The sequence below is a fragment of the Erigeron canadensis genome, chromosome 7 (assembly GCF_010389155.1).
Source record: "Erigeron canadensis isolate Cc75 chromosome 7, C_canadensis_v1, whole genome shotgun sequence".
Taxonomy (NCBI): Eukaryota; Viridiplantae; Streptophyta; class Magnoliopsida; order Asterales; family Asteraceae; genus Erigeron; species Erigeron canadensis.
In genome coordinates this window covers 9,441,412-9,513,500 of record NC_057767.1, presented here as the reverse complement: position 1 = coordinate 9,513,500, position 72,089 = coordinate 9,441,412, and the positions used below count along the sequence as shown (strand labels likewise).

The window sequence follows — 72,089 nt, the reverse complement described above, 5'->3', positions numbered from 1 at the left end:
ACCTATTAAAGGTTTTAGCAATCATGGCAACCAGATCATCATCGTCAGTTTCCTCACAACCATCACTGAGATTAGTGGTTAGACCAGAGTTCAAAAAGTTGTTTAACATTTCCTTCATAGAATGTGACTGGACATTCTCAGTAGATATTAAAGCAGCACAAGGTTGCCCAGAAAAGTTGGCAGCCTTGGAACTCTGAGCATGGTTTAAAGCATCTTGTTCAGCGAGTAATCTTGCTGCATCATTATCTTCAGTAAATCTGAAGGCTCCATAAAGAGAGGCAAGAGTATGGCTATGCAAGGTCTTTCCTTGTCTTAAGACAAGAACCATGTGTGCCCATTTGGATGGCAAAACATCACAGAATTTTTCAAGAAGAATATCCTTATCCTTCTCCACTCCCAAGCCTCTAAGTTGATTAATTAGGCCAGTAAATCTGGTATAAGTACCAGTTAAACTTTCATTGGGAAGAGCAAAGAAGGATTCATACTTCTTGTTGAGAGCAACCTTTCTAGTGACAATGGTGTCATTTCCTCCTTCAAACTGGAGAACTAATTCATCCCACATAGATTTTGCACTTGGAAATAGCACAAGAGTAGGAATTAGTTCCTCAGGTATAGCAGAAAGAATCATGTTTTTCAGTTTGGTATCAAGATCAACCAATCTGCGATCCTCATCTGACCAATGTTCCTCAGATTTTTCCCTGGTGCCTCTTCTCCCAGTGGGGTCGAGAAGAGGGCTAACACCACTGGACATGGGTGTATATGGCCCATCCTTAAGGATTTTCAACATATACCTCTCTATCCCACCAAAATGCAAGAGCATTCTAGCCTTCCATGTACCAAATGTCTCACCATTCCCATCGAATTTGGGAACAGGAGAGTTGGAGTAATGTACATGAACGTGGTTAGCTCCAGGAGTAGGAGGAGGAGGAGGAGGGTTAGTATTTAAAGGAGTAGCAATATTAGGATTAGATTCATTTGGACCAGAACCATTCTCACCTTCAGCAGCCATCGAAGCAGACCTAGGTTATAGAATTGAAACAATTCAACCTGCCTGCTCTGATACCACTTATTAGTCCCAACTATCACTAGATGGGTGCTGAAGACACCTCTATGTCGATGGTGAGTGAACTTTGCAACACGATCAATTAATCTGGATGTGACCAGTTTAGTTTGATCGTGTACCAGGTTAACTGGAATTAAGTATTAAAGTGACAGAATGTTAATACATGCAATAATATAAATGACGAGCATATAAACTGGTGAGACAATATGTAATTTTCAAGTGTATTTTATTTATTACTGTTTAAATAAAATACAAGGTTGTTGCGGAACCAAGATAATACAAGAATGTAAATATCCTAACAACCCATGAATTACAATTGATCTAAACTTGGAAATTCTCCTAAACAATCGAAACACTTAGAGTTGTGAAATGTTTCTTTTTGCGATTGAGAGAATATTGCACAAGTTCACCAATATTGCAGAATATTTGTATTTGCAAAGTTATTGAAACAGCTTGTGCAAGGACCTCTATTTATAGTCGAAGATTGAGCATGGGGATCTCAACTTCGATGTACAAATATGGTTGACAGCACACAAAAGTATTGTTTAAATAATCCTTTGTGTGTGTTAAATAAAGTAAGACAAAAGGTTACTTTATTCAACCACTCTACATCTTTGTATCTTTATCCAAAGACAATATCATTGTCCGGTTAAAAGGATGTAGAGTAAAAAAGGTCCTCCTCGTAATCAGTGTAAAGCTTTGTAAGAGCATTTACACTGGAGGATTCTCCAGTTGATTGATCTGGTAGATTGTCAACTGGGCTTCGCTGCCATTGCCAATCTCTATTTTCCATTTGTTGTCTTTGACTTCAACTGGAAGGTCTTCAGATTCTAGTCGTCTGATCTCAACTGGAGGAAGTCATCAGTTGCTAAACCTGTACAATGCAACTGGACTTCTAATATTTCGGACAATTCCTCATGCTCTCCAGATGTCACTGGAGAGCTCCAGTTTAGTTAAAACTGGACCTAACACTCTCCAATCATCATCATCTCTCTTCTTAAATTTCTTTTATCAATCTTTAACTCCTTCAGTTTCATATTCATAAATCTCAAATGGCTCCCAAACCTTCTCCTAAAAATCTTCTAGCTGCTAATTATACTCCTGCTGATAATGTTAAAAAGGCAAATCATATCTCTCTTTCTGCCGATGCCATCAGAATAAATATGAACAATTGGATGGCCAAACTCTCAACAAATCATTCGGCAACTTCTATCATTGGAAGGTTAAATACCTTTTTCTTGAGCAGTCCACTATATGGTGCCCTAACCTTAAATCCGGGCAAAATGTACCACGATTATCTTTGTGAGTTTTGGTATATTGCAATGTATGTGGAAAGTGATGAATCCATCCACTACACACTAAAACAAGGCACCAAAAGCTTCAGAATTACTGTTGATTCCCTCAGAGATGCCTTGAGGATGAATTATTTTGATGAAAATGAGATGCCCATTGAAATTCCCTCTGGCATCAATACCAGGGAAGTGTGCAGGTTGATGGGGCACACTGAGATTGTGGATGAGAATGGTCAGCTGCTCAGGAAGGGCACTGTATATATGAGCAGTCTGACAGATTCATGGAGATATTTCTTCACTCATCTTGTTGAGTGCTTGGGTGGCAGTTCTGGAGGTTTAGACCAGATAAACCAGACACAACTCCAGATTGCCTACTGTTTATGGCATGGGTATAGGGTGGACTTTGCCTAAATTTTCTTCAATGATCTGGTGGACAGATTGAAGGTCAAGAGCAGGAAAGCCTTTATTCCCTTCATTTGATTTCTGTCCATTATATTCAGAAGGGCCTTGAAAAATGAGTACTCTGTAAATACAACTCATTTTTCTTTATGTGAATATTTGAGGGACCTCAACCGGTTGACCTCATCTCCTACTGAGGTCGACATTCCATCGGTGATGCTATATCAATTCAGAATTCAAGAAGAGGCAAATGCATCATCACCAGATGAAGAGGTTGCTGGTGGCGTCAAAACAATGAAGAAAAGCCTAAAGTTGTTACTGCTGAAAGGGTGCAACCTATTTCCCAGATAGCCCCTGATCCTCAGCAGAATGCTGAAAATATTGTTGAAATTCCACCTAATCCCACCAGGCCAAGGAACAGAAGTCGTCGTCTTAGGAGAGACGGAGTTTTGGTATCATCTCTTCGAGAATACTCTCATCTAGATTCTGGAGATCTAGTTCAGGAGATTGCCCCAGCAACCACTTGCTCAGTACCAGTAGAAGGAAGTGGTGAAGAAGAAAGAGGGTCTGGATCACCTCTTGTCATACCCGTCTCAACTGCTGGAAGTCGGGACATCATGGCTGTTGATGGGTCCTTGATAGTTGAAGAGGTTGAGGGGGAACAGGATGTACAGATTGAAGGAGAGAATCTGGAGCAAGGGGCTCAGATTGATTTAAATGTAGGGGTGGAGAATGTACAAGTAGAGGACCAGACAGGTGGAACCGGCCCAGATTGGGATATGGTTGATTCTCCACTGTCTGAAGACAATGATTTTGATGTAAATATGAGTTTTCTAGGAGAAGAAGAAGTTGATCGCACCATCCATTCTGTCTCCCGGTCAATTCTTTCTGATATGCCTCCTCCACCCCCAGAAAATACACCAACACCTCTTCCAGAACAAATATCAATTCCAACAACTTTTGAATCACCAACTGCACTAGAAATTCAACCATCTCAAACTTCTAAACCATTGGCAGTCACCCAACCAACTGAAAATATCACAAGGGTGTTGCCAGTATCGTCCATCACCAGAATCACCAATCCTTCCAGTGGTCTCTCCTCTTCTTCTTCTTCAAGGGAGGTCCAAGGCCTTTTTGATAAGGTGGCGGACCTGGAGAGATCACTTCAGGCTTCTTATCAGGTTATTTCTGAATTCAAATCTCTATTTTTTAATAATCTTAAGTCAGAAATGAACATATTTGCTGGAAATGAGAAGATAGTCTTTGAGAAGCTGGATGAACTTGTCGTGGCAACAAATAAAAACTCTGAATCTATACAAGTTGCAGTCCAGGGAATCAGGGAAGATATGGTGACAACTGTTCAGACTGCCATTAACTCTGAAGTTGCTCAACCTCTGGCAAGTCTGATTGGTGAGGTTCAGAATTTGACCACCAGAATAAGCTCTCTGGAGAGCAGGCCAACCCTGGAGAAAAACTCAGTTGTCAGCACCCTCAGTGATGAAGTTGTTCGAAAGTTCAGGGGAGATATGCTAAAAGAAATCACTGAGGAGGTGCCTGAAACTCTCTTTAGAAATCTTCGTGATGGGTTGTTGCCTGAAGTAATGAAGATGATTGACACCCAGTTGCCTCGCCACTTTCCTCAGGATCTTAAAATTATTAAAAAGGAAGTGATGCAATTGAGGAAAACTGTGAACAATATTGCTCCAGTGTCTGGTCGAACCTTTGATTCTGCTGACAGACACAAGCTGGACCACGTGTGGAATCATCTTCAATCTAGAGATGCTTCCAAGGGGGAAGGTTCTGGAACAGAAAAGGTTGGTGATCTTCAGAAGAAGATTGAAGTCTGGAAGAAGGTGATTGGAAAGGATGTCACTGGTACTGAAGCCAGTGGACAAATTGAAGAAGAGGCTGCTGGTACTGATGCCAGTGAGCCAGTGTTTGAAGAGTTCCCAGACATCCCAACCACAATGAAAAAAATCAAGAGAAAGCAAGTGGTGTCTAGTGAACCAACAGTTGAAGCAGAAGAGGAATATGTTTCTGCTGATGAGGCCAAGGCAAAGAGACATCCATTTTGGCATTCTGGTCCTTCATTGTCTGATCAAGAGTTGAGATTGATTTCTTTACATCTTCAATAGCTAAATCAACTTTCTTATTTGTGTCTTTTATCAATTCAGCGACTATTATTCTGACCCTTGCTTCCACCTTCTCAGCCACAGATTCTGAAATCTGAGTAGCTATTTCTTGAGATAGCTCAGACTTAAGTTTTGTCAAAACATCACCACTTATTGAAGACCCAAGTAATTTTTCATCAAGATGGGGCTTCTTTACCAACTCATTAACCTCCTTCCCGACTTCCATAACCTTTTGTTTCATAACTTCAACAGCAGATGTCAAGTTTGCAACCACAGAAGCTTGCACATCCCTGTTGGCCAGTCTGAAGGCATCCCCGATGGCACCACTTATACAATTACAGGCCATCACTAATTCATTTAGCTTCCCACTTACTAGGTCCTCATTCTTAGCAACTTTGGTGAACTCAGTTCCAAGGAAGACCTGAGCACCTTTTAAATCTGTAAGGGACCTAGTGTTGGCAGTTAGAGATGTAGATAATTCCTCTACCTTTAAAAGTAGGCTTTGGACTTCGGCATTATTTTTCTCTAACTGTGCTTCTACACTCAAAGGAGGTGGTGGCTGTGCAGAAGTAGAAGCAACAAAAGCAATATTCCCGCCATGGCAGTAGAAAGTTCAAGTTCTGGATCAGATGTAGAAAGCCTTGATAGATCCTTGCAGAACTCTATGGCTGACTGCTCAGGTCCCCCTTCAGAATATGCGTCTCTCAGAATATGATTAAAGCAGACGCTCAGAAATCTAGGAAATGAGATATGTGGACTTCTTTTTCCTTTCAATTTAGCCACCAGCTGAGAGAAAAGCATCTCAACATAGTCCACATTTATCCCATTCCATAGATAATAACCCATCTCCACTTGGACCAATGAGATCTGGTCCAGGCCACCATAATTACCACCTAGGCACTCAACTATTTGAGTCCAGAAAAACCTCCAACAATTTCTAAACCCCGAAATGAAAATATGCCCTGAAGTTTTCAAATTTCCTTCACTATCAACCATGTTGTTATGCCCCATCTCCACCAATACTTTTCTAAAGTTTACACCTTTTAACCTTTTTGCAAAGGTAGCAGGTTCTTGCAGATAATTCAGATGGAGGGCCTCTCTGAATCCATCGAAAGTGATGACAGATTTCTTTGTGCCATCCTTGAGAGTGAAAGCAATGGATTTATCATCCTTGCTCACTTCGGTTGTATACCAGAATTCTAAGAGATATCTATGGAAGAGAATCTCCGGATCTACAGTCAAGGCAAAAGAAAGAGGACATTCCTCAAGAAATTTATTGATTCAACCCATGAGAGTTTTATTTTTGGCATTAAGGGCGGCTTTAAAATTATTCATGTTGAATCGAATGGCCATGGCTTCAAACTTTTCTGGCCAATTTGAACTGGCCTTGACTGCAGACTTTGGAGGATTGTATTCAAAATTAATGAGAGATTTTGCTTGGGATGGCTGTTTTGCCATTTGATTTAAAGAAGATGAAACTGAAGATGATTTAGGGTCTGTGACTTGAAAGAGTTAAGATTATTTGTGAGAAAGATGATAGAGAGAGAATGAATGATTGGGGAGTAAATGAAAAATGAAGTAAATGAAGGAATGATTTCTAGAAAAAGGTATTTATATTTTCAAAGGAATACGAAGAGATTTCCAAAGAGAGTAAATACAAAGAATTTTGAAGTTTAAACCCAATAAAAAGAAACAATATTTTATTTAAAGGTAATTTTGATCGGGTTTGAAATTAGAAATAATTTTTGGTTATATGTCCGCATTTAATGTAACAACGGCTGTGACCCCACATTTTCCAAAAGTATTCAATCTTTTTTAATGCAAATGCAATGATCATTTTTCTTTACGGCGCAACTTGTGTGACACGTTAGCACAAAGGTATCGTTATACAGTAAAATCACGTGTCCACACACTAACTAAGTATCAACTAAGTAATAAAAAGTTGTTATTGACTTCAGATTTTGCTTAATAAATTCTGAGGATGGTCAGGAAGTGCCATCTGAGCCATCTCATTTTCAAATATTCTGAAGTATTTCAAATTCTGAGCCATTTCAGACAAAATATTTTCTGAGGCAAAAATTCCTCCTCAGAGAGAAATTTCCTTTACTTGCAAAAATATTTTTGTCAATTCCCCCCTGAAATGCTACACAAAATTTAGCATTCCTAACTCGCTGATGAGGTGTTTAAAAGTTTTGACATCTAAAGGTTTTGTAAACACATCAGCTAGTTGTTTATCAGTGGGAATGAAATGAATTTCAATATCACCTTCTATAATATGATCACGAATGAAATGATACCTGAGGTCGATATGCTTGGTTTTGGAGTGCATGACAAGATTGTGAGATATTGCGATGGCACTTGTGTTATCACAAAAGATTGGAGTTCTTGTATACTTAACACCATAATCAGTTAGTTGGTTCTTCATCCATAAAATCTGGGCACAACAACTTGCAACAGAAATGTATTCAGCCTCAGCTGTGGATAAAGAAACTGCAGTCTGTTTCTTGTTTGTCCAACTAACTAATTTGCCACCATGGAAATGACAACCACCTGTGTTACTTTTCCTATCTATCTTACAACCTGCATGATCAAAATCTGAATAGCCCATGAGATCTAGACTTGAGCCTTTGGGATACCAAAGACCTAGTCTGAGGACACCTTTAAGGTATCTGAATATACGTTTCACAGCATTCTGATGTGCTTCCCTGGGATCAGAATGAAATCTTGCACAAAGGCATGTTGCAAACATTATGTATGGTCTACTTGCAGTTAAGTACATGAGTGATCCCACCATACCACAATATTTTGTGGGATGAAAATATCTAAAAGATGTCGAGTTAGAGTATCATACCAGGCTCTAGGTGCTTGTCTCAGACCATATAAAGCTTTATTCAGCCTATACACCCAGTGAGGTTTTTCTTTGCTTTCAAATCCTGGTGGTTGATAAACATACATGACTTCTTCCAATTCTCCATTCAGAAATGCACTTTTAACATCCATCTAATAGACTTTGAACTCATGATGAGCTGCAAATGCTTAGAATATTCTGATAGCATCTAGTCTAGCAACAGGTGCAAAAGTCTCATCAAAATCAACTCCTTTTTCTTGTGCATAACCCTTGGCAACTAGCCTTGCCTTGTTTCTGATTACATGACTATCTTCATCCACCTTGTTCGAAAGAACCATCTTGTCCCAATTGGTTCTTTCTTCAGATTGCTGGGACATGGAACAAGTTCCCATACGTTGTTCTTTTCAAATTGGTTAAGCTCTTCTTGCATGGCTTCAACCCAACTTGGATCTTTCATAGCCTCATCAATCTTTTTCGGTTCTATCAGTGATAAGAAGCTGACATTTAAGCATTGATCGCTTGTGGCTCTTCTGGTTTGAGCCCCTCAACTTGGATCTCCAATCACTTGATCAATTGGATGTGATCGAGTCCACTTAGAGTAATGACCAGCATGAATAATGATATCAGTGCAAGAACTCCTTTGACTTACTTCAGGAGATGCTTCAGAAAAGGCTACTTCAGTCTCTTCATCTTCATCATCTTGTAGATCACGATTTGCATCATGAAATTCTTCATTCTGAGGTACTTCAGTGGAGACTGATATCTGAGGAGCAGCATGCACATCTGATCCAATAGTCATTTCTGAAGGTAGTTTGAAAGTGACTGAAGGATAAAATGGAGTGTTGCTTTGATGAATATTAATTGGTTCTGAACTGAGATGATCAGAAACACTTTCAGGTGATTGATCAGATTGAACATTGTGATCAGATTCACCGAAACTGATAAGACCTTCTGAGGGTGGTTCAGAAACAGGTTTATTAAAGATTGCAGAATTTGATTCATCAAAGGTAACATGAATTGACTCATCAACCTTTTCAAGTCTTTTGTTATAGACTCTAAAGGCTTTGCGAATTGTTGAATAACCCAAAAAGAAACCTTCATCAGCTTTTGCATCAAATTTTCCGAGCTGACTGGAGTCATTCAGAATAAATACTGGACATCCAAATACATGGAAATATCCAATATTGGGCTTTCTTTTTCTGAGGACTTCATAGGCAGTCTTTTTGTGTCTTTTGAAATAAATTGATCTATTCTGAGTGTAACAGGCAGTAGCCACGACTTCAGCCCAAAAACTCTTTGGAAGACCAGATTCATTCAACATACTTTTGGAAGCTTCTATCAGCGTACGATTTTTCTTTTCTACTAGACCATTTTGTTCAGGTGTGTGGGCTGAGGAGAAGTTCTGAGATATGCCAGTGTCAGTGCAAAAGGTTTCCAGAGTGGAATTTCTGAATTCAGTGCCATTGTCACTTCTGAGCTGACGTACTTTTCGCTTGTGTTTGAGTTCAATTTGTTTGATGAGGGCAATAATTTCTGCAGCAGCTTCACTTTTGGTTCTGAGGAAGATCACCCAACAATATCTTGAGTATTCATTAACTACCACAAGGGTGTATTTCTTCCCAGCTCTAGTGTGAACGTTCACAGGACCAAACAGATCCATATGAAGCATATGATGTTAGGAATCTAAAATGGTGTTAAAATATAATTATTTTAATAATGGAAGGAGTATTAGTGAAAGTTAGCCAAGTGTATAAATACTCCTCTCCATACCCAACTTTGTAAGCCTTTCCCCCATTTCCATAATTAATCCCAATCATTCCACTCTAATTTCTCTCTCATCTCCATCTTCAACCTCCATACATACACAAACACCTTTTCACACACTAACTCCATTATTGCACAATCAAGCTCAAATTTAGTTATTTCAAGTGGTATCAGAGCAAAACAACAATCTGTTGACGATCCAGAACAAATTTCATACAGATTTGTGCTAATTTTGTTTAAATTTGAGAATTCGTGTTCATAACCATAACCGCTCCTGTTTCTTCATTTTTCACCTATCAAATCACATAAAATCATAGTTTTTTTGTTCACCAATAGATTCGTGATAGTTTAAAACATAATCCTGTGAAGTTTCAAGTTCCAATTCGATCTAAATCTCGAGTTTGAATTTTAGCTTTTTGCGCGAAAATTTGGGTTTCGAATCTGTTGTGTTTTGTGTTGAATTTTGTTCGTAGATGTGTAGTTAAGGTGAAAACGAGCAGTTTGCAAGTGATTTCAAGTTCTAACTCCTAGTAATTCGAAAGATATTGAAGTTTTTAGAAGTCATTAATGGAGTTTTTGAAAACTGTTGTGATGTTGAAGAAGATGATGAACTCAGGACGATCTTCACTAGGACGATCTCCCTCAGATCGTCTTAGTCTTTGAACCTCATTTTCATACTTTTACTTAGTGGCTTGTAGGACGATCTCCTCAAGATCGTTCTGAAGAGTGATTGTGTGTTGTGAAGTGTTTGTTTGTGGCTAATTAATCCGAAAGGATTGGTTTGGTCAATTCAAATACTTGGAAAGTATTTTTCATTTGAAAGTTTGGAGACAGAAAGCTAGGACGATCTCCACAAGATCGTCTCAGCTCATTGAATCTAGGACGATCCTGACAAGATCGTCTTAAGTTTTCACAAGACCGTCCTACTTTTCTTAAACCAATTTCCAAGACGATCTCTCACTTCTCAAACACTTTATACTTAGCCAAATTGTCAAACATTTTCTAAGACGATCACAATAAGATCGTCTCACCTTCACTTCAACATTTTCAAACATTTCCTAGGACAATCTTCACAAGATCGTTCCATTTCCAAAAATTCCAAATAGAAAATCAAGACAAAAAGATACCTCTACAAAAACGGGCATAACTTTTGCTAGAAGGCTCCGTTTTGGGCGTGTGACCAGTCAAAACGACCGCAGAAACGAGACGCATCAAGTTGCAAACTACCAAACTTTGAGCCCCGAAACGGCCTTTTTCTATGAGTTTTGGTCTGTTTTATGTCTTTTTCGAGTTTTTATGGACTTTATTTTGCTTATAACTTTCGGCTCACTTGTATTTTATGGTCCATTCGAAATTCTCCTATCTATTTATATGTAATTAAAGCCAGGGAAGTGATCAGTTCATGTTAAATCAAAATTTCATTTTTTTTAAGATCGACTTACATTCCAAAAATCCAAAAATTCAAAAATTTCCAAATTTCAATTTTAATTTCTTCACTTCAATTTCAATCACAATTACTTTTCATTTCATTCCACCTTTGCTCAACAAAATGTCAAGTCCAAGTATCTCAAATTCAGTCAAAAATGATTTTGTCTTCAATTTGTGGTTAACTTCCTCACCCAAGATACCTACTTCATATGAAGTAAAACTTCATAAAGATGGACTGTGTTCATGTTGTTCGTCGAAACCTTATCCAAATCCTTGTCAAGTGATGAAGATATTGATTCATTCGACTGCAACTGAAAATGTCAAGTTTCAAGAGGAAGTAGTCACGTTCCAAGCTGAGAATGTCAAACTGAAAGAACAAATGATCTACTTTCGAGCTGGGAATGTGAGGCTTAAAAATGAGATGAAAGAACTTCAAGTTGAATTTGGAAACCTTGCAGTTTGGAATGAAATTGACAAACAAACTTTGAAGAAGAATGATGAGTTGATGTCACAAATGAAAGGTGAGATAAAAGAACTTCAACAAGAATTGGAAACTTCCAACAAGAAGCTGAATGATAGTATCTTGGAAAGCAAATCAAGAGAACTTATTTTGCAAGAAAATATTTCAAGTTTTCAATCTCAGTTGAAAAATGAGACATCCATATTCTTAACCATGGAGAGCAAGTTCATTGATGAGATGAACAAAGTTGAGAAGGAGAGACAAGATGTTTGCAACAAAATCAAGACTCTTGAAGAAAAATGTTTGCAATCTCAATCAAATGAAACATCTTTACAAAAGAGAATCTCTGAACTTGAGATTGAATTGCAAACACAATCAACATCTTGTGACATTCAAAGTGATGATGACTCAGTTTATCATGATGCAAGTCCAATATTTCCAACTGAACTTGGTGCTCCAAAGAAAGTTTGCACTGAGTCCATCCCAAAGAACTCAAAGATCAAAGTTTCATCACCTGCTGAACGTAAAGTTTCTCAATTTACTAACTACGCCTTATTCAAGGATAGAAAGTATTTTTCGAAGCCTACTATTGATGGAACACAGACTCTCATCCATTCTTATCATTTGAAGACAATACCAAGTTCATCTCTCAAGCAAAATCTCAGTTGAAGAAGCTGAAATGTCAACAAGTATACAAACCAAAGACAACTGAGTCAAAATCATTCAAATATTCACTTTTGAAGTTGTTTGACCTTGCACCTTCTCCAGTGCAAAAAGTGAATGACTTTGCTTCTCCACTGCTTCCACGGAAAATTCACTTTTCCACAACGTCAAGTTTTCATCCTCCGTGGAGTGCAGATTCTATTAGTCGAATCGATGACACTTTCCTTTGGAATGCCAAGACGAAAACCATTGGGCCTACACTCAAATGGGTCCCAAAGGTTGTTCGTAAGTGATTCGATGAATATGGCTTATACACATGTTAGTGTATAACCCGGGCTAAAGATGTTGTTTATTGGACTACTACTTCATAATGGGTGATTCCCCAGTTTCGACTTCAAAAAGACATGATGAACATGAAGACTCATATTCATCATGAGGGGAAGAAAGAGAACAATGAAATCGAACAACCTTAATGTTCTCTTGAAATTTGATGGGAAAAAGAAGAATTCATCAGTTGAGGGGAAGAAAGATAAATTGTTGACTAAAGTGATCCCCAAAATATTCTTTGAAGATAGTTATCGCCAACGTGGTGGGTACGCCGCGGGTACACCGTATACATAAGCATTGGTGGTATGCAAATATGATTGTTTGATCGAGGGGAAGTTTGTGATGAAAATGATATTTGTCCAAATGCTCAAAGAGAAAGATTTATTAATTAAGGGGAAGTGTGACAAAGTCAAGATTGCCAAAAAGAGGCTTTCATGTTCAAACCTAAAGAGCCAAGATCAAGTTTCCGCAATGCTTATACTCTGAGAAGATTCAAGACTTAAAGATACATCTTTAAGGTAAGTGTGAAGATTAAAGACGTAAAGCCAAGTTTGATGGAAAATCTTGAAGACAATGAGAAAGCTTCGAAGACCTTCATCAACAAATTCGTATTTAAAGATGATGTCATGCATGTATTACATTTCAACACCAAGGGGAAGAATGTTAGAAATCTAAAATGGTGTTAAAATGTAATTATTTTAATAATATAAGGAGTATTAGTGAAAGTTAGTCAAGTGTATAAATACTCCTCTCAATACCTAACTTTGTAAGGCTTCCCCCATTTCCATAATTAATCCCAATCATTCCACTCTAATTTCTCTCTCATCTCCATCTTCAACCTCCATACACACACAAACACCTTTTCACACACTAACTCCATTATTGCACAAATCAAGCTCAAATTTAGTTGTTTCATATGAAGTGGTTCAGTGATACTGAAATTTTGCTTGGTCTTGAACGAAGCTCTTTTCTTCTTTCCCATTTCTTAACCTGGACATGGCTTGTCTTTATTGAAAGACAATGGAGGTATCCCATCAGCAAGTTGTTTTCTTGACAACTTATTTATATGTTTGAAGTTCAGATGGGATAATCTCTTGTGCCACAACCAGTTCGTGTCCTCATCTGCCTTTGTATAAAAACACTGTTCACTAGGTGAACTTTCCATATCAATGACATAAATATTGCCTTTCCTTGGTGCAACCAATACTACCTTCCAATCTCTGTTGAATATGGTGCCTTGACTTACATCAAATAAGACCTTGAAGCCATCATCACAAAGTTGGCTGACACTGATCAGGTTATATTTCAAACCATTCACATATGCAACTTTTGTAAATCTGACTTGTCCATTATTCAAAACACCATATCCCTCAGTTTGTCCATTACCATCATTCCCAAAAGTTATTGAGGGCCCCTCTTGCACCCTATATTCCTCCAGCAGGGTTTTGTTACCAGTCATGGTTCTGCCAGTAGCGCTGTCCAGATACCATATATACTTTTTCCGGTCTCCCCGCACATACACAAAGATTAGTTCTTCTTGGGAACCCATCTTTTGATGGGTCCACTAGGCTCTCCCTGAGAATCCTCAGATTTCTTTGGTACATAAGGAACAGAAGGATCAAAGGGAATGTCAGTCATGATCTCAGATGAGATAAAAACAGTTGGTTTGATGGGTTCTTTAACCTTTTTCTTCTCAGATTTTTCTTTATTTTGCTTAATTTTCTTTGAAAAAGGTTTTGGGTTTTGTTTAGGATTCATGGGAGTGCTTTCAACATTTTTTAAACATGCATTACAACTCTGCACTTGTCTAGCCTGTGAGTCCACCTACACAAGATGTTAGACGAGTACAAGATATAACAAAAGTATAACAATGATAACAGATATATCAAGTAACCCGATTGGCAAGTAATTCTAATCTAGAAGAAGACTAGTTTAGAATTACGATCCAGATAATGGATATGAACAAGTAAGGTAAATAAGAACAAGTGCTTGAAACTATATAACTACTAAATACAATCAAGTATTAAGGCAAAGAGTCGAGATGTATTTTTCAATGTATTTTATTTATTCATATAAACAAAATACAAAGGTTGTTGCGGAACAAAGATAATCACACTTGTGACAGTATCTAAACAACCTTGAAATACAACGATCTATCAACAAGGAAATACTCGTAATTTTTACTTAGAGTATATCTCACAAGTTGCAATGCCAAAGTTCCAAGCACCTTTGCAAGTGTGAGAAGTCTTATATTTATAGGCCAAGGTGTCTGATGACATGGCAAATGGCCATACAAGTATGGTTGGGTGCATTTATGGATTTGTAGGAGAAATCCATAACATATTTGTTCAAGGTAAAGTATGTAAGTTTCTTTGATGTGACTTGACATACTTTATCCCAACCTTTTACTAAAACTAGCACAATACTAGGCACAAAGTTATTAACCGGGTAAAGGCACTTAAAGTGTTGTAAGAAGACTTCCTCGTAATCAGTGAAAAAGTGTTGTAAATACTTTTTCACTGAGAACCTTCAGATCTTCAATCAGATGGAATCTTCTCAGTGTTCTGCTCCTTAGAAGTTTCCCTTCTTCAGTCTTTAGTCTTCGACTTCAGAATAAATGTCTTTAGATGTGTTGATCTTGATCTGAGTTGAAGCTTCAGATAACTAATTCTGAGGGACGTCTCAGAATTTCTGTACAAGTATCCTCTCTGAACTTCAATATTTCTGAACAAATAATACTTGGTCGATTTTCGACCTAACAAATTCTCCCTACTTGTTCTGAAATATTGCATGCATATTTAAACTTCTATCTATACAAATTTGTAAGTCTAATATGCAAGTTTTGTTTAAGTTATAAAAGTTTTCTGAGATCATTTTATAGATCATTGATGTCTTAGAATTTTGCCTTGTGATTTTCTAACTTAGCCTTATCATCTACTTGTAATGAAAGACTTGTAACATATATACAGTACAGAATCTCATAAGTTGTTACAAGTACATAAAACAAAATATATACAAGTACATGATAATCTGAACAAGTAAACTACTTCTTTGCAACCCTTGAGCCCTCAGGTGCATCAGCAGCTTTCCTCTTCAGTGGGAAATCCTTCTTCCTGAATAATCTGGCCTCCATCTCATTCTTTGCTTGCAGCTTCTGCTATATCTTCTTCAGGAATGCTCCTATCAAATGAGACTTCGGCTTTGCCCTCAGAATTGGGATCATCTCCTTATGTTCTGAGATCCCGAACTCGTGCACTGAGACCTGAGTATATTCTGATGGAGCCCTTCCTTCCCTTGAAACCACCATATCAAACAATCTCAATCCATCTTCCTTCATAATTTCCACATCAATAATTTTAGCTGGATGAGATTGATGCTTCAGATAATGCTCATACTGAGCCATTTCAGCTTTTTGTTGTGCAGCAGCAGCATCTTCAGATAGTGGTACAAAGGTGGAAAGATCTGCATCACGAATATTTTTTCTTGAACTCCTTGGTCCAGTCACTGTGACTCTGGGTGGGGGTTTGCTTAATAGTTTCTCCACCCTCAGAACTTCAGCCAGAATTTCCTTCTTTTTTCTTTCATCTCTTTCTTTCTAACTAAGTCCTCAATGGATATTTTGAATGTGAGATGGTCCAGCTTTTGTTCCAGAGGTGAGTACTACATTCCATATTCATGCTCACCCATTTCTTCCAATACCTTCTGCACTCTTGGATCATTTTTATTTTCTGATATCTTTCCAATGACAATCCAAGAGTTGCAGCATCAACATGATCTATGGTACCCATTGCCAAGTGTTGTACCTTTTCTCTTTCTTTGTTTTCTCTCCATATAATGAATTGATTGGAGACTTGCTTCTGAAGGGCCACAAGCTTTTTACCATCTGCAGTCAAATCTGGCAGAGGGTAACCATGTTCATCAACCACAAGTCCAGCATCCTTGGACTTGGGTTCTTCAACCATCTGGGCCTTGCCCTTATCCTTCTTCTCAGATTGTTGTTCCCCCTGAGCATGTGCAGATGCACTTGCTTCATTCTCAGCACTCTTCTTTGTCTTTTCAATCATTTCCTGAGTGCTAGACAGTAGACCAATTCCCCCTTTGGGGACCTCTACAGGCATTTTAGAGTATGCATCAATAGTGGTCTTCATAGCCTTCAGAGGTTCCCAACTCTGCTGTTCTAGGCAATCAAAAATGCCTTTGCTCATCGTTGAAAATTGTGCCCTTAACCTAAAATTGGGGTTAAGGAGCAACTTCTCGTGTTCTTGCACATCCTTGAGCATTTTTCTATCTTCTTCAGAGAACGAAGCAGATGGAGGTGGGGTAACAACTGGTTCTTTCTTGAGAAGGGTCAGAATCTCATCCAACTGTTTTGACTGGTTCTGAACATTTGGATCAAGGCTTGAAATAGAATTCTTGACTTCAGTAACAGCTTTGTCAACCTTATCATTTGTATCTTTAGTGAGTTCAGAGACCATCAATCTGACCTTCTCCTATACCTTTTCTGCCACTGAAACTGAAATCTGAGAAACAAGTTCCTGAAAGAGCGCAGACTTCAGTTTCTCAAACACATTTTCACCAATAGAAACACCAAGAGCTTTATCATCCAAACTTGGTTTCTTTCCCAACTCAGACATCTCCTTCTCAACTGCCAAGATATCTTGTTTTAGCATTTGAACTGAGGATGTCAGATTTGTAACAACTGCATTCTGAACATCCCTCTTGGTCAGTTTGAAAGCTTCACCAATTGCCTTGCTTATCTGATTGCAAGCATTTACCAACTCATTCAGCTTCACAGCAACCAAGCCTTCATTCCCTGCAACCTTTGTGAGTTCGGTGCCCATAAAGATCTGAGCACCTTTGACATCTGCCAGAGACTTGGTGTTGGCAGTTAGAGATTTTGATAAGCTCTCAACCTGAAGAAGTAGGTTTTGGACTTTGGCATTTGTTTTCTCTAACTGTACTTCCATGCTCAGAGGAGGAGGGGGTTGAGCAAAAGCAGAAGCCACAAAAGGAAGAGCTTGAAGATTTGCCAGAGTCTTCTCTAAAATAATATCTGAAGGACCGTCAGATTCGGTCTCAGAGTCCAACTCTTTTTCATGCTCTTCTGGCAAGTCATAGCTTTGTCTTGGTGAAATATTATGAGTTTGTGGGTGAAGGTGCTGGTGTGAAATTTGAGGTGGTTGATATGGAGGATCAAGTTCATCAACATCAAGAGGTTGAAGGGTGGCTCAGAATCCGAATGATTCTCCTCCAATAAGTCCTCATCGAACTCAAAATCAGCTAGAAAATCAAGATTCTCCTGAGTTGGCTCATCTACTTCCCAGATATTAGCCGAGGCTGCTATCTGATCAGACATGCCCTGATCCAGATGACTGGCATCTGAACCAGCACCTGGTTCAACATCTGCAGCAACAGTTGCATCGTCACCAGTCAGAATAGGCTCTGCCGAAGCGTCTTGGCTTGCAACAGTCGATACCAGAGTTACCTCAGTAATTCTTGTGCTGTCTCCAAGAATCTCTTCATTGGCCGTAGAGGTTGAAACTTCAGTTTCTCTGGGTATCACCTAAGAAACATCAAGAGTTTGTGCATAGATAGAGTGTAAGATTTGTGAAGTATCAGGGGGTGCACGTGAAGACTCAACTTCTAATGTGTGTTGGGCTGACACACTTATATTTTCTTCACCATCTCCTCCTAAAGAAGGTTTGGAGATGGTTGCTTGTGGGTTTCCCTTTTGACCTTCTTCTGAATCCTGTTGGGAGGATCCAGAAGACTGAGCTTGGGTACTGTCATCCTTGGGCTGTGAGGATGGTTTATACTTACGACGTTTCAGTAAGCCCTTCGGAGATCCTGAGGAATCTTTTGGGAGATCCTCAGATTGGTCAGTGGAAGAGGTAGGTGGCTGGGTGGAAGAACTTGATTTGGATTTAAATAAATTCAACATTTTGCCACTAAATGCACTAGTGGGTCTCACATTCTTTTGTGACCCGCCCAGTGATCTTTCTAAGCCAGCCGGTCGTGTTGTTTTAGTTTTATTTGTACCAATTACCTGAAGCATTGCAAGAGATAGTTCAGGTTCCTTGTCAGAGGTGGAGAGTCTGGAGAGATCCTTGCGGAATTCAGTTGCAGAGCTCTCCTGAGGATCAGCAGCATATGCGTCTCCCAGAATATTGATAAAACAGATACTTAGGAACCTTGAGAACGCAATATGCACACTTCTTTTCCCTTTCAACTTAGACACCAACTGGGAAAACAACATCTCGGCATAATCTACATATATTCCATGCCATAGATAATATCCCATCTCAACTTGGATCAATGAGATTTGATCCAAACCACCATGGTTTTCACCAAGGCACTCAACATTTTGAGTCCAGAAGTACCTCCAACAGTTTTTAAAGCCAGACAGAAAGATGTGTCCGGAGGTCTTCAAATTACCTTCCTCATCTACCATATTATCATGCCCAATGTCCACCAATACTTCTCTGAAATTGACACCCTTCAGTCTTTTGGCATATACTGAAGGTGCTTGTAAATAATTCAGATGGAGAGCCTCTCTGAATCCATCCAAAGTGATGTTGCACCTCTTAGTGCCATTCTTTAGAGTGAAGGAGATAGATTTTTCATCTTTACTGATCTCCGCAGTGTACCAGAATTCTAGCAGATATCTATGATATAGATTTTGGGGGTCTGCTGTCAAGGCATAATATAAAGGGCATGATTCAAGAAATCTGTTTATTCTGCCCATGAGAGTTTTAGATTTGGCATTAAGGGCTGCCTTAAAGTTGTTCATGTTGAACCTGATTGTTTTAGGTTCAAAGTTTTCCGGCCACGATGAACTTTCCTTCACCGCCGGTTTAGGAGGGGAGAATTCAAATGCTATGAGTGATTTTGGTTCCTTTGGTTGTTTAGCCATTTGAATGTTGTGAAAGAAAATGAGAGTGAAGTGGATTTAAGTGATTTTAGGGTTTGGAAAGTTAGAGAATTGAATGAAGAAATTTGAGAGAATTTGTAGAGAGAGAATGATGATTGGCGAGTAAATGTGAAGTAAATGAATGAATGGAATGAAAAAATGGTATTTATATTTATTGTGGAAATTCAAAAGTATATCCAAAATGAATATAAATAAAAAAAGATTTTGAATCTCAAAACCGATGATAATATATTTAATTTGAAATCAATTTTGATCGGTTTTGGAATCCGAAAATAATTTTGAGTATAAGTCCGCATTAAATGCAATGACGGTTTAATACCCCATTTTTCAAACTTTTTCACCATTTTCAAGGAAAAAGTGATCATTACTTTACTTTTACGGCGCCACTTCGGTGCCAAATCAGCAAAAAGAGGTATCGTTATTCAGTAAAATCACGTGTCCATTCACCAATCAGGTATCAACTAAGTAATAAAAGATTCTGATTGACTTCAGATTTTGCTCAATAAAATCTGAGGATGGTCAGGAAGTGCAATCTGAGCCATCTCATTTTCAAATATTCTGAAGTCTTCCAAATTCTGAGCCACTTCAGACAAAATATTTTCTGAGGCAAAAATTCCCCCTCAGAGAAAAATTTCCTTTACTTGCAAAAATATTTTTGTCAATTCCCCCTTAAATGCTACACAAGATTTAGCATTCCTAATTCGGTGATGAGATGTTTAAAAGTTTTGACATCTAAAGGTTTTGTAAACACATCAGCTAGTTGTTTATCAGTGGGAATGAAATGAATTTCAATATCACCTTTTATAATATGATCACGAATGAAATGATACCTGAGGTCGATATGCTTGGTTTTGGAGTGCATGACAAGATTGTGAGATATTGCGATGGCACTTGTGTTATCACAAAAGATTGGAGTTCTTGTATACTTAACACTATAATCAGTTAGTTGGTTCTTCATCCATAAAATCTGGGCACAACAACTTGCAACAGAAATGTATTCAGCCTCAGCTGTGGATAAAGAAACTGCAGTCTGTTTCTTGCTTGTCCAACTAACTAATTTGCCACCATGGAAATGACAACCACCTTTGTTACTTTTCCTACCTATCTTACAACCTGCATGATCAAAATCTGAATAGCCCATGAGATCTAGACTTGAGCCTTTGGGATACCAAAGACCTAGTCTGGGGACACCTTTAAGGTATCTAAAAATACGTTTCATAGCATTCTGATGTGCTTCCCTGGGATCAGAATGAAATCTTGCACAAAGGCATGTTGCAAACATTATGTCTGGTCTACTTGCAGTTAAGTACATGAGTGATCCCACCATACCACGATATTTTGTGGGATCAATAGTTTTTCCATTAGGATCTGAGTCAAAAGTTAATGGTGTAGAAACTGGAGAATCTTTGGATGAGACAGAATCAAATTGATATTTCTTTAATAAATCTCTGACATATTTTTCTTGATTTATAAAGATACCATCTTTGGTTTGTTTAACTTGAAGACCCAAGAAATATGTCAATTCACCAATCATACTCATTTCATACTCTGAAGACATAATTTTAAAAAAATTGTCACACAATTTTTTATTTGTAGAACCAAACACAATATCATCAACATAAACTTGTACAAGTAAAATATCACCTTTATCATGCAAGATGACTAAAGTTTTATCTATTGCACCCCGTTTAAAACCATTATCTAAAAGATGTCAAGTTAGAGTATCATACCAGGCTCTAGGTGCTTGTCTCAGACCATATAAAGCTTTGTTCAGCCTATACACCCAGTGAGGTTTTTCTATGCTTTCAAATCCTGCTGGTTGATAAAAATACACGACTTCTTCCAATTCTCCATTCAGAAATGCACTTTTAACATCCATCTGATAGACTTTGAACTCATGATGAGCTGCAAATGCTAAGAATATTCTGATAGCTTCTAGTCTAGTAACAGGTGCAAAAGTCTCATCAAAATCAACTCCTTCTTCTTGTGCATAGCCCTTGGCAACTAGCCTTGCCTTATTTCTAATTACATGGCTATCTTCATCCACCTTATTTTGAAAGACCCATCTTGTCCCAATTGGTTCTTTCTTCAGATTGCTGGGACATGGAACAAGTTCCCATACATTGTTCCTCTCAAATTGTTTAAGCTCTTCTTGCATGGCTTCAACCCAACTTGGATCTTGCATAGCCTCATCAATCTTCTTCGATTCTATCAGTGATAAGAAGCTGATACTTAAGCATTGATCGCTTGTGGCTCTTCTGGTCTGAACCCCTCTACTTGGATCTCCAATCACTTGATCAATTGGATGTGATCGAGTCTACTTAGAGTAATGACCAGGATGAACGATGATATCAGTGCAAGAACTCCTTTGACTTACTTCAGGAGATGCTTCAGAAAAGGCTACTTCAGTCTCTTCATCTTCATCATCTTGTAGATCACGATTTGCATCATGAAATTCTTCATTCTGAGGTATTTCAGTGGAGACTGATATCTGAGGACACGCACATCTGATCCAATAGTCATTTCTGAAGGTAGTTTGAAAGTGACTGAAGGATAAAATGGAGTGTTGCTTTGCTGTATATATTTTCTGGTTCTGAACTGATTAATCAGATTTATCATTGTGATCAGATACATCAAAACTGATAGGATTTTCTGAGGATGGTTCAGAGACAGGTTTATTAAAGATTGCAGAATTTGATTCATCAAAGGTAACATAAATAGACTCATCAACCTTTTCAAGTCTTTTGTTATAGACTCTAAAGGCTTTGCGAATTGTTGAATAACCTAAGAAGTATCCTTCATCAGCCTTGGCATCAAACTTGCCCAATTTGCTGGAATCATTCACAATGTATACTGGACATTCAAATACACGGAAATATCCAATATTAGGCTTTCTATTTCTGAGTACTTCATAGGCAGTCTTCTAATGTCTCTTGACATAAATTGAACGATTTTGGTTGTAGCAAGCAGTTGCAACAGCTTCAGCCCAAAAACATTTTGGAAGACCTGATTCATTCAACATACTTCTGGCAGCTTCTATCCGCGTACGATTCTTTCTTTCTACAACACCATTCTGTTCTGGTGTGTGTGCTGAGGAGAAGTTCTGAGATATGCCAGTGTCAGTGCAGAAGGTTTCCAGAGTGGAATTTCTGAATTCAGTGCCATTGTCACTTCTGAGCTAACGAACTTTTCGCTTATGTTTGAGTTCAATTTGTTTGATGAGGGCAATAATTTCAGCGGCAGCTTCACTTTTGGTTCTGAGGAAGATCACCCAACAATATCTTGAGTATTCATCAACGACAACCAGGGTGTATCTCTTCCCAGCTCTTGTCTGCACGCTCACAGGACCAAATAGATCCATATGAAGCATATGAAGTGGTTCAGTGATGCTGAAATTTTGCTTGGTCTTGAAAGATGCTCTCTTTTTCTTTCCCATTTCACAACCTGGACATGGCTTGTCTTTTTTGAAAGACATTGCAAGTATCCCATCAGCAAGTTATTTTCTTGACAACTTATTTATATTCTTGAAATTGAGATGGGATAACCTTTTATGCCATAATCAGAGGACACATCAGAACCCTACCATTTTTCTGAGTCTGCAACCATGCAGCTATTCTTGTTGGATTCTTCTTATGCCATGAGTGCAATGTGGGCTTTCAACTTCTTGTACTTAGCTTTATACCCATCATCATTTTTCTGAAAGATAGAATGGTTAGGGGCAGTTTGTGATGAGGAGGGTTGATTTGATCTGCATTCCTTCATGAAATGTCCTTTCTTCCCACATTTAAAGCATTCTAAATTGGACTTATCAATGGAATTGTTTGAAGAAAATTGTTTGCCATTTCTTTTTGATTTACATTTAAAACGATTAAAGGTTTTGGCAATCATTGCAACAAGATCATCATCATCATCCTCATCACATTCATGTGATGCATATTCAGAAAATACCAGCTTTCATCAATTCAGCTACGATCTTCTTCACAGAGTCAGAATGATCACTCTCAGAAGATAGTAGGGCAGAGTCATTCGGTTCAGAATAATGAACCAGGGCAGAACTGGTAGAAACATGATTTTTGGCATCTTGCTCAGCCATAGCTCTCTCAGCTTTATTCTCCTCAGTATATCTAAAAGCACCATATAAAGAGGCAAGAGTGTGACTATGAAGGGTTTTTCCTTGTCTTAAAACCATGATCAAATTTTTCCCATTTGGAAGGCAGTATATCACAAAAGTTTTCCAACAAAATTTCCTTATCTTTTTCAACACCAAGAGTTTTCAATTGATTAACCAAATTTGTAAATCTTATGTAAGTTTATGTTAAGGTTTCATTTGGTAATGCAAAGAAAATTTCATATTTTTTGTTCAAAGCAACTTTTTTTGTGACAACTGTTTCTTTTGTACCCTCAAACTGAGTCATTAATTCTTCCCACATCAATTTAGAATTGTCAAGTAAGACAAGAGTGGGTTTTAGACTTTCTAGGACAGCAAAGAGAATCATATTTTGAAGTTTTGAGTCAAGGTCAGCCAATCTATGGTCTTCTTCTGACCAGTGATCTTTCTCTTTGGGTGTCATTCTAGGGGTCCCATCTTGGTTAAAAATAACAGCCGAGGCATTCATGGGTACATAAGGTCCATATAAGAGAATAGAGGTCAAGTGTCTCTCAACCCCAGCAATATATTTCAACATGCATGCCTTCCATGTAATGAAGCTATCACTATCCCCATTAAATTTAGGAACAGGATTATTTGGAAAATGTGCATGGACACTGGGTTGAGGTGGAGGTGGTGGTGGTGGATTTGTATTGACATTGACATTAGGGTTACCATTTGGGTTTAATTGTTCGGTGCCAGACATCTTGTAGGATCAAACAGGTATAATAGTTTAATGATTTTAACCTGGAAGACTCTGATACCAAATGTGAGTCCACCTACACAAGATGTTAGACGAGTACAAGATATAACAAAAGTATAACAATGAAAACAAATATATCAAGCAACCCGACTGGCAAGTAATTCTAATCAAGATGAAGACTAGTTTAGAATTACGATCCAGATAATGGATATGAACAAGTAAAGGTAAATAAGAACAAGTGCTTGAAACTATATAAATACTAAATATAATCAAGTATTAAGGCAAATAGTCGAGATGTATTTTTCAATGTATTTTACTTATTCATATAAACAAAATACAAAGGTTGTTGCGGAACAAAGATAATCACACTTGTGAAAGTGTAACACCCCGCTAAAGCGGAATATACGGGATGTACAGATAAGCACAATTGCACACAGTACAAGTTCCAACACAGCCAATAACATTAAAAAGAGGATAAGTATAATAGTTATTACAGAACATGGGATATACCCAGAATAGTCAAATCAAAAGACAGAACAAATGTCTTTAAGTACCAAGTCTGAACTGAACAAGCCAAGGAAAGGTCTTCACAGCTTCTGATCTTGAATGCTCGAACAATCGCCAAATGAATGAACTAAAGAGAGGAAGACTCCTATGCTACAAGACCTAATAGCCTAGCCTGAAAAGCATGTAAGTTCAAAAGGTCAACTACGAAAGTAGTTGGTGAGATTCACTCAAAGTACAATTTAGTATACATATTAATAATATGTAGAGTAAGAACAAGGTCATAAGATCGGTACGATAGCAACAGTACTTTATAAATAGTAAGAACAGTACAAGAACAAATAATGAACTATGATTGTGATGTCACTGCTAACCCAATTGGCCAGAACGGAACTGTAATGTAAAGATATGCTCATATGATTCAAGTACGTCAAGTAAGATCTAGGTCAGAACAAAAACAGATAATATGCATCCTCCAGAACTGCGGAGAATGAGGGTGGGCCTACCCTAAACAGCGCTGTCCATAATTACCTACGGTTCAATCCCTGAACTGTGGGATATGAATTGATAGCAGTGAACAAGAACTGAACAAGTACAAATAAGAATTAGAACATGATAATGAACAAGTAATATAAACGTATTTAAGGATCTTGCCCATTCAAGACGTAAATACTCTTTTAAACGGTTAAAAATCATATCATGAGTATCTCATAAGTTCATATAATGGTACGTAAAATAGTTCAAGAACATATGTACAAGTACGAAATAGTTTTCATGCTTTTCAGTCCCCGATAAAAGAACTTGAACAAAATGTACGAAAGGGGGATTAGTGATCTCACAGTGATCTGTTACAAGCACAGTTTATAAGCACAGAGAACAAGCACAGAGATAGATAAGTTATATCTACCGAATTCCAAGCACGTCTTGATGGAAGCCTAAGTACATGTCATTGATCATAAATAAGTATGCATATTAGTTCATGTGATTAATTATTCACTGAAATGTCCTTGATGAACTGATGATTTGGTCCTTGATGATCTTTGAACGTTTTGACTCGAAAAGAGTTTGAATGAACTTTAAGTACTCGAGCTGGACTCGATCTAAATGTCTTTGAACTCACACATATGAGATTACAATGTTAATGAGTTGAACGTGTCTCTAAGAATGAACTTTAGCTTTAAGAACTCAATTTAGTTGTTCATAGAACTTGCTCTTTAATGATTACGATGAATCATGACTTTAATGTAATTGATCAATGATTGCGCGATGAACTCAGGTAGAATTCGAGTTTGAACTAGTCTTGACATGTTTGTACAGCCTTTAGTGTATATGATCGTAATGTATTGAAGTTAGGAACTGGTCTAGTGGTTGAGTACGAGAGCTAGTTGCTTTAGGTTCAAGTATGACAAGCTATAGGACAAGTTCGTGTTGGTTTCTGATTGCACAAGATCGTTCTAGGGTTATTAGCCAAGATCATCTTAGTTTATTTAGTCAAGATCGTCCTGGTTACTAGGTCAAGATCGTCCTGGTTCTAGGTCAAGATCGTTTCAAATATCAAGCCAAGATCGTTTTAGTAGACAAAGCTCAAGATCGTTTTAGATGCATTAAGTTCAAGGTCGTTTCATAGTTTCTAGGTTCAAGATCGTTTTGGCTCTTCAGGGTTAAGGATCGTTTTAAGGGAACAAGCTCAGGATCGTCTTGGTTACTTAGACCAAGATCGTCCCATCTCCAAAACAAGAACAAAGGTACAAGATCTTTTCTAGTTCAAGAACAAGTGTTTGAGCAAAACCGATCCAAAGGATTAGTTACCCAATAAGTGAACCAACACAACATCACAACACGACTACCACACAAGATCAACGAACAAGCATGAAAAAACAAGAACTGACCTAGGACGATCTTGGCTTCAAGATCGTCCCTCCAGGACCATTTCAAGATCAAAAACAGGTACGTGATCAACAACAAGGTCTAGATCGATTTCAGGACATGTTTGGACATAGCACTAGTACATATGTACACAATAACACTAACCAATAACACTTTTAATGCTTTTCAAAATCAAATAACATATGAAAAAGTCTTGGCACTCAAGAACAAGTTTTACCTTCACTTTCAAAAATGGGTTTTGTAGATTAAAGCATGTTATGACCCAAATTTGTTTACACAAATGTTGTTAAACACATTTAGACACAAACCCATTAGTTATTAACACAATTTTCATTCAAAATTGGGCCAAATTATCAAGAACATGAACTTGAAAAAGTACACTTTTAATTTGATCAAAAACTCATCAAATGTTGTTGTTACCTGAGAAATGATTCAAGAAGTGTGTTTTGATTATCACAAACGATTTCGATGCTAAAAGTACAAACGATTTCGATTGAAAGTATCAAAATCAAGAGATGCTCTTGTGTGTGTTTTATGGTGGCTGAGTGTGTATTTTAGTGAGAGACTGGTGAGATGGAGAAGATGAAGAGAATGAGGTTTCTCTCTCTAACTCTCTATTTATAGCTTTTCAATATTAAATGAACTTAATAAGTGCAAGGACTATTTGCAACATTTTGAACTAGACTTTTATGAACACGAACGTTTACGAACCGAACATTAATATTTCATCGTATTTTAATAATAAACTCGTCATATAAATCAAGATTTAAGATCAAATTGACCTTCATATAAGCACATATTTTGGTCTAAAGCACGTCAAGAACTTAAATAAATTGAACTGTCTAGCCGTTCTAATGGCGAAAGTACGATTCAAAGAACTTATTTAGAATATTTCTAAGACGGTTGTTACAGAAAGTATCTAAACAACCTTGAAATACAACGATCTATCAACAAGGAAATACTCGTAAGTTTTACTTAGAGTATATCTCACAAGTTGCAATGCCAAAGTCCCAAGCAGTTTCCAAGTTGTGAGAAGTCTTATATTTATAGGCCAAGATATCTGATGACATGGCAAATGGCCGTACAAATATGGTTGGGTGCATTTATGGATTTGTAGGACAAATCCATAACATGTTTGTTTAAGGTAAAGTATGTAAGTTTCTTTGATGTGACTTGACATACTTATTCCCAACCTTTTGCTAAAACTAGCACAATACCAGGCATAAAGTTATTAACCGGGTAAAGTCAGTTAACGTGTTGTAAAAAGACTTCCTCGTAATCAGTGAAAAAGTGTTGTAAATACTTTTTCACTGAGAGCCTTCAGATCTTCAATCAGATAGAATCTTCTCAGAGCTCTGCTTCTCAGAAGTTTCCCTTCTTCAGTCTTCAGTCTTCGACTTCAGAATGAACGTCTTCAGATGTATTGATCTTGATCTGAGGTGAAGCTTCAGATAACTAATTCTGAGGGATGTCTCGGAATTTCTATACAAGTATCTTTTTTGAACTTCAATATTTCTGAACAAATTATACTAGGTCGATTTTCGACCTAACAGAGTATTTGTTGTGTCGATAAAAGTTTCCGTCTCCAAACTCCTAATAGCAAAGATTTAGTGATTTATAGTGAAAGAAACCAAGAATCTTTACCTTTATGTACTTATGCTCGAGCTTGCCTACTTATCTCCCGTGGATGCAAAGCTTTTCTTGCTCATGTACTTGATTCCGATAAGAAATCTAAATCGATATCTGAAATTCCTGTCGTTAATGAATTTGTCGATGTTTTTCCTGATGACTTCCCTGGTCTTCCTCCCGATAGACAGATAGATTTCAAGATTGATCTTACTCCGGGTGCTACACCCATTGCCAAAGCTCCATATCGTCTTCCTCCAACAGAGATGCGAGAGATGATGAAACAACTCCAAGAACTTCTCGACAAGGATTTTATGCGCCCAAGTAGTTCTCCTTAGGGGGCTCCCGTTTTGTTTGTTAAGAAGAAGGACGGTAGTTTGCGGATGTGTATTGACTATCGTGAGCTCAATAAAGTCACCATAAAAAATAAGTAACCTTTGCCTCGTATTGACGATCTTTTTGATCAACTTCAAGGAGCATCGTATTTCTCAAAAATTGATCTTCGTTCGGGTTATCACCAACTTAAAATTTGTGAAGAAGACATTCCTAAAACCGCATTCAGGACCCGTTATGGTCATTATGAATTCTTGGTCATTCCTTTTGGTTTGACAAATGCTCCTGCGGTTTTATGGATCTTATGAATCGGGTTTGTCGTCCTTTCCTTGATAAATCTGTTATTGTTTTCATTGATGATATTTTGATTTATTCAAAGTGTTTATCCGATCATGAAAAGCATCTTCACGAAATTCTTGAAACACTTCGTCGAGAGAAGTTGTATGCCAAATTTTCTAAATGTGAATTTTGGTTACGTGAAGTTCAATTCCTTGGACATGTTGTTAATAAGGATGGAATTAAAGTTGATCCTGCGAAGATTAGTGCAATCATGAAGTGGGAATCTCCTAAATCCTCGACAGAAATTCGTAGTTTTCTTGGTTTGGCGAGTTATTACCACCGTTTTATTCAAGATTTTTCTAAGATTGCCTCGCCTCTTACTAAATTGACCCAGAAAAATGAGAAGTTTGAATGGAAGAATGAACAAGAGAATGCTTTCCAAACTCTAAAAGAGAAGTTGAGTCAAGCGCCCGTACTTACTTTACCGGAAGGAGTTGAAGACTTCTCGGTATATTGTGATGCCTCATTTAATGGTCTTAGTTGTGTCCTTGTGCAAAAGGGGCAAGTCATCGCTTATGCATCAAGACAATTAAAACTTCATCAAGTCTTATCCTGTTCATGATTTGGAACTTGCTGCGGTTGTTTTTGCTTTAAAAATTTGGCGTCATTATCTTTATGGTGTCAAATTTACCATTTATTCCGATCATAAAAGTCTTAAAAACTTTTTCGAGCAACGTGATCTCAATAACCGTCAACGAAGATGGTTAGATTTGTTGAAAGACTATGATTGTGAAATTTTGTATAATCCCGGAAAAGCCAATGTTGTAGCCGATGCTTTAAGTCGAAAGAGTTCTCATTGTTCTATTCATGTTTCACCCTTGTGGGTAATGATTACCAATGATTTCATGGAGCGCATAAAGGAAGCTCAAGAAGAAGCTTTGCAACGTGACCCTAAACGAGAGAGAATTAAGGGTCAATTGAAACATTTCTCTAAAGACTCTCGTGGTCTTACGGTTCGTTATGGACGAATCTGGATCCCATTTTCATGTACTTTGAAAGAAGTTCTCCTTGATGAAGCACATAAATCCAAATATTCCATTCATCTCGGCGCGACAAAAATGTATCACCATTTGAAAGTTGAGTATTGGTGGTCGGGTATGAAGCGCGACATAGTCAAGTATGTGGAAAAATGTTTGACTTGTTTGCAAGTTAAAGCGGAACATCAAAAACAGTATGGAAAGCTTCAACCGCTTGAAATTCCACAGTGGAAGTGGGAACACTTGACTATGGACTTCATTACCAAACTTCCTAAGACACCCAAGAATCAATTCGACACTATTTGGGTGATTGTGCATCGTTTGACGAAAAGTGTGTTGTTTTTACCTATTCGTGAGTCTTCATCTTCCGAAGTGTTAGCCGATATTTATTTGAAAGAAGTTGTAGCTCGGCATGGTATTCTAGTCTTTACAGTTTCGGATAGAGATACACGGTTTACTTCCCACTTTTGGAAACGGTTCCATGAAGATATGGGTACTAAGTTGGATTTGAGTACCGCATATCATCCTCAAACGGATGGGAAAAGTGAACGAACTATCCAAACTTTGGAAGACATGCTACGGGCATGTATTATTGATTTTGGAGGATCATGGGATGTGTATTTGCCTTTAGCCGAATTCTCGTATAATAATAGTTACCATTCTATCATTAAGATGCCTCCATACGAAATGCTTTATGGTAGGAAGTGTCGAACTCCCATTTGTTGGGGAGAAGTGGGTTAACGAGAATTAGGAGGAACCGATGTTGCTCTTGAGACTACGCTAAAGATAGATGAAATTCGTGAAAGGCTTAAAGCGGCTCAAGATAGACAAAAGTCGTATGCCGATGTTAGAAGGAGACCCATTCAGTTCATAGTTGGTGAACAAGTTTTGTTAAAGGTATCTCTATGGAAAGGTTTGCTACGATTCTGGAAACGTGGGAAATTAAGTCCACGGTTCATTGGTCCTTTAATTTTCGAATTTTAGCTCGTGTTGGTAAAGTAGCATACCAATTGGAGTTACCCGAAGAGTTGTCTCGAATTCATAACACCTTTCATGTATCGCAATTCTGAAAATGTCTTGTTGATGATGCTTCTTGTGTTCCTTTGAATGAAATTGAATTACACAAGAAGTTGACTTATGTTGAGGAACCGGTTGCTATTGTTGAAGAACAATTGAGAAGGATTAACAGTAAGACGGTACGTTCTTACAAAGTACAATGGAAGCACCAAAAGAGCTCGGAATATACTTGGAAGACTGAGCATGATATGTTGGTATATTCTCCGTCTTTACATATAGCTTGGATCACGGGGACATGATCCGTTTTGAGTGTGAGAGAATTGTAATACCCCAATATTTTAAAGTAATATAAAATTAACCCTTATCATAGTTTTGACATTAAATTAATTTTTAAGTATTTTGTTTTGAGATAAGGGGTTAATTCAGTTGGAACTTTAGTGGCTATCGGGTATAATATCCCCTTAATATAAAATAAAACCTAGCAAGAGGAGGGGATGTCCAGCCACTTTGTGTTGATGATTCATGTTTTCACCATCTAAAATCCCTCTCTAATTCTTATTTTTCAAAATCATTCTAAAATCTTCCGAATTCATAAGATATTATATGAAATCCATCATTCCAATTCAATTAACTAATTAAAATAATAAAGAAGCAAATTGGGGGCTTATATTAGCTTGGTGGTGGTCGAATTTTACAAGAAGAAAGGAGGAAAATTGGATATTTTATATTTGTTTTATTGTTCTTTGAAATAAGAAATTCTCCCTAATTGTTGAATTGTAAATTGAGGTTTTGATTATTGAAATTAGGGTTCTTGACTAATAAATTTGGGAATTTTGTAAATTGGGTATTTTTAAAGAACCCTAATGGAATTAAAAGTGAGAAATTAGGGGTTAATGCAATGAGATTTTATGATGATGAACCCCATAGTGATGAAACATATTTTGGGTGTTTGGCTATAATTGTGTTACAAAAGTTATTATGAAATTTGTGTTGATTATTTTAAGTAGTCAAACACCATAATGATAGAGTTCATGGGGAATTCAATTAGATGATGGTGAAAGAGTTGAGTTTGTAGAACTCATAGATATATATTACATAATGTGTAGGTGATGAAAATCATTTTGTTGAGCCTAGTAGCCATATAGTGCCAAATAGCCAAGTTAAGGTGAGCGTATATGCATATAATCATGTTCTAGTTATTAGAGGTCATCAGTTGGTAAATTCCTATGACCCATATGTTTATTGATTATGAATACTAGTAGGTAGGTAAATTCATACTAGTCAAAATGTTGATTTAATGAATGAAAGCTAGTAGGTAGGTAAAGTCCTACTAGCACAATGTGATTTTGATTATGAGAGCTAGTAGGTGGGTAAATTCCTACTAGCCAATTTGTATGATAAAGACTAGTAGGTGGGTAATGTCCTACTAGCATAATCCATGGCCATGTAGAAAAGTGATTTGTGTTGATTTATGTTTATGATTGTGATAAATGAAATGGCTATCAAAAGATAGGCTATAAATGATGTTTGAAGTATTTGGCAATTTGAATATGATCATATGTATATGCATTCACTAAGCATTGTTTATATTTTAGTTGTTTGACCTTTTTATAAGAAGTGGTTGTAGCAAGGAAAAAGAATTGATCAAGTGAAGCTAAGGTTGAAGATTTTAGATCATTGTTTTTGAAGGTTGGCAACTTGGGTAATATGGTAGATAATCCCTTTAATTATTATGGCTCTTGATATAAGTCTTTTTGTCAAACATGTGGTTTAATATGTAATTTTCTGCAGATATGTCATAATTTGGGTCAATGGATTTCATAATGTTGTCATGATGAAGTAATAAGGTTTTTAGGTTGGTTAATGACCCGTTTCGTTATGAAACGTACATTTGATAAATTGAAAGCTTTTAAAAGTTATGTTGTGTAATACTTATCCATTTTGAATGTGTGGTAAATTGATTTGAGTTTTGGAAGTCAAATGGTGTGATTTTGTGATGCAATGGAAGTGTCAAAGTGATATTTTATTCAGGTTTTGCAATGATTTCGATGAGGGCAATAATGCCCCTCGGTGAGATCAGTTGTTTTGGTTCAGCACTGACTTTTGATCTCGACGAGGGTAGTTATGCCCCTCTGCGAGATCAAGTTTGAAGAGTTCTTTAAGTTTTCACACTGACTTTTGATCTCGGCGAGGGCAATAATGCCCCTCGACGGGATCAGGTCTGAAGTAAAAAAAATCGATTTTAATCAAAAGGAGTTTGGTCGTTACATTAAATAAAAGTGGTGCATAAATGATAGGTTAATGGAGAAAAATAATAGGTGAAAGAGATAACAAAGTGCATATGATGTGACAATGAAAGGACTCAACCCAAAAGAAAACATAATTATCAAAAACCAAATCTTTATAACTTATACTTAGAAAAATATGACCATTTTTCGCCAAAAAAAATCAAAGTTATCCAAATCGAGAAATGACACTTGGAATAATCTTAAAATGTTGTTAATAAACTACTATACAAGTTTCAGAACCCGAAAAGGCCAAATGAAGGCTTGGTAAAGATCATGTTCGAGGTCAGAGGAGGGCGGAAGATGCTGATTGCATGATCCGCAGTTGACCTGACATCTTCCGTGCTAGTAGAGTCAAAGTCCACGCAGCCTGCTTCACTCCAAAAGTGACATTTTGACATTTTTCATCATTTCAACTCATATTCAAACTTTCCCTTACCATTCCCTAATACAAATAAATTATAAACACATTACTTAACATTACAAAAGGTTTCAAATGTTCATGAGTAAGTTCTACAAACTTTACGAGTCATTTACCCATTTAGTCAAACATCCTAATATAACCAAGTTGTGATGAGTTACCAAAACACCATGCCTTCAAACCAATAAGTGCAGAACTTTACATGACCCAAGTTTACAAAAACATAGCAAATATACCGAGAGCCATATGAGGTGGGACTAACTAAGTTTCTACCAAAAATATCATTCTTCCAAGAAAGGCAATACCTTCAAATCTTCCAAAAGTAACTTCTAAGACTTCAAGCTTCAATCCACAATCTTAGTTCCTTCTTCAGGAACCGCCTATAAAAAAGTAAACATCTAAATGTAAGCAAAGGCTTAGTGAATATACTTGTATACATTTATAAACACGAAGGAGGGCAACAGACAAAGGATTATTATATGTAACCTATGTCACCGTCGTGTCATACTTACATACTCACATTTGTACTTTAACGCTATACATGGATCCATATAAGCAAATCAACACAATCAATATCACATACTTGGGATTCTTAGGCCCCATTCACAAGAGGTTCTTAGGCCTCATACACAAGGGATTCTTAGGCCCCATAACTCACATATCAAGAGGTTCTTAGGCCTTATACACTAGGAATTCTTAGGCCCCATTTAACATAATGCCCCCACATGGGCTATAACGCCAAATCGATTTCCATACATGAAATCCATCATATCGACCCAACGTATACATAAAGGTATGTAAATATACTCACCTCCTCCACGACTCGAACAACAACTCGATATAATGTCAATGCACAAATACAAGCTTCAACCTATAATCACATCATAATATGCATATAAGCTTACATTCACAATCATGACTAACTCAACTTAGTCATTCTTACATTCACTAGCTTTCCTAACCCAAAATCATCATACTTTATCATTGAGTTGCTTTTCACCCAAAACTTGCTTATTAAAAACAATCCATCATTATCATCATCACTTTTATCATCAATAGTTTAACTAGTAATAAACACCCATTTATTCTCAAAATCAATAATTTTTCATGCCAACTTGTTTATTCTTAGATAAATACATTAAGCAACTCAATAATAAACCTAAATGAGTAAGAACTTTGGGGAAAACTATTCAAAACTCAATTCCTAGCAAAATCCCCAATTTTGAAGTCTCAAAGAACCCTAATTCATAAAAAGAGATTAAAACTAGGTTAATGAAAATCAATACCTCAATAATGGAAGACAATAGATTAAGGTTTCCAATCACAATTTCGCCCCCTTTCTTCTTTCTAAATTTCGGTCACCACCTCCATCACACAAGCCCTCAATTTCTTTCAATTCTAATATGATTATTATTATTAACTCACTAGGAGAGTTCTTTGATTGATTAAGAGATTAATTTTTGAGAGAAAGGGTGGAATTAGTCAAGAAGATTCAAGAAAATAAGAAGTATGATAATGGAATGGTGAGTATTAGCTTAGAAGAATGGCCGACACTCTATGGGGTTGCCACGCCTCATCTAAAATTTTGGTAAGAAAAATACCCGCTGTGCACTAAAGTTCCAACTAAATTAATCTCATAACTAAAAATAAAATACTAGGAAATTAATTTAATGTCAAAACTATAAAAAGGGATTAATTTCTTTACCTTAAAAACTATTTGGATGTTACAGGCAAGAATAAATTCAGGTGGAAAGGTCGAATGGTTCAAGGACATAAAACTTTAAGCCTATTTTAGTTTTGTCACACAAAATTTTCTTTCTTAGATTTTTAACACAACAATTTTCTCTTCTTTCGTCCCCCTCTTTTCCTTCCTCCTTGGACCCTCATTCCTCTACTATTTCTTCTTCGTTTTCTTTTTTTTCTTCTTCTTTTAGTTTTCCTTATTTTGTTATGAACCTTAGGTCGTGTTCAACGAACAAGGATGGTGGTGGATATCGGATGTTGTAGTGAACAAAGGCGGTGGCGGTATCTAGTAGGAACCACAGTTGGTTATGGTTTTTAGGTAGTGGTGGCACTCGTTTCAAGTTCTTCGTATATACATATATACATATATGGGTAAGGTTAACATGAGAACCAAAACAAATGTTAGAATTGTGAGAACTATATTTTCCCCTTTTTGGTGTTTTTTTTTTAAATTTTTAATTTTTAATTTTTGATTTTTTACTTCTAATAAAAATCCATTCCAAGAAAAAAACTTCAAAGATTTTTTTTAAAAAATAAAATAAAATTGCATAGGTTATTTGTTGAAAAGAGATGGATATGGTAAGGACGTTTCTCATATCCGATCTAAAGGGGTTTTCACCGGACACATATTGAAACTGAATGGATTTGATGAACAACAATCCAAGCTAGAAATTGTGGTGGTGGATACAGTACAGACCTTTAACTCTGAGGGTTTGCCCATAGATATGGTTTTTTAGTGGTTCACAATTGTCACCTTTGTTTTGATTCTCACTTCACATATATATATATATATATATATATTGGATCACATGTTTTTTTGTTCATTCACATGTGAAACGTAATAAAAACATATATTGTAGTAGAAATTTTTTTTTCAAAACCTTATATATAGTCGTTTATCACATATGAACACAAAACGTGAATAAATTCATTCACAAGTTAACAAAAGGATATTTTGAAGGTTTCTTAAAAAACTTTCTTATACAACATACATTTTTATATTATTTTACATATGAATGATAAAAAAAAACATGTGAACAAATACATAATTTAAGAGTTCTCATGTTTTTTACAAAAAAATGTATTTCAAAATAAGGAAACTATATAGGGAGAGGTTATTTTAATAACCATTAAAAAGACAAAAACTTTTAAGAATTCTTTCATATAAGGGCTTTTTGTATTTTAATACTTCATTTTTAAATTTAAATAATGAATATAATTAAAAAAAAACACATCCCATGAATCAAGCTCAGTCGTAGCATTCAATTTCAAAATTTTTGTTACTTTATTAATTTTGTTAATTTACGTACTTTCTTATTAAGAATTCTTTTAATTATAATTTAAAAACATTTAATATTTCCAACCATTTTTTGAAAGGTTTTTTTGATTATAATTAAAAAAATGTTTCCCACCCGTATACATATTTACTCATACTATATGCTCAACATTTGCATACAGTTATTTGAATTTTTGCTCCATAATGTTCAATTTTTTTAGACGTGCATATAAATATTTTGTTACATATGATGAATTTTGTTAATCAATTAATCTAATCAAAACATTCGTTTATACAATACTTTGATAGTTTCATACATATGATCATCTAAATTTTACAAAATATTTATTATAAATATTTTGTATACATATGCTCACAACAATATACACATGTGATCACTTAAATTTCACGAAATATTCATTAACAAATATTTTGATTACATATTCTCACAACACTGTGCACATGTGATCACCTAAATTTTGACAAAATATTTATTTTCAATATCTTACATACATATGCTCACAGTACCGTGTACATGTAATCACCTAAATTCCATAAAATATTAATTTACAAATATTTTGCATACATATGTTCTTTGCACATATGATCATTCAATTGTTCATGCATATATGCCATATCCCCAAAGGCATCTTCACTTTTACAATCTAATATTAAATCGATAGCCGTCTTCATCATGTGTGAACCTAATGGCTAATGGCTAATGGCAAAAATAAAAAATAAAAATAAATTGAGAACAATAGATAACAAAAAGAACAATGTTGTTACATAATTATTTGGAAAAAACAATTGGAAATACACACAAATGACTCGTACTAAAAACATACACACTTGTAGTAATAGTAATACCAAATAATCTTTCAGTATATTTATTCATAAATCACCTAGTAATAATATTATTGTATTTTATATATATATAAAAAAAAACCTATTGTTAATAGTTTCAAATAATAAATAAAAATGAATTGCTAATACAAAAAGAGAAAAAATCAAACCATATGTGGGATTTCGTTCGGCCGCTCGACCGCATAAGAAACAAACAATATATAAATTGCTCGGACTCTTATGGTGATAATGGAGGATTAACCCAATTATCAGTAAATACTTTTTATGAATATTAAGTATTTAGAAGATGACTTTGCCAATCACTAAACCTAAATTCTATATTTGTAATTATTAGTGAAAAGAAATAAAATATTTAAATAAATTTGTTAACCTCCTGCATAATTGTAGGCAATGAGACGGTTTTTTACTTCCAACAATACCCTTTTACTTTTAATTCTACATTAATAATGTTTAATTTAATTACAATAATGCCATTGAATATTTTAACCATTGATTAAAACTTTAAAAGGTCAAGATTAATTCCAAATGACTCTTAAAAGTTCTTGTTATTATATATGTATATGGCTACCACTACAAAGAGAAAAAAATAAAATTATCTTTTAATCTAAGCCATTGAAAATAAACCCACAAATTAATCTTCACCATTTAAATTGAAAGTCAATTTACTTATTAATTATGGTAAATTTTTTATAATATTTAATACACCTATCTTTATACCATTAGACATGCCTTTGGAGTTTTATTAGCCATAGTTTTTAATGCAATGTTCGTCCATTACTTTTATAAAAATCCTTTTCCTAAACTGAATATTTTGTGATAAACTTTTAATGGATGAACAATTGAAAAAGCTTTAGAATAAACAAACTAATTGATCATGCATTCATAATAATAATTAAAAAAATCAATTAGTTATTAAGAGTTAAAAGATGGATATCTAATTGCCGTTTAGAAAAAAAAATTGCATCCATATCAATTTTTTTATTGTATCCATATGACCATACTCAATGTCATATTCACCAAATAAAAGGAAAGAAAAATATATAAATAAACAGATAAAATGGAAACAACAAAAGCTAATGAAGAAAAGAAACAATATGAAACTAGATCTCAAGGCTTCGTGTGATTGTTGTTGGTAAACAAATTACATATAGAGATGTTGAATTTTTGATATTGATCGATTTTTCTACATGGATTGAAATAATTTAGGAGCATATGAAAATTAAGAAAGAGGAAAAAAAATAAACTCAGGGAGAGATGATAGGGTAATGACATGGGGTCATGGGCTCACCTTATATTTATTATAACGCGAAAGGTATCCGTATAAAGTAACGGTAGTAACAACGACGATGACGGTTGTGGTAACAGTTTGTTTATTAATGTAAAAGTTATTAATATAAAAGTATAATGGAGATAGTTTTTTTTTGGCAAAAGTTACAAAAAACTTCTGGTGAGCAATTTCATTCTTGCCTCGGCTTTGGTCAACCCCGGTTGACCTAATTAGTTATAATCGGGTTGTTTTTGGGTCATGTGGCTGATAGATCACATGAGTTTTTTTGGGTCAAATGTGTTCTTTTTAAGTCAAATGGGTTGACGAGTAAATGGGGTAAATAGGTTGGTTTTAAGTCAAGTAACTAAAATAGGTTGTTTTTTGGTCAAGTGGGTTGATGGGTTGGTAGGCTAAATGGTTGATTTTGTGTTAAATGGGCCGACATTTTATTATGGTTGTTGGATCGACCTAGCAACCTAAAAATCCAACCAAGATCTGATTTAAAATAATCAGGTTGATGTGTTAAAAATTTATAATGATTTCAATTAAAAATTCAGGTTGGACCGGGTTTCAATGTGTTTTAAATAGATAGGATTATATTGTAACGTGGTCACCGACTAAATATAACGCAAAATATTAATGTAGTTAGTGTTTTTACAATGGTGGCAAGACACAAATTATAGTCTTTTACCATAAATTTCTTGCAATATCAATTTATTTGTTTGAACATCTAGATATTAATTAATTTCAACTATTATGTTTAGGTTGCAATGTTTTGTGTTACGTCTTATTAGTAAAAGTTGGATTCTTGCATTTTTTTTTAACTATTATATCTTTGTAGGTAAAGTTAAACATGTTTCGTGTACTCTTTAAGTATATATATGTATTGTCGATTTGTTTCTAACCCGGTCAACGACCGGGTATTGATCTAGTTTTAAAGGTTCTCAAGATAACTTTTCAATATATATATATATATAATCTATATCTGTATATATACATCTTTTGGGTGAGCTATATCCATGTTCAAATCTGTCAATAAACTATTTTTTTCCATGAATTCACTAGTATTAATATAACTTAATTCTAATCATACTTTAAATATTTGTACAACAAGTATGTTTGCATTTTGCGAGGCCAAACCCAACATAACATAACAATGGCTCATGGAACCTTGATGCAACTTTTTTCTGTTTACTATTTTAGATGTTAAAGTTGTAATTACTTTATTTGGTATTGTAAACATTTCTGAATTCCAACATTTGCTTGTTGTTTCAAGTGATGTTCTTTTTTATAAATGAAAATTAATTAGTAATTTATTGTGATGAAAGGACGATTGTTGAATTAATACAATACAAAGGCGATAAATACACACAACCTCATGGGACCAGAAGAGCTACTTTTGCCTCTTATATATCTTTCCCAGGTAAGATTTCAACACAGCTTGTATTGCTTTGCTCGGGTGAGCTTCAATCGATTTGATCAACTTCTCATGCATTGTCTTCTCGTAATCTTCGAACACAACCTATATGTCGTCCAACAGAATTGGATTAGAAGTAAGAAAATGTGTCCATAAGCTGTATGGTCTTCTGATTTACAAATACAAGAGGTGGCAAAATGGGTGGGTCGGATAGGTTGAGTTAGGAGTAAAGATGGGTAAAGTATTTGGACGGTTAAGATCCCCTCTAATACATTTTTTTCCAAGTTTTTAATAAATAGCTATCGAACAGAATGAGTTGGGGAGGTTTTATGCAATAAAAATACTATAATCGGACTTTCAACCTATTTGACCCATTTATGCTTAAGCAAATTTTATCTGCGTTTACCCATGAGACCTTGTTAGAGATTAAACAATAAACATATAGCCTTCATAATTAGAAATGAGTTGTCATTTAATATAGCCAATTCAACGAACACGTAGGAAATAGCTAGCAGCGAGATACCTGAAGGTTAAGAGCGTGGTAAAGTTCTTTCACTTTTACTATGCTAGTTGGATCCTTTTTACCATAGTTCTCCTGGATGCATAAGTTTAAGGGATAAGCAAAGTCACTTAAAATTGCGAAAATGAAGTCTTTAACAAAACATACATGTAGAAGTTTCTTTTGTTCCTCATTGGAAAGTTCTAATGCTTTTACAACCAACCATGAACACTTGAAGCCTTCAATATCTGTTCCAATCTGTAATAATGCATTGGACATACCAAGCATGAGTGACGAGTTGTATGTTTAAAGAAGCAAAGACCGAGATAGGTGATATAGGTAGAATATATAACCTTGCCAGTAATCTCAGGAGCACCAAAACAATCAAGATAATCATCCTACAGCCGAATTGGAGATTTTTAAGTAAAAACCAAACTATAGTTAATTAAATATAAGGGGAAATACTAGTTTCAAGTGACGGTGAACAAATTACCTGAGTTTGAAAATAGGTACCCATTTCAACAAGGATGTCTTTCGCTTGAACATGATCATCCAGATCCTCTCCAAACATAAGGAGTGCACACGCAACCTTCATTAGGAGAATAAGAATTGAAGTTAGTTCAATGTATGATCTATATTTTATCATCCAAATCAGCGACCCATATAACATGAACATACATTTTTGGATATAGAACATTCATGGGTTTAACAAAAAAAAAGTGTATGCTTAGTATGCAATACAGGATACTCACTGGAAGGTAAAACGAACAAAAACCAGTTTTGTACTGAACAATCCGGCGGTGACTGCAAACAGAACATGAAGTTGTACACTTAAGAATATGTAGCATAATTAAATAGACGGAGTGGAGTGTATATATGTCACTAATTACATCGACAAAGAATACTTAGAGAGATCTTTCTCTCCAGCAAGTGTAGTGATCAATTCTATCATCTCTCCAGAAGCTGTTTGGAACTCTACCTGCCAAACCAAGTGGTTAAGAGTTCTTGTCAGAATCAAATATTAAACATAACACCATTAGTTTTGTAACAGAAACATACCTCATTGAAGAGGTCCAGTAGATCCACATAGTAAGGCTTCCCTCGGAAATGTTTCTTTAAGATTCTAGCAATATGATTCCGAAGAACAAGTCCATCATTTACAGCGATCATACCAACCTAGGAGGAAATTTTAGTAGACTTAATAGTTAACATACACCATTCTCAATCACCAACCAGAATATATAGTTTCCGCTATCGTTTCATTTCATACCTTGGGTAATCTGAACCAACAGGGTTGACCTCTACGAGTATGGGACTCATCGATAATGTCATCAAGTACCATAGCATACGCGATAAGCTGCAAGCATAAACATCACGGATGGTTAATGAGTATCAACGATGCAAATGGATTTCGGCATTTTTGTTCTTAGTACCCATTCAATGCACCAACCAAGGGCACATGCAAGAAAAAATTCATCTTCTGTCAGTTCTTCTCCTTTTAGTAACTTGTAGCTGTCGACAACAGAGAGGCCTCTGTTCAACTTTCCTGAATACATTCGTAAGACAGAATTACAGAAATTGAGTCTGTATCGGTCCATATTTTCATTTTGCAACACTGAGGAAAAGAAGTACAGAACACTGAGGAGACAGAATTACCTCTAGGTACATTGTAGTCAAGCATCTGCATAAAATAAGCAGAAACACATAATTAGGCCTCATCTTTTGGAATGAAAGAAATATGTTTAAAAGCACTTTATTTATTTTTTATAAAAAAAACTTTAGAACACAACATGGTTTGAAATCTTATCACTACCTTTCTTTTTCATATTCTAAAATAAACTCAAGAACAATAACATATTGAGTATTTTAAATCGAGCAAACACATGACTGAAGTCTCTCTGTCGCTTCTTAGAGGTATGACTACTACATCCCGACTCACCAAATACCATCAGGCTCGGACTGGACATATCGTTGTGTTCGTAGATATACACAAACGTCTATATATAAGTAGTTGAAATGTAAAAAAATGTTACGTACCTGGTCAACCCATTGACGAGAATCATGATCAAACTCAAAACAAGGATCGTGGATTAGCTCAAATTTAAGAATTTCATAAACTTGCATGAATTTGGATTTCGTATCAATACTGCTGCTCATTGCAAACTTGTATATATATGGGCGTGTGGGTGGGTGAGTTTGGGTAATCACAAGGACTATTTGTAGCTAGCCAACATATATACTCGTATATATATAGATACATATATAGTGATTCTGATTCATTCTATATTTTGTTTCTATTATTATACATTTGGTATGAAATATATGTGAATAAATTAAGTTTTGAATGAGTTTCTTAATGATGTTATTTTATCAAATATTATATAATACTAATAAATTAAGTTTTTTAATGAGCTTCTTAATCATATTATTAAGTCCTTGAGCATTAGCTTAATGGTTGAAAGGTTGTCTCCTATTCACGGGGTCTTGTTTTTAAGCCTTGAAGAGAACATAGGAAGTCCCTTAATGAAGACTTAGCTTGGATATACATTTGTCGTGCCTTCGGGTGGATTAGTAGGAGTTTTCCACCCATCGAGTATTTTGAAATAAGCAATTCTACTTTGAGGGAACTCTTTAACGCAAACCTAGTTAAGACAACGTATATTAAACCTCTCGCTATCGAATCTCGATACGCAATTTCCAGCGATATTCACCTTAAAAAATATATAATATAAAAAAAGAAATTTACAATCAAAAGTCGAAGGCAAGGGACTCAAGGAATCAAACTTGTACACTTTAAATAAGATGGATAAAATATTATTTATGTGTATTTATGATAAGGTTTTATATATTAACTTTAAAAAATAAGTTATGTTTTTTTATATTCTATTATTAGTTTTAATACCCGTATAATGTACGGATTAACTATATATATCGATTGATTTTTTGTATTAAAATAAAAATGAAACATTACATGTATTTGATATTGGTATTTAAGGATATAAAATACTAATCTTCCATAATCTATCTATAATGTAACTAAAAAGGGGATTGGGAGTACACTTTAATCTCCCTCCTTTAGCCTAATTCTTCCTCCTAATTAATCCTCTATTTTTTTAACTAAACATTTGATAGGGGTTGACCTTATAATTAATTAAAAATAAAAAAAACATATTTTTTTTCTTAAAACTCTCCAACATTTTTTATATAGATACAACCTCGGAAAAAACCCTCATATATCTTAAAAAAAAAACTACGACAAAAGGGTTTTTTTTATTTTGTATATTTAGTTCATGTTTAATCATTATCATTTGACACTGAATTCTTATGTTATTATTGTTAATTTAGTTTATTATCCATTATAGGTTCTTTTTTATTTTGTATATTTAGTTCATGTTTAATCATTATTATTTAACATTGAATTCTTAAGTTATTTTTTTTAATTTAGTTTGTTGTCTATTATAGGTTCACTACGACTTATTCTCCAACTACAAAAAATAAAGTCACGTTAGTTCATCTTGAAGATCCTAAGCCAACACATGTTAACCATCACCTACGACTCCGTATTGTGCATGTTGGGTTGTTTCGAAATGGAAAAACGTAACCTGAAAAAAAAAACATTCGAGATGGTCTTTATTGATGAATTGATATGTATTTTTAAAATTTTTTAACATTTTCTCTACTATATTCCCATAGATCGAATGTATATATACATAAAAATTATATATTTATTTGATATAAAATTTGTTTATTTGAAATTGATATTTATGTTTTTATATGAGATAATTGCTTGGTTTAATTTGATTAATGTTCGGGGACATGAAAGTTCATAATTATTTTTATATGTATTATTGCATTAGTTACTTAGTTACACTATATGATTTTATATTTAAATCGTATAAGCATATATGTTTGTATGTTTACCAGTAAATGATAGTATATAAAGTTTGTTTTGATTATGTTTTTCGTTTTGATTTTGATTATAAAGTTTGCATATATATTGAGTATAATCATTAGACTATGGTTTTTGCAACTGTCGACGAGTCCATGAAAAACAACTAAAGATAGGCTGAACAAATGATATTGTGGTGATTCCACACTGTAAGGTCAGGAGGTTATTTACTTGATCACAATAAAGTTTTAGTTAAAATTTAAATTAAATGGATATGATGAGGTTTTCGCATGATACTCGAGGATTCAATGATAAGAGGCTACTAAAATATCAAATATATCATTTCGAACTTTGGGCATTCTTTTATTGGTAGTGATATATGATAGTATTACTTTGTGCTTCAGTATGTTTTTGATTTGGATTGGGGCATGCACCTTTTATAAGTACAGGGGACATGAAAGTTCATAATTGTTTTTATATGTATTATTGGGTTAGTTACTTAGTTACATCGTATAATTTTATATTAAAATAGTATATACTAAGATACCTCGCATATGACTGTAGAATTAATTTGTGATATTAGTCATGAGATGAAATTAATTAAAAAGTTTTGAACTTTGATTTGTGAAAGTAATAAATTTTGGATCTTTTATAATGGATGATCACGGTAACAATATGTTGTTTTGATATATCTTCGGTAATGAGGGATGAGGGTAATTACTAATTACACATGGTCTAGTATAGTGCCATAAAATTTTAATACTCAAAGAGTCAAATTTTAATACTCAAAAAGTTGAAGTTAATTAGAAAAATTAATTTTATGATCATGGATGTAGGTCTTTTAACTGCATGCATATTTTGTGTTTTTGTCTGATTTGATTTAGTTATCCTTAGTGTCCATGTTGCAGCTTTGACTCCTTTAGTCAACATCTCTTTTCCTGTTTAGAATGTTGGTTTAGCATATTAATGGTTTAAAATGTGTGTTGATCAGCCTCCTTTAAATATGTTCCTATTTGCAGAGCACGATCATACATGGTTCGGTCAATGGTGAATTGACGGAAAATTTTAGGAATATTTTAACGGGATAAAGGCATGGGAGTGTAACCAACTATGACCAAAAAACAATGTAATATACCCATCTACTCGACTTGCTATCTAGTGTAATCAGCTATATTTTTTGGGTTATGCAATGTAAGCAACCAGCTACAAAAGGTTTTCATCCGGTTTCCATCATCATCATCCTTACTAGTCTAACACTCGCCGGAAAAAATGGTAATTCACCGGAAAAATTAAAATCGCGATAACTCTGTTGTTTCTTCGAATTAAGACTTGAAACTACCACCAATCGACGCAAAAATTGATCCCGCACAAACCCTGACCAAAAGTTTTCTAATCCAACACTCGCTGGAAAATATGGTGATTAGCCGGAAAAATTAAAATCGCGATAACTTTGTTGTTCTTCGAATTAAGACTTGAAACTACCACCAATCGACTCAAAAATTGATCCCGCACAAACCCTGACCAAAAGTTTTCGAATCCAACACTCACCGGAAAAAATGGTGATTCGCCGGAAAAATTAAAATCGCGATAACTGGGTCTTGGCTTATATTCAATTCGGATGCTTCCATTCTATCTATTTTCAATACCCGGAAATATCACTTATTACAATTACTCCAAATCAGGTAATACCTGGCTCTTGTTTCGTACAGTTTGAATTTTTCCAATGAATATGAACTTGGATCGTCATTTTCTGATCTTCTTCCTCCTGCTGATGCTAATAATGGATGATCGTTGCTTGGGTGGATTTTTGTTGATTTCACCATTTCCCCTTTCCCTCTAGATGATCATACAGTTCATTGTTTGTTTTGTTGACCGGCGGCTGGTGAAGTGGAGTTCTCGTTGACCACTGGTGTAACACCCCGAGCTAGGCTCGAAATATTACCAAAAAGATATAGCGTATACATGGAATTATCGTAGAATAAGTCTAAATGAATAAAAGGGATCCGGTGAATCTAAAAGGACTGGACTCGATAAAAGAAGACACAAAATTTTTATTTTTTTTTAGTGTTTACTCACTGCGGCGCAGTGGGACTACACCTGCCCACTGCGGCGCAGTGGGCTCCTGCGGCCAACGATTCCAAAACAACCCCACTGCGGCGCAGTGGGGCTACACATGCCCACTGCAGCGCAGTGGGTACCTACTGCCCAAAATTTCCAAAACTTCATTTTGACACACTCCAATACTTGGAACACATTCGACACATTTCCAACCCTTTTAAAACCATATCTAAGACTTCAAATGGTATAAAACATCATTACATCATGATTTAACGTCAATACAACATTCACAACTTCCTTGACCACCAAATGGGTCAACCAAAAGACCTTTACAACCTAAAATTGTACCAACAAACTGAAGCGAAGTATTGCCAAACGACCAAAAACGTATCAAGAGCCATAAATGAGGTGGGACCTCTAATTATCTACGCAAAAGTACCAATCTACCTTCAATTCTTCCAAAAGACTTTAACTTCAAACTTCTAGTTAATCAACTCAGTTCCTTCTTTTGGAACCGCCTATAAGAAAAATTGAAACAACTAAAAATATAAGCAAAGGCTTAGTGAATATACTTGCATACATTAATGAACACGAAGGAGGGCAACGCACAAAGGACTATTATATGTAACCTATGACCCCGTCGAGCCATACCTACATACTCACCTTTGTACTTTAACGCTATACATGGATCCATATAAGCTAAACAACATAATCAATATCACATATCGGGATTCTTAGGTCCCGAAGGTTCTTAGGCCTCATACACAAGGGCTTCTTAGGCCCCACTAAATCACATATCGGGATTCTTAGGTCCCGGAGGTTCTTAGGCCTCATAAACACTATGCCCCAAATGGGCTTAACGCCAAGTCAATTACCACATATGGAAACTGCTCAACATCGTATGATAATTGACCCAACGTATACACAAAGGTATGCAAATATACTCAGCTCCTCCGCGACTTGAACAATAACCCGATAATATGGCAATGCACAAATACAAACTTCAACCTATAATCATATCATAATATGCATAAGCTTACATTCACAAACTTGACTAACTCAACTTAGTCATTTATATCATTCACTAGTCTTTTCTAAATCCAATTCCAATCCTATTTGTCATTGAGTTGCTTTCACTTTCAATAACTTCACTAGGTAGTTCAATCTACCACTTTCATCATCATTTCATTAAACTAGCAAAATCACCACTCTTTCATAATCAAAGTTTCAATGTCAATTATTCAAAACCTTAATTAAATTCATCATGCAACTCAATAACAAACTATAATATATAAGAATAACTCAAGAACCCTAATTAAATCCCTAAAACATATAATAAATGAAAAAGATATAATAACTCAATTCTAGCAAAATCGCCAAAATTGATGTCTCAAGAACCCTAATTAAATGAAAAAGATTAAAATTAGGTTAAGTGAATCAATACCTCTAGAATGGGAGATAAAAGATTAGGGTTTTCAAATCACAATTTCTTCCCCTTTCTTCCTTCTAAATTTCGGCCACCACCACCTTCACCACAAACCCTAACTTTTCAATTTTTGCTTGATAAGGATTGTTGGTGATGATTATTATTATAATTTTTATCTTGAACTTGAAGGAATTAAGCTTTGATTTGAAAGAATTAAAAAGAAGAAGATTGAAGAATTTTGGAGAAGTAGAGAATAAGAGAAATGGAAGAGTGAGTCACAAAGAATGGATAGCTGGCACTTCATGGGCTTGCCACACCCTTTTCTAATTTTGTGGGTATTTTTACCCGCTATCCGCTAAAGTTCCAACTAAATTAACCCCATATCTAAAAATAAAATACTAGGAAATTAATTTAGTGTCAAAACTATAAAAAGTGGTTAATTTCTTTACCTTAAAAACTTTGGGGTGTTACAACTCTCTCCCACTTGGAACGGATCACGACCTCGTGATCCAAGCCATATGTAAAGACGGATAGTAAACGAGAACATCATGCTCGGACTCCCATGTGCAATCGGATAATCTTCCATGCTTCCACAAAATTTTATAGGTCCTCACTATCTTATTTTGTACTCTTCTAAGTTCTTCTTCCACTATGGCAATAGGTTCCTCCACATAATTTAAATTATTATCGACCTCAATTTCATTCAACGGCACAATTATGCATAAGTAATATCAACATCAATGAGTATACGAAACAATAAAGGATGCATAAAGTATATGTGCATGCGACATGATCAATCAATGCGTGAGTGTATATCATGTGTCTCTCAACAATCATCAAAAATGTACAAGTCCCCCGGCACAATTATCGCTCACGTTTCCCATTAGCTTGGGGGTGCTTGCGTCTCATCAATAACCATATCAATACGTATGTGTGTTTACGTACCCCGGGGAGCGAACGGCCTCGCACACGTTTCCCATGCAAAAGGGGTGCGTACGTTCACGCTCACGTTTCCCATTAGCTTGGGGCTACGTACATCTCATCAATAACCAACAATGCGTGTTACCTCAATCACAATCCATCAATCATTAACCAACCAAAGCTATACGTACATACACTTAAGAGGATTCTACTTTCAACGAGTTCTCGATGCTTACATATAGGGTCACCCGCAGCCTTCCTACCACATCTCAAACTCTTTGAAGGTATAACCGACTTCCATGTAGGTACATCTATCCTAAATAATCACAATATCACAATCATATGCGTAATCAATCAAACGTGTCAATCAATCCATCATTCAATCAATCAAGACTATCCATCGATTAAACAATCAATCAAGATTATCCATCAATCAAACAATCAATCAAAACTATCCATCAATCAGTCAAACAAATAAGTCATCAATCAAATTATCCAAACAATCAAACAAGCATGTATGTGTACACTTTTCAGCCCGAATCTCAATTGAGTAGGGAGCTACGGAACTCACTTGCGACGAGTAATGACAAGCCCAAGATGAAAGGAAGTAGAACCGACGTCCACAATAGCTGAAACATATCATACACGTATCACATTAATCCTAAGCATATCAAGAGGTGAGATCCAATCAATATTGACCTAATATTACTATAAAAGCTTTATTATGTCCATTTTATAAGGCTTTGATCCAACCAAGGTGAAATCATTACGTTTTGTTTCACAATGACTAGTCGGGACATGACCACTGTTGCTTAATAAAAACTTTTGAATTGTTCAAACTAATTTTTGCACTCAGAAGCATATACCATTAGAAATTAGTCTCAATTACGCATCCGTGGCCGCTGGAATCGTCAAAAACGGACTTACGGTTTAAAAGTTATTGACATTTGAAAATGACTTTCTTGCAAAGTATCACGGCGCGATAAATTGACTTAAAGGGCGCGATATATTGACACCGTGGCGCGATATTTTGATATCACGGCGTGATATTTTGACGTGAAAACGATTTTCCAAGTTTATGAAAGACTCACGACATGACACACCACCCTCGCGACGCGATATGCTTCAGAATGCAGAGAAAACGTGTTTTTGACCTCTAATCGAGCCACCAAACGTCAAAATCAAAGCTTCAAACTTTGATTTTAAGCAAGTGTAAAAATCAACTCTTAAACAAAACCCACTCTCTAAATCTCAAGATCTAAACCAAGACCCCTTTTTAAGCAAAAACAACCATTTTACACTCGAATCGACCGCAAATCGCTTAGATCTATAACAAGGAAGTATTCTACTAGTTAAGGGGAACATTTTGAGCTAAAGAACACGTACCAATTTAACCCGAACCTAAAAATCCGGTTTTAAGCTCTGGAGAAGATGAACACTCACATAACCCATAAATCTTGAAGTTTTGCAAGAGGTTATTATTATACAATGATTAATTAACAATTTGATGCCACAAAACCCTTAATTTTTGGATCCAAGAAAAAGGAGGAAGAAAATGGTTTTTGTGTGTGTGTTGTTGTGTTTTAGAGAGAAAAAGAGAGAGTGTGTGTTTTTGTGTGTGAAGAGATAAGGGATAAATGAGAGGTGGGGAGGGGTTTTGTTCCCCTATTGCACTTTCGCGACTAGTTCCGGTTTCTCCTAAGAAATGATTCATTTCGTTAAGACTTCTAACACGAGACTCGTTCAAATTGTTCATTGACAAAATCAAACATATTTTGGGATTACGCTTCTAATGACTATTCGCATGCTTACCTTTTCATTACAAAAGTTTATTTACTTCAATTTAACTAATTTTCGTTTTACGAGTTCGCATGCGTTAACCGGTCAAAATGGCAGGTGTTACAACTGGATAATTTTTTAATTAAAATTGAAGTGGTAACGGTAATTTGTTTCTTAGCCGATTGCTTAAATTGCATAACCGAAAAAACATAGTTGGTTACACTCGATAGCAAGTCGAGTAGATTAGTACATTACATAGCATTTTGGTCATGATTGGTTACACTCCCATGTCTTTATTTCTATTTTAATCGATGGAGTTGCTATTCAACTAACCAATTTTCAATTTGGTAGAAGTGCTAGAACCTGACATTACTCGGATCATACATATAAGATCACCTTTCAGCTCGACACTATAGTCAAAGTTCTTGACAACTATTCTTGTCCTACGCACACTTTTTCCTTTATTTGGATCGTTTAAAGTTTTACTTTGTCTATTTGAATTTTATTTAGTTTTAATCTAACATCTTTCATTTTTTTTCTAAAACCTTTGAGATATGTATATATATATATATATATATTTCTTTTTGATAATACTCGTTCAGTAGACACCCTGAAGGCTAGTTGATGATATGGTACATTTTAATCTTTAGACGTTTAGTATTTTAGTTATTAAGTAACTTAACCAAAATATTATTAAAGGAAAAAAATGCATCGGTAATATAAGGGAGATGCTAATCTATAAATGTTTAAATAATCTAATAAAATTAGTAAATGGAATAAATAGAATGCCTTGGAAGTACGGAAAAAAAAACCAAAGAGATTAAAAATATAGGTAAAAATCAAATCTCTACATACCGATTAATAATAATAAAAGGATTTTTATTATTAGTTACAATATATATGAAAAAGAAAAAGATAAGGTTTAGTTATATTAAATTAAAATGGACACGTGTCAATTAAATAGAATATCACATGTCGATTAAAGAATAACTCAATCTTATTTTAGTTTACTGGTAGATTATTATTTTTTTAAGGAGTTAGTCGTTAATAGTTAGTAGTTAGGATTTCAAATACCAACTATCTTATTTCTACTCTAACTCGAACACCTAAGATGTAACCAGAACTTTAACCAAAATACTTAAAAATATCTCCCTCCCGAGATTTTTAAACCATGAAATACAAGTATTTTATCAATACCAACCTTTTGGCTATTTAGTAATGTATTTTTTTTAGTATTTTTATATTAACTTTATGTAGTTTTGTAGAAAAAAAAAAAAAAAAAGAAAAACCATATATGCACTCACTATATAGGTGTATTTCTTGGATATCCTTTTGATGAAAACAAACTTAAAGTAAAAACACCTGAGAACACTAAAAAAATTATTTTGATGCATTATTATAACACAATAAATTGAACATGGTGTAAAACAATTTATCATTATTTAAATATTTAACAACACATTGATATGTTATAACTAAAAAAATCATATTTTTTTTAAAATTTATACATCCATTTCTTTCTTCTTTCTTTTCATAGATAATGGATGCAAATAATAAAAAGTGTGATTTCTCAAATTTAACAAATTAATGTGTTGTTAATCACTTAAGTAATGATAAATGGTTATAAATTATGTTGCTTTTATGGAGTTATAATGCCACAAAATAATTTTTTATATTTTTTCACGCTGTTATCATTTTAAAACTTTTCTTATTTGATTGACACTCGATATTTTTTTTCTAGTCACCGACATACTCAAGTATAATGAAATTTTTTTAGACACACACAATGTGAACACTTAAAGTGGGAATAGTTTTAAAGTGAGAACAATTTGAGAATATATAAAAATTATATTTTCTTGCATTATAACAACATATAATGTACGTACCAATTGTCATTTTTTTAGTATTGACACTCGATGACAAAAAAGTTAGAAACTTGATAACATGTTGTACCCCAAAGAAATGTAAAGAATTCGACTCTATGATAAAATGGCAGGGATTTAACTATGTGTTTATGTCTAATATCCCACGCAATCATTTATATCGTGATATGGTAAGATGTTAATTTGTCAAATAACCAGTATCACAAGTCACATGTGGTTGTTCTATTATAATATATTAGACGGAGACCTGTGTTCTATGGCGGTGATGATGGTAATGACGGCAGTGTTGTAGTAGTGGCGACCGGCGGTAGTGACGATGACTGCGAGTAGTGTAGATAATTGATTTAAAAATAAAATGTAAATGAGATAATGTAGATTTTTTATACGTTAAAAGATAGATGACTATTATATATATAACAATTAAGGTCTACTTAAGAAACAACACTAAAAATTTAATTTGTGTTGCCAATGGGTTGATGTCGCATTGGTAAAGTCTTAGACCTTGGTGAAATCCATTAGGGCTCGAATCTCACTTCCTAATTTGTAAGAGCGGATTATTGGGGGGGGGGGGGGGTCGAGAGTCCTGAGTTTCATCGCAAGCATGCATGGTTCGAACTTCACATACTGCTCAATTGGATGTCACTGGATTGTCTCGAATTAATGCTAACTATATACTATTAACTCACTGCTTAATTGGATGTCACTGGATTGTCTCGAATTAATGTTAACTATAAACTATTAACTCGCTGTTAAAAACAAAAAAGTTTCATTTCTGTTAGATTAATATGAAATATGCTATTTTAGTTAGAATATATCTATTAGATTAATATGAAATATGCTATTTAGTTAGAATATATATTATGTTTTAAATTAAATAAAGATGGTGCATAAATGATAGGTGAATGGAGAAAAATAAAAGGTGAAAGAAATAAGAAAGTGGTGTTGTGGCAAGAAAAAATTTAGGTGGAAAGGATGAATGGTTACGAATGGTTTAAGGACTAGAAAACTTTTGGCCTTTTTAACTTTTGCTACACAACTTTTTTTTTTCTTAGATTTTTAACACAACACTCTTCTCTTCTTTCGTCTCCTTCTTCTTTTTTCTCTTTTTCATCCTCCTTTGACCCTCATTCCTCGACTCTTTCTCATTCTTTTTTTTTCTTTCTTCTTTTAATTTTCTTTATGTTGTTATGCACCCTAGGTTGTGTTCAACGAATGGGGATGATTGTGGATATCGAATGTCGTCGTAAACAAAGTCGATGGCGGTATCTGGTGGGAAACACACTTAGTTATGGTTTAGATAGTGGTGGTACTGGTTTCAGGTTCTTCATATATACATATATACATATATGGGTAGAGTTAACGTGAGAACCTATACAAATGTTAGAATTGTGAGAACTATATTTTCCCCTTTTTGGTGTACTTTTTTATTTTTATTTTTTTGATTTTTTTTTTTTTTGATGTTTTACTTCTAATAAAAATTCATTCCAAAAAAAAATTTTCAAAATTTTTATTTTTCTTGAAAAATAAAATTATATAGGTTATTTGTTGAAAACATATGGATACGGTACAGACGTTTCCCTTATTCGATCTAAAGAGGTGGTCACCGGACACATATGGGAATGGAATGGATTTGATGGACAGCGATCCAAGCTAGAGATGGTGGTGGTGAATACGATACGAGGGTAACCCTTAACTCCAAAGGTTCCGCCTTTGGTTTTTAGTGGTTCACAGTTGTCACCCATATATATATATATATATATTTTATATATATACTCCCTCCGTCCCATATTAAATGTCCTATTTTGCCTTTTTGAGTCTTTTTCTTTCAACTTTGATTGTAAATATTTTTGTTTGTATTATATAACACTTGATGTAACATATATGAATTAATTGAGTTTTACATGTATTTTTCATTGATGTAACTTTCATCAACTAATATATAACACAAACAAAAATATTTACGGTCAAAATCATAAAATTGACTTGACCAGTCAAAATTGGACAATTAAAATGGGACAAATGGAGTATATATATAATCTATATTTGTATATATACATCTACATGTAATTATTCAATAATAGGAGTTTTGGGTGAGCCATATCCTTGTTCAAATCTGTCAATGAACTATAATAATGCTTCAATCTGTGTAGTCGTTAGATGTGGATTATTGCTGGATTTGTTGGTTTTTGGGCTAAGTAGATGTCACAAACGATGAAGGCCGGCTTTTTGAAATAGGCCAAAGTTTTCGCAGGTTCTTCGGGTTTTTGGTGGGTTTATAAATATATCTATAATATTGTCCAAGAAGTATATGGTTTGTATTAAACCTTTAAGACTAACTATATCCTACAAGAAAAAAGACTACGAGTATTTTTGTTAATGATAACTAAAATTTGGTCACTAATAACATTATTTAGTTACCATTAAAAAAAGTAATCACTGAATTTGGTCATTAAACAACATTAGAGTCCAAAAAATAACATTTTTTTTGTCTCTAAACACAATTAGTGACGGACCTTTAGTGACAAAAAGTGAGCACTCAAACTTTGATAACTAACCACAATAGTAATCAAATTTTGATTGTTAGTGACGAAAATTTGGTCATTATGATAAACTAGAAACTAAATGTTTTTGGTCAATAATGGACATTTTTCTTATAGTATAGTCTATATAGCTGCCAATATTAAGGTGATAATGTCATTTGTGAGGGTTTACAAGTTATAAGATGCCAAATACATGGTACAGTTATGAATTGGAAGTTTGTAAGTATAATAAAGGGATAGGTATCTTGAAATATAACAAACTTTAGACGAATATCTATACTGTGTAATAACTTGTATGTAATCATCTTTAAATTATGTGTATTGTATGAAAGAATGCATACGTGACAACCATATATAACTGACACATTTTAGTTTTTGATTGGTCAGATACATTTTCTTACATACAATACACATAATTTAAAGATGATTACATACAATGAACACAACTTTAGTTATTTCACACTATAAACATTCGTCCAAAGTTTGTTACATTTCAAGATACTAATCCCTATAATAAAATCTGTTAAATTGAAGTTGGATACACCAGCTCAATATTTTTTGGCGTACTTGGTCGTTTTGCTTGTGTTGATAAGAGATTGGAATTAAAAAAAAAAAGGTTAATAAATGTTAATGATTGTAGGAAACACTTAATACTCCAGTTTGTAAGTGCTAGCATTGGATTTTTATTTTTTTTTTTAAATTAGATTTAAGTGGTTTTGAGTTATGTTTTTGTAATATTAATTAGTTATTCATCTGTGTAAATCATTTATGAGAACACGTTCGTATAACTTGAAACAAGCTTCGCTTTTTTTCATCTGTATGACGTAATTTTGGGTAAAAGTGACTTAGCTTGCCGTATTATATTGATGTGTTTTTGATAATTGAAATAAGATTGCATTTTTTATACCTTAGATTTTGAGCAGTCTGATACACAACAAAAGCATGCTTCCATAGTTCTGTGGTTGAAAGTTTGGCACCGAGGTTAGCTGTACTTAAGATAGAGCTCAGCCCTAATAATTTGAGTAAAATTAATTAGTTCTTTCTGGAGGATATACTTTGTGCTGCTGCATCCGAGTCATGCAACGGAGCTTCTTTCAACACCCGAGGTAGTGTTCTAGGAAACGATTATGGTTTTGGCAAGGTCTTTTGAAGTGAAATAGCAGGTTCTAGAGATGGTGAATATGCTATCCTGGAGCAAATCCAAATTTTTTGAAAAAGACACATTTGGTCCATGGTGAAGGAGGTATATTCTATAGTGTTCATCTCTGCATGTGATCGTCCCTTGGTCTTTGTAGACATTGGCAAATCAAGCTAATTAGCTAAGTGGAGGTGGGGGATGCTCAACCCAGCCCACTTAGTCCAATACTACTAACTTTTATACTTTATTTGGTTAGAATAAACCCAAGACCACTAATAGACCCCAGCCCCAAAAGTTTAATGAACCCAACATATGAGCCCAAAAATTAAAAATCTAGCCTTTTGGGGGGCCAGGGGGGGAATGTCGCATGATTATACAAAACCATGGGTATATTTTTAGACAAATATTATGATACATCAACCAGAAGATCATCCTCAATTTTGAATAGGCATTCAAAATTGCTATACTCATATGAATTTTAAATGTAGTAGGTGGTCGATTTCATGAAGGGATCTAGCTAATGATCGATCACATAAATTTTAAATCAACCACCTACTCTCATTAAATCAGTATGTACAGTTGCTAGACTTACAGATGATATTATCACCCAGAGGGTATGTAATACATATACACATCCTAGCTATATATTTTTTTGATATTCATCATTAATTATAGAACGAATTGCATTTTTGTTTCCTGTGTTATCATACCATTTGCAACTTTGATACAAACATGTGAAAAGTGACGAAACGTATCCCTGTGATATCACACCTGTTGCGATTTTGGTCCAATAGTAACGTGCCATTAGAATTCAGCCGTTAATGCCCCATGTACGTCTCACGTGCAGGGTAGTTGAGTCATTTACACCTTGCCACCCATATATATACACCAAAAACCACCCCCAAATTCACTTCTATCAGGATTTCTTCCTAAAACATTTATCAAATCCACAAATTTCATAAACAAATCCACAACAAAATCATCAACTATTACTAGAGGAAAACTTGTAATGGCTTTAACAAATCAACAAAGTCATCAACCTCTTAAGTTTTTCTCTCTTTGAAAATGCGGAAGTTCACTTGAAAAAGTCTTTTGCATAATCACTGATCACGGCTATCAGAAAAAAGGTATATAGATTTAGTAATTTTCACACAAAAAGATTAGATAATTTTTTTTCTTCTATTTACTTGGAGATTCTTTTTGGGTGAAAGTAATTGCTTGTAATAATGGATGTGTTGTTTTTGGATTTGATTGTGAAAGTAATTGGTTGTAATCATCGATGTGTTCTGTTTGGTTATGGATGAAGACATAATGTATGTGTGTGTGTGTGTGTATATATATACACATTTGCAATGGAAAAACTTGATTGAAGTGAACTTGGGGGTGGTTTCTGGTATAATTATGGGCGGGAGGGTGTAAATGACTCAATTACCCCGCACGTGAGATGCACATGAGGGCATTAACGGCTGGATTCTAACGGAACGTTATCATTGGATCAAAATTGCAACAGGTGTGATATCACAGGGATACGTTTCACCACTTTTCATATGTTTGTATCAAAGTTGCAAATAATGTGATAACACAGGGACCAAAAATGCAATTCGTTCTTAATTATATGGACAATATTATGGCCGGATGCACAATATAATTTCATCACCAAGTGAGATCAAAATTAACAAATGAATTAGTGGACACAAAGTCGAGAGATCGATATTAGTAAATCAATCAAAATTAAGTATTTCATTTTTTTTAAAAGAGGATATATACAAATATATATTGAACTGAAGAACGTCATTTTTTGTTTTCTTTGTCAGCTTTAATTATAAAAATAGAAGGGATATATGTGGGTTGATCATATTGTATTTATCATGTACTAGCACGGTACCCGCGCAATACGACAGTGGTCATGGCGGCGACGGTGTGGTGGTGGGAGCGACTGTTGGTGGTGGAGGCGGCGTCAAGTGGTGTAGATAATTGATGTAAAAGTAATTGATTTAAAAAGTTAATGAAGATATGTAAAAAGATAAAGGACTGGTAGTGTAATTTAATCATTAATGTTTTTTATTTTTCATGTAACATTTAAAGAGAGAGTTGTTTTTTTTATTGGATAGTATAAAGTATAGATTAAGTATATAGGAGAATTAAGATTAATAAATAAGGGTATTTTGGGTATAAAAAAGTGCTAAATTTCTTAAAATAAAAAAATTCAATATGTTTTATAAGAGATTATAGATACTTTGAGAGTACTATTCATTTTAGTCCTATTAATCCTTAAGGGTTTAGATTATTAATCAATAATCTATCACTAAAAAAAATAGGTTTGGGGTACCCTTCGCAACTTTAAAGCTCTTTTAAGCCCAACACTTTCTCTTTTTTATATTTTTATATTTTTTATTTGCTTTTTAAATAGATGACAACTTCAAAAGGTTTATATATCTAGTTAAGTTGAAAATAAGGACTTCGTTAATTGCTAGTACTAATTATATTATACGAGCATGGTACCCGTGCAATGCGGCGGTGGTAGGGAAGACAATCTGGTGGTGGCGTTGATAGGGTTTTACTTTGCTAGAGACGAAAATGGTTAAAGGGCATAGTTGGTATATTACGTGAGAGGGTGCTTAGCAAGGAAGATTATTTAAAGGCATTTTTGTCTTATAAGGTTCTTAATTAAGTTAAGGGATGAATCCAGTTTGCTTTATAAGGTATTATAGATATATACGTAGGAGGAGCAAGAAAGAAAACATGTTGCATCGCTTGTTGAAAGTTACATAAAGCAATATAATGTGACTGAAGAGTACGTACATGGCTTGTTGTATAAACAGCTTGACGATGTATGGAAACAGGCTCGATGATTCCGTGATTAGCATGTGCAACCGACACAACTAAGCAGCGCACAAAGTTTTGAAGGGCACCAATTTCTTTACCTATACAATTATACTATACGTATATACTATTCCCATTCCAAATGCAAAGCCCAATTAATTTATGTGTATATAGATAGTCTGAAGCCCAATATCAATGATTATTTTGTTAAAGTCCTGATGACTTTTCTATGTTTTATTTACATCTACTTGTTAATTGTTTAATCATAATGATAGATTTTTTCCAATTAAATTGGATATTTAAAAATATATTGATTTATGTAAAGTCAAAATAGATTCAATATTTTTTTAGCTAGTTTCAATTTTTGCTATTCATATTAATACTTTTATGTCATTTTATTTTGATTTGTCAATTTTAGTTAAGCTTTATACTTTTTAAACTTTATCTTTTAGTTTCATATAATTGTATTAAACATTAAACAAATTGTTTAAGAAAGTAAATTTGCTAACTTATTAATTTAGATATAATAATTTTAGTACTAATGAAAATTTTGGGCCGAGTGTGTAAAGATATTCCAATTCCACGGGACGGGCATGTATGGAAAGATATAGCACATGAGACCCTCGTGTGTAAAGATATTCCAATTCCTTTGATAAATTGTGTGATTGGTTTGGCCCGAGTAATTGAAGCTCTATACACCAATAAAGATGATTTTACACATATGGGGAAAGAAACGAGAAATGTTTTCAAATCTTTGTTTGTTCATCCTATGAGCATCTGATCGTTAGTTACGATTATATGGCAATGAGCTAGCGTTGTTGCAAAAACCTCATTTTATTGTAGCGATGTGCGCGCACTTTGATATGCACATATCAAGTGCAACTTCATCCGTCTCCTTATATGGTGGATAATAAGAATGAGTCATAATTAAACATCATGCATATGTACGTATTAGTTTGATATTGGTTTGTCATTCTTTTGATCTATGTGATTTCATGTTTTAACTAGTAAAATTCGGCCCCACGTTTCGGGGCTTCAATTATTTCGTTGAAAATTCTACTATGAACTCTCAATCGTCTAATTAGTATGGTTATGTCATTGATAAGTTTGTTTTAAATGTATATTAATTTAAGGGCAAAACCGTATTAAGTTACTTTTGCACATTACCGGATTTCAATTATTGTGATTAGGTTTTGTTATTGATGACGTGTCACTATATATCTGAGTTAAAAATTTTAACATATGAAATACATAAACCTGAAACAAAATGCGATATGGCAAAATCCGATTAGTAATATAGGATGTGTGTTGGACGAATAGCAACTCGTCACTGATTAATAGCATAAAAAAGTGGGGAAAAATTAAATAGTGGTACGCAATGGTATGTGGTACACAATGATTCGAGATATGGCGCCGAAAAAGTTGTGTTGTATTGATTGGAAACCCAAAAAGAAAAACGTGTGAAAGAAACCAATAAGTAAATCATGTTTGAAACCTCAAACAAAATGCGATATGACAAAATCCGATTAGTAATTTAAGATGTGTGGTGGACAAATAGCAACTCGGCACGTGAGCGGTTAGTATTCATCCCTTTTACTGTTCATTATTCCTTATTAATTGTATAAGTCATTGCAAGCAATAGGGAACCACGATCGAGAGTTACTCGTTTAACACGGTGGTCTTTAGGATTTAATTAACTGTGAAAAAGGAAATCCAAAGTCCTTGTGAATTCCAACATACGGAGTATAAACAAAAAGTTTTATAAATAACAACTATAACTTTGTAAAAAAACCCTTTTTTTTATAATGGTAAACCCTTTCTTAGTAGTGTGATAAACCAAAATTTTTATTAGTACCCAAAAAAATTGGACCCAGGACAGGGGTTGGGGTTGTTCTCCCCAAGTCACCTCGATCTATTGTTTAACACTAACTAGCATCCGTCAATGGATAAAAGACTATCTTCACATTCATGAGGTCTTGTGTTCAAACCTTTGGGATGACATAGGAAGTCCCTCTATGAGGTTTTGGCTTGGGTATACCCAGGTTCAAGTTTGAAGGGACAAGGTTTACCCCTATTAATCGTCGTGTCTTCAGACGGATTAGTAGGGGGTTTTCCCCCAACGGGTATTTGAAATAAGCATTTCTACTTCGAGCGAGCTCTCTGGCACGAACCCGTTCATAACAACGTATGATACACCTTCCGCTGTCGAATCACGACACAAAATTTCGAGCAAAATCACCTTTAAAAAAAATTAGCATCCGTCCAAAATAACAATAAAGACTAAACTGTTACAATTTATAATGGTTTCTAAAGATTTTTTTTGCCTTTTAATAATTTAAGAGTTTTGAACGGTTAAGCAAGTAAAGCTTTTCAATAGGATAAAATGCCTCAAAGTTGAAGGAGATGAATACAACTTTTAAATTATTTTTTCTTTTTACATTTGAAGTCCTTTGATTTAGTTTTTAACGGTTTTACAAAACACAATAAAATGCAAAAGAAAAAGAAAGAACCTTTTTCACGTTCATGTTACGTCGAGGTACAGTAAAAAAAACTGTGAAAGCCCAGAAATATACATGCCCAGTTAGATGGATTGGTCCGGATGAATAAAAAAAAAACTATAACTATATCTATTGAGTCAATAATTTTATTCGAGGAACTACTGAACTCAATCACTTACTGTTGTGCGTGGCTAAAAAAATTCACTTAGTGAATGAAATGAAAATATACAACTAATATATATTGAAACACATGACACACATTAGTAAAGATTTATTTTCAACTCATGAATTTTTCCTTTGATACAAATCAAAGAATTATAAGCTAGATGCGTAATAAAAGATACAAATGAACTCTAATTTAGCTAGTTGCATGACAAATATAATAAAATCTAATCTCAATCACTTATATGAGTAATATATTGGCATGAGCTAAACATAACTACATAAGAATACAACACGGTACATCTAATCCGATTACACGGATAGTAAAGAATGTTGTGATCATCGAATATTTTAGAAGTGGGATTTTTAAAATAAGGATTTAGATTGTAAATTAATTTATTAAGGACAAATTTAGTATTTTATAAAAACTCATTCAATAGTTAAAGGGCAATTTAGTACTTTCTTATGTAAATATTATGTAACACTTTCTAAAGTTGTGGGGTGTGATAATTTTTATAAAGGAGTATAGATAATAATAATAATAATTCTTATGAATTTCAAATCAAGTGATTTTTTATAAAGTAATAATAATAATAATCTTTATATATATTAAAAGAGATCCCTAAATTAAAAAAATGAAAAATCTGGACCCTACATTGAAGTTTATCTTTCATTTTCCACCATAGGATCAAAATGCTTACATCATCTTTGACCGGACTTTTAGTCAAAGACGATTTAACACCCCACCGTTGGCGGAAACATGACGTGTCATGAAAAGTACAACATGACATGGAATTACATGAATACTGCTAAATGAAATAGAATATAATAAATATATTCATAAAACATGAGTTCAAAGTCATAACGATGCTAGGAAAACTTAATACAATAAGTCTATAAACGGGATAGTCGAAGGCATGTAGCCTTAAAGTCTGACAATAAGCAATGGAGCACTAATCTACGAAATCTAGCCTAGCATGCAAGTCATTATCCCTGATTTGCTTGAATACCTGAAAAGTATACTAAAATATGTCAACACAAAGGTTGGTGAGTTCGTAGGTTTTAGTCAAAAAGTCTAGTCAAGTTAGAAATCTTTTGTCGATTCTTTTAAGTCAAAACAAGTATTTGTTCAATATATAATGAACAGAGTTACACCATATAAGTCAAAGTACTCAAGTCCCAAGTCCAAGTGTCAAAGTCTCAAAGTCACAAGTCTCAAAGTCCGATCTTACAGTACCTGCCTCAATATTAAGCACGTCAAAGTCATAAAGTCCGGTCTTACGGTACCTGCTTCAATATTAAGCACGTTAAAGTCATAAAGTTCGGTCTTACGGTACCTGTCTTAGTCCAAGTCTCCAATGCACACAATAATCACATCTCAACAAGAACGTCATAAAGCACAACCAACAAGCACATAATCATACACATACAAGATAAGATCAAGCACATTATATGGCATAAGTAACTCTATACGTACCGGCTCAATCTTGAACATAAACAGAAATCAACAAACTGTTTGAAAAATAAGTATACTTTCCACTCTAAAACTTGTAAAAAAAAAGAGGGGGCTACAAAACTCACCTGAAAGCAGCACAAAGTACAAGTACCCTAAATCACGAACTAGAGCACGAACAGTCAGATACACCTGAAACAAGCCTACTATCTGTCCAAAAGTCCTACATAATTTGATTGTACTCGTCTATATCCTCTACTAGTATCTTATGAAATGTCATTATGTCTCGTCAAATGTCATAATATATATATATATATATATAATAGTTTTTTTGTCCTTGTAAATTGTCCAAATGAAATAGTTCATTTAATAGTCACGTTTTAATGTTTCTATCACGCCAAGTCCTCGTATGGAATGTTTCTATGGAAAGGAATGTTTCTATGGAATATATTAAGTTCAAATAGCCTTTTGTTGTTTTGATACAATTTATAATATATATAGTCTTTTAAAAATCCTTTTTATAGTTAATATCTTTCATTTTAAACTATTCTTTGTATATATATATATACACGTATGTCAATGTCCATATTAACTCTAGTATTTAATTTTGAAAAAAAAAACCCTAATTTTGACTTTGAACAAAACCTTAATTTTGACTTTGATCATAATAATTTAAATAAGATCCAAACCTTAATTTTGACTCAATCAAAAACCTAATCTAATTTTGACCAAAATACTAAAATAATGCCAAATGAATCTGCCCCTTTGACCAAGGTTTGACCGGCCAAAAATAAAGAGCAATTTTTAGATCCAAACACAATTACAAGTCCAAAATCACAATTCCAAATCGGATCTAAGCTAGATCTAACCGGAAACAACCACAACAACTGATATATTTTCGGATTAATTACACTTTCGGTCCATAACAACACATGCAATACCGAAATCACAAAACAACACCACAACTCTTAACCAAGATGATGGATTTTGGATCTTGGTTTTCGGATTTGAAGGTTCTTGGCTTAAAGATTTTCGGATTTGGAAGATTTCGGACTATTATATTTTGGATCTATAAGATTTTGATTATAACTTTTCGGATCTTGACTATACATCTCGTATCTACAAAGATTTCGCACATATACACTCATATTCATACACCAAAACCGATTTATTTGTAAAAATATGCAAAGTTTTCGGATCTATTCACATATATAAAAATACAAAACCGAATTATATAATCAAAGATGACATTTTTAGGATATATATATATATATATAGGGTAGGGTTAACGTGAGAACCACAAATATGGAGAGAACCATGAGAACCACTAGTTTCCCTCCCCCTTTCTTCATTTTTGTGTTGTTTTTTATTTTATTTTTCACTTTTTGAAAATTTTTTGTTTCTTATTTTCTTTTAACAAAAACCCATTCCAAAAATAAAAAAATAATAATAATAAATTATTTTGTAAAAAATCATATGAGTTACGTGTTAAGAAAACGTATGGATACGGTACGGGCGTTGCCCTACATCCATTCTAAAGGGATTGTCACCGGACGCATATGGGAATGGTATGGATTTGATGGGCGACGATCCAAGAGAAGGTGACGGTTGTTACGGTACGGGCTTTGCCCTTAATGCTAAGGGCAAAGCCCTTAGAGATGATTTTTCAATGGTTCTCACCATATATGTGATTCTCATTTGATCCTTTCACTATAGATATATATATATATATATATATATGAAAGAAATTCGGATCTAAGTAGATAAATATAGAAAAACTTTCAGATTGAAGTATGTATATACGAAAAATATATTTACCAGAACTCAAAGAAAATAGAAAAAGGAAAAGAAGTTCGTGGTGGTTTGTGTTGGTCGAGTGGCGGTTCGGTGGTGGTCTGTGGGTGGTGGCCAAAATATTCAACGGGGAGAAAAGAGAGGAGAGAGGAAGAGTGTGAGAGGTGTATGTGACAAATGAGAGAGATTAGGATTAGGAGGGGGGGTTTGTTCTTCCATTCTTGCACCCATGCTCCCCTTTTGACTTTCTTTCAAAATGCTTTGACCCAACAATTTAAGAAAACCCGAGACTCGTTAAAACATTCCGTTGACATATTTAAATGTAACTTTTCAATAGCTATCTAACGAATATAAACATGACTATATTTTTTTATTAAATCTTTAAATGGTTAAATTTTAAGTATTTTACTTAATTTGACATTTCCACAATACAACTAGTATTTCTCTTGTTCTCGAGTCCACATGAAATTTTTCCAAAGTCTAAATGTTCATAAAGTCCGAATAAAACATTAATCCATTTATTCCATGATAAAGTCTTAAAGTATAATGACGTCCACGCCCTTAAAATACATATCCTAATTATAAAGTCGCATACATGAACGGAATGAACTAAAGACACTCGGAAATGTACTTCGGGCAAATACGCTCATATGACGGTTGTTATAGACGATTTTAGTACTCCAACTTCCATTATTTTTTTTAAACGCTCTTTTAAACGATTTTTTTCAACTTCGATCCATGTTTTAATGTCACACCCCACCTTAAGCGGAATCGTAGGATATGACGAAAAGATATAGTTATAGCACATGGACTTTATAATAGAGTCATACTAAATGAAATTCAAATAAATGTAATTTTCACAAACGGAAAGTCTAGGCAACACGCCTCAAATAGCAAAGAAGCAACAATTGCAAATAGTGTTCAATGTTTCACATGCAATCTAGGAGTCCATGAAGGATCTATTTATTGGTCTTCCTAAAGTCCAAAAGCTCAATCTTCTTAAGCATTGTTATCACCTGAAAATGAATGCTCGAAAATGTCAACATAACGTTGGTGAGTTCGTAGGTTTAAAGGAATACAAATGAGATTGTTGTGCATGATTTATCAAGTTTTGGACAATAGTGTAAATATAAACATGTAGTAGCATACTAAATACTGATCAATGCCATCATAGTTATCCAACAACACAATCCCCATAACTCCTGCCAACAACTCAATCATGCTTTAAATACCAACAACTACCAGCTGGAGTATAAAGTTGGTCGATAGTTTTCCAATAGTCTTCAATAGATATCAAAAGACATCTATTGCATCAAATAAATCAATTCAAGCAAGCTAACATACACATTTCATAATTACACGTATTTGTCCATGAAAACAAACAAGTTTTGGCACAGCTAGTAAAGAAATGAAAAGTGTTTTGAGCATCATTTTCCCCCAAAGAAATAATATAAAAAGGGGCCACGAAACTCACATCAATCAGAAATCAGTTGTGCAAAGTCCAATAAGGTCGCTAGAATCTACACAACATATATATGAACAAGTTACAATTATGGACATGGTCAAGAACCGTCCATTGTAACCCGTATTTGATGATATATACATATATGGCTACTTTCAAAATATTCCCAACTGATTTGTCATCTATTATTAAGTTACAAGTCACATAACTTGATATAGAGTATTTGTTTTAATGATTTATAATTTAGTTCTACAAGCTCTTATTCGCTGAAATTTTTGGTAACTTTATCAATTTTTATTCTAGATCACCCGAACTAACCAAGTCCTTAAATTTTTACCACAGTAACTTTTATGTGTTAGATACTTAAATGAAGTTTTACAGAATTTATTTTGTTCTTGAACTATTTTTAAAAATTCGATAATTACAGACTAGTTAATAAATTCACTGTTTGCGCACAGAAAAGTTTTATAAAAGTTAAGGGTCTTCGAAGCTTCAAAAAAAATCTAAATTTTTACTGTACACTCTTAACATCTTAAAAATGTTTCTGGAAAAAAATAATCTTCCAGTTCATAAAATCGACCAAGATATGACTATTTGAAGTCGACCTAAATCTGTTCTGAAAACTCAGCTTTGCGCAGTTTTGTTATAAAATTCATTTGACAACCTTAAACTTCATATTTTGACACGAAACCACTTCCACCAGAAAGTAGACTTCCTGAAATTAATTTTAGACACCAAAAACGTGACTTAACCATCTTCCATGACCAAGATACGACATTTCAAAGTTAACAAACAGAATCTGTCCAGATTCTGAAATAACCCAAACTTACTGTTTTAAAGACTACTACAACTAATATTCATATATAATCCTTCAAATCTTTCCAACACCTATTTACATCTGTTATTATGATTTTCATGCCTTCATAATTGAATTTCTCTAATTACATTAATTATTATAATACAATAAATACATAAACTTTAACATTAATATAATTTATACTTCAAGCTTTTGATTTAACCTTAAAAAAAAACTTCAATTCATTATTATAAATTTGCCATAATATGTATTCATCAAATAGGCTACTTATAAACAAAAGATCAATAAAAAAAATATAGTTGTATATATGAAAAGAAAAGATAAGTAATTTACCCCAAGATTGATGATCACTCCTTAGATACCAAAATCCAAGAGATCTTTAGGATTAATACTTTTGTTAAAATAGATTATGAAACTTTGATTCTTGGGGTGGCATGTAGATCGATGGCAGCATCAACAAGGGAAAATTTGTTTTAGTTTTTTTTTTTGTAACTAAAAATGTATATATATATATATATTTGTAGAGAGAAGTATTTGAGTTGGTTTAAAATTAAGATCAATAATTTATTAAAGACAAGAGTTCTAATTAAGTTATAATTCTTTGTTTATTAAAAGGATAAGTGTTTTAGAGTTTGAATGTAATTAGGATATATATTAATATATAATTTAACAAGAGTTCTAATAGAAATACAACTTCTATTTACTTGTATTAATTATAAAAATTACTTTGATAATTATTGATTTTATTCACCAAAATTCTACACTTGTTATACTATATAGGCACATTGACTAGTCAAGAAATTTGGAATTTAAGTTAGATGCTATAATAAAGTACCGGTTTTGGTGACGGATGTCACAGTCTCCCCCACTTGAGAGAATTTCGTCTCGAAATTTAGTTAGAATTACTGTTGAAATCTATCATTGGATAATTTGTGATGTTTGTTTTTCATCTCAAGCTGTTTCGCGGTCTAGTTCAGTACCACCTCCATTGTATTGTTAGTATTCTTATAAAGTGTACTGCAGTTAACTACCACACTACCAACACACTGATGACGTAATAGATACCTACCGTAACCATACACTATACATTTTCACAATAATATATATAATTCCATTGAAGATAACAACTTGAATTTTACAATGTTTTAGATTTTATATCATTCGATTCATAAGCTAAACTGTTTCTCTACAGTATTTGAATCTTATATTCTCATCCAACGATAAATTCAAAGTTTCGTCAACAAGATATCTGTTAGGATTCGACACGTGAAATGTATCATAAACAATGTTTAACTCATGATATAATATTGAATTATAGGATACTTAAACGATTGGTTTAATAATATTTTTGAATGGACTCACAAACTTATGCTAACTTGGCCTTTTTACTAGTTGTAAGAAAATTTTCTAAAGCGACACTTCATGTAGCACTGAATTGTTGACACAACCTTTTAAAGATTTTTTTGTAATGGCTCTTTTTGAGGATTATTATGGTAGTTTCTTGTACAATCTCAAGTCTAACCACTTTACTCTTCTAGTAATTCATAAATTTTTCAATCTGAATTATTTAGTAGAAATAGCTTATGGTAGTCCCTGTATCTCTTACTACTTGTATAAGGTCTACGCAAGGTGTCTTTAGTATGTCGAGATAACCTCGACTCTATCAAATTGATGACTAGATATGACTTAACGAATTTCGTTGACTGAATCTTCTAAGAGAGTCACAACACATCAAACCTTCTTGCCTTAATATTGTTGCATACACGATAACTATAGACATTTATCAAAAGTTCACCAACTGACTTTTAAGAAAACGTTGAATGTTTCATTTAAGTTTGTGTCACAATTATGTTAATGTCCACAACACATATAATTTAGTTAATGGTTCTTTTTTTTTTGGTTAGATTTTTAAACATATAGTATTATGTATACTTGGTTGAATTGGCCGTTTGAGAACAAAACTTTAAAACTGTTTTAATAATTTTGACGTCGAGCTAGACCACTAGACCCCTTAAATGTCTATTTCAGACACAAGTGATCTAAAAATTTTGGCATCGATCAACTGTAGATCAATAACAATGTTGACATATTCGAATTGATCAGCATAAGTTTTCATTTTTGTAAAATTCAATGTGTACAAACAAGATATAGAATTTCATTTTGTAATTCAACATATTACAAAAGAATTCGTATTTTAATTCGAAGCTTTGAAATTTAATAAAAAAAAAACAAATTAAAAAAAGTATATAGCTTAAAAAGAAAATTACATAGTTTTAAACGAAATTTTTTATATATATATATAGATTTTTTTTTTTTCATTTTGTTAAAACTGATAGAGTATATTATTTCTTTCTTTTCTATTTTTTTTTTAAATGTAGCTAGGGTGATACATTTTGTGCTTTGACCAATTTGATTTGTTTCTTAGACCATTATTAACCGTTCACCATTTCCATTAATACTTTTTACTGTCACGCCAACTCCATTTTCTCACCATCTTCCCCTTTTTCTTTCCTCCCTTAACCATTCCCTTCAAATTTAATACCCCACTATATACTCATAATATCACCAATTAAAATAATATAAAACAAGATAGTAGCAATGAATAAGGTCTACAAAACCATAGCTGAATATAATCATTATCTTTTCATCACCTTAACCCATTTCGCATCCACCCCATAATTGTTCACCAACTTCACCCTCTTATTTCACCTTCCTTCTTTCACCTACCCTTAAAAATGGCCCTCATATTGTTATTATTATTATTTTTTTTTAAGTGTTCAACGTATCTTAATTCAAGACCTCAATACTAGGGATTTTATTGTTATGGACAACCCGACTAATCAACTGTAATATATTATTTGGTAATAGTATTAATATATAACAACCTCTTTAGTTAAACTTAATGTAGTTGAAGGAGGATTCACTTAATAAGATTGCGAATGACTTGACTAAATAAATTGAGGTAATATAAAAATTTTCTCCCACTTACGGGGCATCATTCAAACGTCCATCATATAATTTTGCTTTGTAGTAAAAATGAAGTGATAGTATTATATCAACTATATGTTTCTTTGGTATGTTTTGGGTTAATGTGGGATTATACATTCATGCGTGGAATTATTGGACTTCATTTGAGTTTACTTGATAATGTTCTTGGCCTTTAAGTTGTTTCTGATTATGTGCCTTATATTTGTTGTATATGTCTTGCTAGCTACACTAGCTTGCTAAATAAGATTGTTATGATTACTATAAATGAGTATAAATTTTCGTATATGAAAATAATTATTTAGCAATATGTATAAGATAGTGAACTAAAACTTATTATTATAATAAAAATAAGATGAACAAATGAGTTTAGAAAAAAAATTTACAAATAAGGATTAATAGATATAGAGTTAAAAATCTATCATCTAAAATTTTCAACAAAATGAGAGAGATATGAATTCATCTCGTGCTAGCCCAACAATATTTTATTATATAACTATTAGAAAGATACTCTAGACACTTTCTTTAGGTGACAGTTGAACACTTGCTCAATGATTGGTTTAGCTTTCCAAAATGCTTACGAAGGGTTACATTCACTTTCTACATTACTTTGTCGAGTCAAGGATAACCTACCATGATGGTCTCTTAAATAGAGCATGAAAATCTATGGTGTTTGAGGCTTATTTTGGGATCTATATTACCACATAATGATGATAATATAAGATTTTAAAATGGTAATTATATAAATAGGTTACAAAATGATATAATACTTGAATTTAATAATTAAATGAGATGATTAAAGAACCGATAAAATAACTAAATAGGAAAAATAATTATGAGATTTGTGATAGGTATAAATTTTGGATTAGGTGTTATTTGTATTATTATTTATACATACACAAATATATATATATTTGCGCACGCATGACTAATTATATATGTTGAAGTGGTGCTTTTTTTCCGCATTATCTAACATTTATTATAAGGATTTTGATTAAGGATTTTTCGCATATAATAGAAATAGTCTTTTAAAGTGAAATGGTTATAGTTGTTATTGAAACGAGTTTCTATTTTTAAGGTATATTTTGAGACTATAATCTAGACTGATTAAAAAAAATGATATGGGAGAGGAGCTACCATACATTTAACCATACAGATCTAAAACCATATCACTATGACCCTAGACAATGGGATTCCCCAAGATTAGCATGCATTGCAAATTACAATAACGTGTGCACCCGTGATTGTAATTTACTTTGCATGGTCACCCTAGTTCTTCCCATTCTCGAATATGTATACTTTCCTGTGTGGAGTGTTATCTACGCTAAGAACATCAGGTCATTAAGTCACTACATGTTTATAATGTGTCACTATAGAAAGCAAAAGAGAAGGTTTCTAAGTTGTACTCAAGAGGACGATGGAGACTTATATATGCTCCACTTCTAGTTTCCTAATGTCGTGTTATGTGATGTGTTTACCTTCAATATCCAACATCACTATTTATAACCAGAAGTTTAAACAACTAAGGTGATTATAGGTCTAAATATTAGAAATTCTCAAAACTACCACAACCCCCATAGAAGTATTGCCAAACAAGCTAAATCTAATAATGCAGGATTTACTAGTGATCATAGGTTCATAGTGAACATATTAGTATTATATGAGTAACATAAACATATACAAGCACCTATTTCACATAACAAAACACATATTGGTCACAAATAAGTGAAACAACTCATGAATGATTAGACATATATATATAATGCACATATAGTCCCTATTATGCATGCTACATGTGGGAACTTAGGTTATAGTCTAGGTCAAACCACCTAATTCTCTATAACCACGG

The 72,089-nt window shown here is 34.2% G+C and overlaps 1 protein-coding gene and 1 long non-coding RNA gene across 3 annotated transcripts; both read right to left on the bottom strand.

Annotated features, from left to right (window-relative positions):
• Nucleotides 1-33,534: 33,534 nt before the first annotated feature.
• On the bottom strand, nt 33,535-34,411 carry LOC122606707. The gene is made up of 3 exons (XR_006324981.1): nt 34,358-34,411; nt 33,852-33,926; nt 33,535-33,570 (listed from the first exon to the last, which is right to left on the bottom strand). It is a non-coding gene; the product is annotated as an uncharacterized LOC122606707 (long non-coding RNA).
• Nucleotides 34,412-40,089: 5,678 nt separating this feature from the next.
• On the bottom strand, nt 40,090-47,245 carry LOC122606571 (farnesyl pyrophosphate synthase-like). 2 transcript variants are annotated; one of them, XM_043779413.1, is made up of 13 exons: nt 47,223-47,245; nt 42,650-42,764; nt 42,269-42,293; nt 42,046-42,158; nt 41,883-41,969; nt 41,672-41,788; nt 41,503-41,591; nt 41,365-41,416; nt 41,106-41,201; nt 40,966-41,010; nt 40,781-40,870; nt 40,637-40,708; nt 40,090-40,218 (listed from the first exon to the last, which is right to left on the bottom strand). In XM_043779413.1, exons 1-13 carry the CDS (start codon nt 47,243-47,245, stop codon nt 40,090-40,092), a joined length of 1,053 nt encoding a protein of 350 aa, XP_043635348.1. The 2 variants fall into 2 exon arrangements, with proteins under 2 accessions (XP_043635348.1, XP_043635347.1); XM_043779412.1 differs by lacking the exon at nt 47,223-47,245 and having other exon boundaries at nt 42,650-42,769.
• Nucleotides 47,246-72,089: the final 24,844 nt, after the last annotated feature.

What these genes read in the sequence shown, in the direction of transcription:
- LOC122606571 (XM_043779413.1), bottom strand. Translation starts at nt 47,245, where the DNA reads ATGTATAGCGTTAAAGTACAAAG. An exon ending in TATAGCGTTAAAGTACAAAG is followed by an intron (nt 42,765 to 47,222) that starts GTGAGTATGTAG and finishes GTTTGCAATGAG; the next exon opens with CAGCAGTATTGATACGAAAT. An exon ending in TCTAAGTATTCTTTGTCGAT is followed by an intron (nt 41,417 to 41,502) that starts GTAATTAGTGAC and finishes TTCTGTTTGCAG; the next exon opens with TCACCGCCGGATTGTTCAGT.